Consider the following 72,089-nt stretch of genomic DNA (forward strand, 5'->3'; position numbering starts at 1 on the left):
TGCTCCATTGAATTTTTCTAGGCATTCCTAAGCGAGTTTGGATTTTATGATATTGGAGCTTAGAGCTTTAATGGCTTCTTGACTATCGGACAAGATGATGATCTTCTGTTTGCGATAGTTCCTTTCTAGATTGTACTGAACACATGTTTCAATTGCACCGATTTCTGCTTGAAAAATGCTTTGTGTGCTGCCCAGGCTTTCAGAGTGTTTGTTCTGGATCCATACATCCTATTCCAGTTCCGTCTGCTGTTTCTAAGATTGGAGAAGCATACTTACGAATTAGGCAAACGGATTCAAAGTTAGTACTCCATACCTTAATCAAAGTCATAGAGAATCTATACAGCGTGAACAAATCTCAGTGGAAAGAGGAATATGATAGGGCGACACACTGAGTCAACTGCTTTTCAACATAATTATGGATGAAATAATCAAGCAAGTACGCAGATTGAACGGATACAAAATGGGTGACCGCAATATTACAATCCTGTGCTATGCTGACGATGCTGTGCTGTTTGCAGAAAATGAAGACGACCTCTAAAGGCTATATCTCTGCAATTGCACAACAAAATCTCTAAATATGATGGTTTCTGCCTCCAAAACAAAAAACTTGACAACATTAAAAATACCTTTTAGATGCAAGCTGGTCATAGACAACAAAATAATCCAGCAAGAAATGAAATTCAAATATCTGGGTATAGAACTATCTGGATATGGTGCTATTGAGACAGAGGTGAGGCAGCAAACAATAAAAACAGCAAGAGCAGCCGGATGTCTGAACCAAGGCCAAGTCACGAACCTACAAAACTGTAATCAGACCCATAATGACGTACACAGCAGAAACTCGGCCTGATAGAGCAAAAACAAAAAGGCTCCTGGAAACAAGCGACATAAAAGTCCTATGAAAAATTAATGGAAAAACGCTCCTAGAGGAGAACGGAGGATAATGAGGAGTAAGCGGGAATTTGACGAACACATAAGTAGAAGGAGCGAAGAAAGAATAGTAAGGATAGCACGAGACAACTCACCACTGGGGAGAAGAAATATGGGAAGTCCACGAAAAAGATGGAGTGATAATTTTACCATCAAATGAGGCAATAGGCATGTTGCGAAGAAGGAACAGGCAATCTGCTTAAAATGGAGTAGGAAGAAGAAGAAGAAGGATTCAAAGGTGAATAAGAAATGAAGAGTCAATATTTAGAATCTTTTAAAGAAGTTCTGGTAATGAGCGCTGCTGTTTAGTCTGAGTAAATATATAACAGCTCTATTTTGTCGTTTGAATATTCGCTCAAACTGAGTCACACCACACGTAACCCGAAAGAGAAGGGAATATAGGAGATGTAACTCAATAAGGGCTTTATAAACTGTTATAGAGGAGGATGAGATAAGTTCTTTGGAAAGATCTTAGCGCAAACAGGTTGAATAAAAAATCACGATATGTTAAGCGATGGACCTACCACAAGTGAGAAGGAATATAAGACGAGACGGGAACACAAAATGTATTGAATATATTGGACGTCAAATCAGATAAAATATTCAAGGAATTGGAAAAACACGAAAAATCAAATATATTCGAACATAACTTTTTTCATTTTTATATAATAAAATTATAATTTAGAATGCTTATTTCATTTAAATATATTTTTCATTCTCAAATTTCTCCCTAATATTACTAGCTGCAGAGAAATGAATAAACACCATAATTTTTTCAATTAATTGAGTGGAAAACAGTAGAGATGTGAAATGTAATGCGATTTATAATAAATGCTGGAAATCTAACAAGAATTTTTGAAAAATGCATTTGCGAGTGCACGAAAATTATAGAGTTTTAAGTTTCTAGCATTATGATGTCTTATGTCAAAATATAAATTCATTTTTTTTAAAGTTTGGTTGAAAAAACATTCTTTTGGATGGTAATTCTTGAGTTCTTATTTCATTAGACTTAAAATCGTTTGTTCCAAATATCAAGTTTTTGCAAAAAAATAGTGACAGAATTCTTCTTTACCCTTCAAATCATCCAACATTTTCAATTTTCCCATTTCTGATTTGTATTGTCAATTCCAATATATCCCTCCTATCTTTCTGATGGTATCAGTGCGACTTGAACCTGGAACCTCCCGCATGTGAGCCTCGTACTCTAGCCACTACACTACCTTAATAATACGTTTTTTTATGCACTACTTCATATTCTCTATTAGTGCTTTAATTTTTACAAGTGATCAGTTTTTTAGAAATCACCTTTATTCCACAATGTAGCAAGAGATAGATGGGCCCAGAAAATAAGGGAGATATCCGTTTACAGAGTATAGCTTGAGACAATGCGAAGGAATCTAAAGATTAAAACTTTTATCACTGAAGGATCGTTAGAAAGGTTCTAGCCCAGTGAAAACACACAAATACGTCATGACGGCCAAATAATTACGATCATAAGCCACTGATGCCCTATTTTGAATCCATTCGTGAATTTTGTTGTCTTCTCACTGAAACTATTTTGTGAAACCAATTAACGCATTTAACTAAATAAATTTTTTTTGAGACACTGTATAAATAGTGAAATATAAACATAGATAAAGTTCTAAGAAATAGTATCATTGTTTAATTATCTAGATGTTTCATAATAAAGTATTCTCATTACAGAAAGTTCGGTTTATATTTTCACCTTATTATTTTGATGTCATTTGCAATAAAAAATCTGTGCAAGTCATTTCCATTGATATTTTTGGGTAGTTTTAATGAGGTAATGATAAAATCATTATATTACTATGCAATTATCTATATTATTACTCCAACTCGGTAATTTCTTCTGTCAAACTAATAATATGCTCAGTCCAATACTTTGGAATTCGTTTTTATTTTTAGCGTACCCAACATTTTTTATTGAAGTCATTTATTGTCAATTTGATAAATTCAGATTGATTGTTAACGAAGGTTATTTTATGTTGTTCTAATGAACTGATATCAATAATAAAATATTGTTTGTGCGTGCAATATTAATACTTTGTGAGTATTTATTGAAATAAAATTACGTTTCACAAAACCTCCTATAAAAGGAATTATAGTCTATTCAAATTATAAAAATTGAAAAACGATTTTGTTTTAAAACCTATTTGGGTGAAGATTAGTAAACTCATGTATTTGCAATTTTGTGTTAAAAAATCTCGGAAAACATGTAATTTCCAACATAAGTCGTCGAAGTTGTTCAATTAAGTGAAAAATATACGAAAAGCATGCAACAAAAATTTCAAACTGTTGACCGTCCTCTACGTCTTCACACCGGAAGTTTTCATTATATTATTCGTTTTGATCTGGCATTCTTTAGATGCGACCATAGCTTTGCAGTATTGTTTTCTAGCTTCCTTATCGTTTCCATATTTCTGCAATTTTTATTTTGTCGGCTATAGTCACTTCCAATCAATTTGGGTTTTTGAGTAACAAATGCACAAATGATGCTATATTCTTACTAATGTGTACTCTAGCCTAAACAGCCTCTACTGCAACAACTTTTTGTGATATTTCTAAGGCTTTCGATTGTGTTAATTATAATCAACAAATTGCAGTACTACGGTTTCTGGGAAATACCTCTCCCATGGTTTAAGTCATACCTTACCAACAGAAGTCAGCTTGTAAGGGTTGATGCAACGATGTCATCTTGCAAGCCAATAGAATGTGGAGTGCCCCAAGGCTCAGTACTAGGCTCTATTTTGCTTCTTCTGTTTATAAACAGACAATATCTAAGATGAACGTATACGAGTACAATACTTCTGTTGCAGGTTTCGATGCAAATAATTCTTCAACGATTTAGCATATGATCATTAAATTAAATACGAAGAATGGACATTCGCAGAATTATTATAGATGTGGATGTGGGAACAGATGATTTTCTGGCATTAATATACCTTATACATGCCGATAATAAGAATAAAGTGAAAATTGAAGGAATAATTTGTTCACATGGAAATACAGAGCTTGAAAATGTAGTTGTGAACGTTGTACGATTATTAGAGTTACTTCGCAGGACTGACGTAAGTATAATAAGTCAGTTTTTTTATCGGTGAACTTTAGATTTGAAATGAGATAAATGCTCTTATTATAAAAAACTAGGTGAACCGAGGACCAATCTCTAGCGTCAGCTCTGGAAGTTATTTTTGAACGATCAGGTATTTGTTTTGAAACTTTGGGTGACCATTTCGCACCAGTGTAAAGTTTTCTGGTCAAGACGTATGAAATCTGTGATAATGTACAGATGAACAATATATAACTCTAATATTGATTGGGTATATCATGATCGGACGTCGTTTATTAGATTTACCTTCCTGTTGCATGTCGGAAAAAATAGTATCAGTTAATAATCACATCATCCCATTTAATTTTTTTTTAATGATTTGTGATGACATACAACCTAAGAAGCAGTTTCTTGAAATAACATTAATCATATTGCCTCAGGATATTTCGATATTTTGTACTGAGTATACAAAGATACATTCAACAATATCTGCGTTAACTTAACCATTCAGGAGAACAGATTTAAATTATTGATGATCATGAATAAAGAAAAATCAAACAAAATACAATGTTTTGCTCGCTCTGCATTCACAATATCTTTTTCGCGGAATTATTTGAATGAAAAATAATCCGCAGTTTGAAGAGAAAAATTGTGGAAAAATAGTAACTTGTTATAACTCCGTTATAATACTCACGTTTTCATTCATTTGTATGTATGTAATTTCTGAATCGGCCAAAATTTCATTTTTTCACGCTTTTACGTTAAAAAAAGAGCCGTAACGTGTCATCACAGTTGCGGAGGGTTGCGTAGACGACTCAGTAAAAAACCAAATGGATTCCGCAGTGACAATTTTAATGGGTACAACTAGTTCGACTCCAAGCAAAATTGTAAATGTTCAAGATCCTACCAACAATCCAATAAGTACTAATACAACTATACATGATATTATTTCTTTGACAACAAAATGTTGCCAATTTAAGTACCAATAGCAATGTAACTTATTCTTCACTTCAAATTAATAATGCTCATAGTTATACTTTTAATATCACAATTACAAAGTAAGTAAGTAAGTCTACGGACGTAGAAACATTTTTGTATGAAATTCCTGAGTAATGTTACTTTTTTTCATTCGTAGGAATTGCTGGTCAAACCGTCCTACCCGTCGAAAAAAATATTACTTAACTCACGTGTTGCATAAATATCTATTATTAATATATTTTAACATTGCTTACATAGATACCTCATCACAATAAGGTTTTCTTCCAACCTTAGATCGTATATTGAAGAATTACCATCTTTTAATTCAACTTCCAAAGATTCAATGATCGTTAGAATTCATGTATTTAGTTGCGTTGCTGGTTCATTTTTCAGTAGCATTTAGTTTTTTAATATTAACGTCTTTATGTGGATTTTAAAATTAGTGAATATTGCTGCAGAGCTTTTTTTGAATGAAGCAAATTACCAAGAACGTGTGGAGTTGCCAACAATCGACAAAAGAGTCAATAGATCCAAGACACCTTAAGGTAGGCTCCAGAAGGTCGAGGTCGTAGTGCCAACGGATCTGAACCTCATAGAGTTAAATACAGAACGACACAAGTTGGTCGATTGAGTCTTTTATTGCTTTGATAAAGGTATACGTACCTTATATCGTTGAATACGGAGATTTGGTCTAACAGCCCAGACGAGGTGCTTCTTGCAACTGAACATCCTCATAGCTCTCTGTTTCACTGTAGGAAGAAACCAAAGAAAATAATGGGATCATGCAAGTTAAGTAACGATTATCGCTTTTGTCTGGAGATGTAAGTTCGAGCAAGGGTGAACTGATACTAGACCTCGTGTTAACAAGTTCGCAGATAATCTCTGATGATCATGGATCAATACTATACCACGCTGCTCACATACCCAAAGAAGATATCGAACTGACCTAGTCGCATCAATTAGATTAAAAAGAATCGCGGTTTCATTACTTACACAATACAGAGGTCAGCATAAGGCTAACAACGCTCATAACTCTGGCAACTCTGTCCAAAAAGAAAAACGCAGCATTTTCGTGCTTCCGATAGTTATGCCAGTGTCATGATAATACGTGCTTGACGAGTACAAGCGTTCGAACGAATAACTGATACAAGTTCTCGCTGCGAAATTACGTCTTATCTCCGTATGAATGCGGATTACGAAACTATGTTTACTGAATTTCAACAACAATTTTCGACGCATCGTTCAACAATGTTGAAGACGTACCAGAAATTCTTGATAACGGGCTCTGTTGCCGATGCGCCGCGTTTTTGACGACCGGTATCTGTAACAACTTACGAAAATGTGGATTGATGGCTCTGGCGTTAGTTAAGCCACCAAACCGCAGTGAGGCTATCGAGAGAATTTCAAATATCCAATTATTTTTTACTACAAATGCCGAAGCGCATACATTATCGAGTTTACCATCCGAGTCTCCTCCGCGCACTTTACAAGGATGATTTCGATCGCAGACTGGAATTTTGCGTTTACGACCAGCGGTGTGTGAGTGGGTAGATATCCATGCGTCTTGTGGGTCCGTACGTTTTTAGGGATCACGTGACGTGCCAAAGTTATCTGGAAATGATCGTTAGCAAATGGATAACGATTCAATAATGAGAATTCGTTGAGTGACCCGCAGATCTCGACCTCCGAACTGCAATTGAAGAATTTGAAACTCTTCGCGGACAGCCTGACATGCTTCGCCGAATCTGCCTTACCGTGAATGAATTGATCCAGATGTGCATCAATTTGAAGAGTTATCCTTTTTCGAATCTCTTTTCTAATTTCTTTTAATAAATTTTCGACGCTGTAATTTTTCTCTTGACGCTTGACTCATGCCGACTTGTGTATTATTGAATCAGCCTTTTCAGTAAGTTACCTACTGACATTCCAATCATTCCAATCATTTAATAATTAACATGCACTCTGGATTAACATAAAAGGGTGCTAATATTTCTGGCAGTCACTGTATATCTATATGTACTTGATACTTTTAGATACCCGTATATAGAGGGGCGAAATCTCAACTTTTATCCACTAAAGTGGAACTTCACAAAAAATATCACGGAGAAGACGGTTTTGCTGATTTGAAACACGAGCAAGTTCCAGATATTACAATAGTTGATGATAAACTTGGGATAATAGCCTTACACGATACAGTTAGTCTTTTTCCAAACAAAATCTCGCTTATATGTTTAGGACCGCTCACAACTCTAGCTTTGTCTCTCAAGTTATTCGACGATTTGGCTTCTAAACTTAAAGATGTTTGGATAATGGGTGGAAATTTTACAGGTAATTATATGATGTTAATAAAATTATTTTTATTATATTTAGTCTTAAATATTTCTCTTGTTTCGCTATGGTTTATACTTTTCCACTTAAAAATTATAAATCCAAATCTTAGTTGTGTGGCTTTTTAGTTTGTCTAAGCTCCATGACTGACTTCTTGTGCTATTGCTCTGTACTTTCTCCTTAGTGTACTTGCTCCTTGGCTACTTCTCTTCTGATACACGAACTTGACTTTTCTGTCGCCGTTTTCAGCTGAAATTCGTTCAGACTACTGTTGCCACAATATTTTTCCTTTTAGCTTTCGTGCAACAAACATCAAGAACCACATAAATTTGTGTTTATTGGCCACATGTGTATTGTTCAGATGGTTTTTCATCTTCCACCAATAAAACATTCAGTTGCCCCATCAATTTCCAAATAAGAAAAACGTGTAAAAATTAAGAAGTAGACACTTCATGCAATTAATATGAACATTTGCATTGCATTGACTTAAACTCAAAGCCCTTTAAGGGGTGTTCACACTGTTAAAGTGCGTTGATCAACTCAAACCAAATAAAGTGACATGAAAGCGAATTAAACATGTTAATTCATATAATATTCAACTCATTTGATCGATTCAAGTAAATGTGTTATTTTAAACTATCGTAATCGATTCATAAAAATAAACGAAGTCTAAATTTCTAAAAAATCAATTTCTTTTTTGAAGTTTTTGTTTATAATCTATGTGGATAAACAACCTTTGGGATCTCTAGTGAGTAAAATCAGGGAATTTTTAGTTCCTGAACTAATTCGATAATATCAATAATTTTTTTCACCATATCAAATATTAGATCAGGTATAAAACAAGAAAATTACTTTCTAAACTTAGTTTATGGTCTTCAATTTTTAAAAACAACAGTCTGTCATGTCTACTTGACGCTTATCAATTGCGATGTTGCCAGCAATTGAACAAAGTCGCTCACAAGGAACAGATGATCCCACGATCCCACATATATATCACGGTTATTGAGTGAACATGGCGATAGAGTTTTTTTTTGGTCTTGCCAGTATAGTATAGGATCAAACTTAGATACAAATGCCTGTGATGAACAATGTTTAAATTCTTTACTTTCCAGTGAATGTATAGCAGCGGAAACTAAGCACACAGCCACCCCGAGAGTTTTTGAATAAATCACCCTAATATTACGAGTACATCTAGCTAATTTTGAATAATTTCATGGTTTTTACCAAATGAGAATAAATTGAATGTGGATTTTCAGGGGTAAAATATCGGCTATATTATATAATATGGATCGATTCGAAAAATCGATTTATTTGTTCCGAGGAATCAATTCTTCGATTAATAGATTTCAGTTCGCTATGTCTAATGTAAAGAAGATAGGTACTACGTAAGAAAACCCTGAACAGAAAGTATTTGAGGCAATCCTATAACTATAATAAAAATCTGTAGAGTAATCGTGATTAGGTCCGGATAAGGCGATATTGACTAGAACCATGTGAAGTAATCCTGATAAAGACCTTATTAGTGATCTGCGTTACATCCTCATCACGTCCTTGTTAGGTTATTCTGACATATACCTTACTAAATTACGGAATTACCTGATAAAAATCACAAAAAAATTTAGTTGGGTTGTTCACCAATTTTGAAATTAACTTGTTTTGGTAAGTAGTGAAACTGTTGGTCAATCATATGAGGAAAATTTTTGGACGTTCCATTTTGAATTCACAAAAAAAGTTATTCGAAGTCTCTTGTGCCTCTCTACCAGTAAGCCACTGTCTAACTCAAATTCTCTTTCCTTATTTTTCTCTACGCACGATGTTTGTTTTCAGCAAGAACTAAACTTTATTCACTACTACTATAGCATTGCATTTATTTTAAGAACAGGTGTTTACCCAGAAATGTATACATGCCACTTGGATTGATCTGACTTGATCAACCCAATTGTACAGTGTAAGCGCCCCTTTATGCTAACGATTAGAATTAAGAAACAAAAGGAAAATGCATTACTGTGATTGATTATATTTTTGGACGACCCTATGAACATAAATGTATTAGAAATAATTTTTTGTATCTGATAGCTTCTCTTTTAGGTGTAGGGAATTGGACGTGTTCAGCTGAATTCAATTTCTATACGGATCCGGAAGCTGCTTATATCGTATTAGAAAGTTTAAAATGTCCTATATTTATTTTTCCTTGGGAAACTTGTCTTATACCAAAAATTCCTTTAGTAAGTATAAAGAATCAGGAACAAAATATTTATATCAACTATACTGTTTTCCAAAAAAATTGTAAAATATATTAAAGCAGAAATCAAGCGTAATTTGGAAACATGAGAATAATAATTAATTAATACCGAATATTTAGTATATTCATATTTATGATTTATCCTGATTTTTTTCTCTTCTATAATGTGATTGTTGTGAAACTCTTTTAGTCTGCTTAACACTACAAACAGTGCTAATAATTCCTTCTTATTGTTGGAACTATGTCTTTAAAACTACCGTAAATTGGAAACTTAATATTAAGGGCTGTGAAGATCCCTACTAGTGATGATAGAATGACGTCAGAAGGTGATTATGAATCGAAAAAACTAATTTTTTGTGTTTATTTGCACAGATTAAAAAAATCCATTGCAACAATCCTGACAAAAATATAATTTAATAATAGTCGAGAGGCTGGCAACAAATCTTAGATGTTCATGTTAAGTTGAAAGAATGTTCACATTAGGGTCGTGAGCAAATTAAAAGTGCAAATTAAGCACTTTAAATGTCATACTTTATTTAAAATTCGTTGATAATTTTTTTGGCTTTTGATGTATACAGAATGTTCCGGATCAGTAGGATAAAACTTCATCTTTTTGTGTCTTATTTCCATTATAATCAATTTCAATTCAACAACCGATTTGTCAGCTAATTATTAGAAAGTGATAACTCCTATGTGATCAACTATTCTTTATATTCACAATATACTTTTTCAATTTTGTGGTTATCAGCATCTATCATTGAAATCATTGGCTCCTAAACCTTTTTTTGTCTTAGACAACTTTCAATACTTTGCTGGATCCGGTAGACCCTCTGCAGCTATTTACTAGCAATTTACAAATCTCTTAAAAAGTAAAGATTAGATATGGAAACTTGTGTTTTGTGGCTGAGATTCAACGACGAATTAACAGTTAACTTCTACAATGGTAATTACAAAAAAATATATATAATTTCAATGAGAGGAATGTACTTCATGGATTGATAGCAATTTATCAATATTTGGCTTGAGTTTTGTGAGAAATAACCGCAAGATATGACAAGGGAATCGCGATCAGAAGCTTTTTCACAATTCCCCATAGCCACTGTTATTTTTCGAGTCTTTCTACCTGCACCCAAAATTATTGACATCCACTTTTAAATGCCACTTTCAGTTCCTCATTAGTGCTAAACTTGACTAGCCCGTCTTGTAATATAACATTCTCCATTTCCGTTTCATCAAATGGGTTTAAGATTCATGGTGATATTTACATCGACAGGATAGCCCCAAATCTGATTTTGAAATCATCATGCAATCAAATGTTGAACGTTTGTCTGAATATCTTCATCAAGGCATTCTATTTGCAACAAGTTTGTATACTGTGATAATCCGTACTGATCAATATTTTATAATTACACTCTTTTTTTTGACAAATCTGCTTTAAAATTGACCAGGATTTTTAAATTAGAATTTTTACTTTTTACGGAAATTCTAAAATTGAGTCAAAAAGTGAATAAAATCATAGCACAATTGTGCAAATGAGGGCGTATTCAATGCATTGCTGTTTATTTTGTTAACTGCTTGATTCATAAATTGAAGCGATGGGTACAATCTATCACTAAAATTTTTCGTCACTAGATGTTGTCGGTTGACAACACAACGAATTGCAGTTACCTCCGGTACAAGTCTTTTAAGATGGCTTATAAACCCACTATATCCCCAATGATGGCAGGAGCTACATCTGTTTAGTTAGCCTAGACCTGCTCCATGCATAAACAAAATATTGCGTTACCATAGCAATGAACAATAAATTATTAGAAGTGTAAGTGTAAAGTTTGACGTCAAAAAAGTAAACCAGAGATACGCAATAGATTAAAGGGAAAAGATGTCATCAGGTATCTGTATTTAAAAGGGTCAAGAGGAAAGCAGATTTACGAAGATATGCTTACTAACATGGTGATCAAAGTGATCAATGTCCTTCATTTGCGACTGTGAAAAATTGGACTGCAAGCTTCAAAAAAGTAAGTTTTCCATTGAAGATGACCAATCGGGAAGGCCAGTTTCTGTGTCAGTCCCCGAAAATATCGATGCAGTTCATGACATGATTTTATTAGACCGTAGAATTGGGCTAAAACGAATATCTGAAGCACTGAATATTTCATACGAACGCGTTCATCATATAGTTCACATCAATTTGGACATGAGAAAAATTGCCGCAAGATGGATCCCCAAATGTTTGAATGTTGACCAAAAGCATCGCGTTCGATCTGTGCTCGATTTGAAAACGATGTAGACTTCTTAAGCCGATTTATTATTATGGATGTGACTTGGGTACATTTCTACGATCCAGAAACAAAGTAACATGGAGTAATCATGATTGATTTTTTGGATAAATGTAGAACAATAAGTGGAGATTACTATTCGACATTACTGATCACTCTACGGGAAAAAATTAAAGAGGAAAGATATCCAAAGGTGTTTTGTTTTTTCAGGACAATGAGTTGCACAAATATCTCATGTTGCTATGCAAAAAATTCGTGATTTAGTGTTTGAATTACTAGAATACCCCCCTTATTCACCAGATTTGGCTCCGTCCGACTATCATATCTTCCCTTAACTGAAAAAAATTTTAAAAGGTTGTAAATTTTCTTCAAACGAGGAGGTAATAAAAGCTGTGGAAGTCTGGTTTACAGAGCAAGAAGAAATATTTTTTTTGAAAGGTCTAGAGACATTGCAGGTTCGCTGTATTAAATGTATCCAATTAAGAGGAGAATATGTTAAGTAATAAAATATATAATAATTGTTGAAAGCAACAAATCGCTAGGATGAATAATAGAGATTTACGAATGCGAACGAAGTGAAATTATTTAAATGTGATATAAAAGTATTATTTCATTTATTATATTTTGATATATTTCTGTAAATTCTATAGAAATTCTCAAACAATATGTAGATATCAGAGCTCCGCAATAATTGAATAAATTAGATAGGTAATAAAAATAGAGTAGGGACAATAAGTTCAATATTTCTCGATGTTCTGTCCTTTTATCGAAATATGTAAGTTCTGTACTATACATAGGTATACTTATTACAATATTATAAGATTTATATTATATTTGTTTTATTTGCGTGAAGCAGATATGTACTAAACATTAAATAGGGAACTTATATACTTTAATAAAATAATGTGAATATACCTATCTCATGAAGCAGCTTATTTGGAAGAGATTTCCATTTTTTGTTTGAAATGAATTGTGAATAAAATCAAATTTTGAGCATATAATAAATAGGCAGGTAGGTACTTATTTTTTTGACACTGGAACCACTAATATCGATTGATTTTTCTTTTGGTGAAGATTCAAACAAGTTCATGCAAGATTGCGAGTACATACACTGAAAGTCGTATTAATTTGCACGTCTGAACAAGCGTTGCGGACGGAACAGCAGCCGGCGCGGCAAACGGCAAGTCTTGACGCGTTGTTCTGAATATGTAATATTCAAATTTTCACAATAGTCGTTGAGCTTTTAAAAATATTATCTGCCTTTTTTTCACGCCCAACGTAGAACCCCGTCGAGTCTCCTGTGTACCTTTGGAGGTCCACGTGGACTATTTTGGAAATCACGGATTTAAATTCTCAAAACAAATTGTCTTTTTTTTCATCTCATTTTTTATTTCATCTTTTCTAATTTCTTGTGACTAGAAGTAGTTTGGAGTTTTTCTTTAAAAAATATTTTTTCTACTCTATTTTTCTATACTACTAATTATATACAAGGGTTGTCTGAGAATTTTCCGACCGAATTACCAAACAAACAAGACACAAGGCATTATTTTTCATAATCATTTTTATTTTCAACATTTTTAAGCTTACACATTTTTCTCAGCTCCTGTCCAGCCCTTCTAAATAATAGTTGTCATTTTCTCAAAATAGATAACGTACTAATATGATTAAAATCTATCTTCTGGAAGTGAGCTTTTGAGGTTAACAAACAGGAAAATTTCCTGTTATTGTTTTTTCTTTTTGAAATGGTTACCATTATTTTTCCCACTAAAGAAACCCTTTTTGTTTTTGTGGAGAGGGTTCGCCCTTTGCAATCCAATGTCTCAATGTCAATGTTTCAGGAGTGTAGTAATGAATTCAAGTTTCAATTACAGATGCAATAAATTCCATTAATTTTACTTAATCCGCGTTAATAAGTCATAAGAAATCACACCCTTTTGAACGAAAAGAAGGAAACGCGACATGCATGCGCTCTTTTGATGTACCGATTGTCTTCTATCTCTCTAACCTAAATATGATGGTCATCCAGTAACATTGACTGGTTGTCGTAGTTTTTGGCCATTCCAAAAGTTTGTCGTCACTTTCTCTGATACGGCTATATTTGAATTTAGCTTCCCAAAATTTTCTGGAAGTAAATGATGGTCCTGAATCTCCGCACACAATATCCAACTCGTTCGTCATTTTCGTAAGCGTTATTAAAAATCGAATATTTAATGATAGCTCGATAATGATTTTTTCCATTTTTAGGAAAATATTCAAAACAACTCACTCATACAACTGTCAAACCAAGCGTCAAAAAATGGCTAAAATATTATTGAGAATATGTCAACACATATACAAATATATTTTTTTACGACCACTTATGAAAATGACACTCATTTTTACCTACACATCTACTACAAAATAACAAAGCAGCTGCTGTGATAAAAATAAATATCACAAAAAACCAGGTTTCCAGAAAATTCACAATTACTGGACAATTTTATAATATATTTAAAAAATATGGCAATCTTAAGCCACCAACCATTCAATTAAGGTTTTTTCTCAATAATAAAAATGAAAAATGCACACAGCAAGTAGTGGGTATAAACAAAATAGTGGCAAAGTTTCTAAATCTTCCGAATCAAGAACAATATACTGGCTACACCTTTAGGCGTTCTTCTGCAACAATTTCAGTAGATGCAGGAGCAGATCTGGCTGAATTAAAACGTCACGGAGGATGGAAATCCTCTACCGTGGCTGAGCAGTACATAGTACATACTCTGCAATAGATTAATGACTGCTAATAAAATAATGAATGCCATTAACAACACAAGCACATTAAACAAAGAAGCTGCAAATAGAAACATTGAACATAGTGCTGAACAAAATGCTGAACAACATACTGATACTGCATAACCCAAAAACAATGCAAGTTTGTGTACTCCAACTATACAGCAACAAGTGGTAATAAACACATACGTTAGAGATACCACCAATAATGCAATATTACAAAATCCATTGCAATTTAGTAATTGTTATAATAACAATTTTACATTCAACTTTTATAACGTCTCAGAAGAAAAGTAACACAAAATCGTTAATATTATTATTTAGTTCTTGTTAGATATCTAATAATATATGTAGTTACAAACAATTTATTGTTCTATTGGTTCTTTTTCTGTTCTTTAGTTATAAAATATTCCATAATCATTCTTTTCGCTTTTGTTATCTCTACTATTACGACATAAAAAATATTTTTCATAAATTTTCAACTTTTCAGCACAAGTGTTAATAAACTTTTCAACACGTGTCGAAATACTTTTCAATACACAACACAACTTGTGTTAATATGTGTCGATACATTCAGGCTGAAGGCAGAAACTTTTGAGACAACCCTCGTATACAGCAAAATCAAAATACTTTATATTAATTGATTACTGGCTAAGTTAACTTAACTAAGACATTATACAAAGTATTAAGACGTAAATGGATATCATTGAAGACGTAGTAGTGGAATTAAATCATTCTATGTATAAAGTTCACATTCTTACAAAAATTTTTTTAGACGTTTTAAGGGGGAGCTCCAGCCAGAAATCCCTTCCTCCTGTAGATCGGCCACTAATAAAGTACAGGAGGTTACGACAGACGGAATTTTGTTTTTCTATTCCAATACAAGTCACGTGATTTTTAAAACATCCTATATTTGTTAACATCTTCAACTGCATAATTTCCCTTATCACTGCGGTAATCTTCTGATTTTGGAATACTGGAAGGTCTTGTTTTATAGACATTGTTTTTAAGTGATTTTATCAGAAACTTTGAAGGATTTATATCGAGGGATCACAGTGACCAGATTACAATATATCTTGTTATGGGATTTGGGTTAGTATAGGTTTCCTATTCATTAATTTTCACATTACTATATCCTCTTATCCTTCTTCTCAAGTAAACGATCCTTTGTAACTTTGGATAAACATCAATAATTTATTGAAACTCTAAACTTGTTGATATTACAGTCGTAGTCACTTGTATTATATGTACTTCGGAGAAAATATTCCAAATCTTGCTATAACTTAGGAATCATGTGAAATACGAGGTCTGGCTATGAAATAACGAGACTGGTTACGAAAAAAGGTTTTATTATGAAAATTATTCTACAATCAAATGATCCCCTTCAATTTACTCCCCTCCTCTCGACAAGCATCTTTCCTTAAGTTTTTTCCATTGATCGAAGCAGTACTGGAAGTCTTTTTTGGTGAGTGCCTTTAGGAGTTCTGCCATTTTTTGCTTTACCACTTCCATCGGCTCAAATCGGGTCCTTTTCAAAGCAAATTTTATCTTCGGGAATAAAAAAAGTCGCACGGTGCCAAATCTGGTGAGTACAGTGGGTGTTCGAGCACTGGTGTGCGCTTACTGGTCAAATACTACTTTACAGATAGAGCGTTATGGGCAAGTGCGTTGTCCTGGTGCAAAATCCACGAGTTGTTCTTCCACAACTTGGGTCGTTTTTACGAACTCGTTTCAGCAGTGTTGCCAATACTGACAAATAGTAAGTCTGGTTGACAGTCTGACACTCTGGAACATTGCCTCGAATTTTGATTTTCTCTCTCGGCCTTCACTAAAGCGCTTACATCACTCAAAAATACGCGCACGAGATAGAGAGTTGTCCCCTTAGGCCTCAGCAACAATTTATAGCACTTAGTAGGAGTTTTTTTCAATTGATACGTTTCTCATGTTTTTGTAGGCTTTAGTATGAAACAAACAACAATTTGATGATCATGTATTGCGGCTCTGGAACTCAACCTGTTGTTTGTTTCATACTAAGGCCCCCAATATCTAAGTACCCATAATTATTTAACTTTGAATTTTACACGGCAATAGCATTTTATTGTGCAGAAAAGTTTCCTCAAAGAAACTCTTTGTCGAGAAATTGGGAATGTGAGATTTGAAAAAATAAAATCTGATAGGCCAAGAGCAACAAGAACCATTAATAAAGAAAATATGATTTTAATTCAGTTGATCAAAATGTGGCAAGACAAACAAATACGTCTTCCTCAAGTACTTCGAGGATCTTTAAAGAGCAAAAGCTACATCTTTATCATTATAGACAAGTCAAAGAGCTCTTGCCATAAGATCTACCGGTTAGAGTGGATTTTTTGTTAGCCCGCATTCCAACTTTTCCAAAATGTATTATTCTTATGGATGAGGCGTCAAGGTAGGTATGCTTAACTCCCCTAATGCACACTAAAGGTGTGATGAGAATCCACATGTCAAAAGGGCATCACATTATCAACACTCATTCAAAGTTTGTTTGGGCAGCAACTGTAAGTCATCATATTTTACCTGGTAATCTAAATGGTGATATGCACCTGGATTTTGTAAGCAATCACTTTTTCGAGATATTAGATTTAACGCTAAGCGTGTATTTTTTATGCACGGTGAAGCTCTACCTCACTTTTATAGAAGGTATTGTAACTGGTTGAGTAACTATTTTCCGAATCGATGGATTAGTTGAGGTTCTGAAGCTCAGATTCATTGGACTCCTCAGTCATGCGATTTTAATCCCTTGGATTACACAATTTGGTCGTGTTTTGAAGAAAAAGTTTATGCTTTAGAGGTAAATTCGCCTCAAGAATTGAAAGACAGAATTCAACGTTACCTTAATGACCTCATAGCAGACCCCCAACCGTTTAAAAGATTAATGGATTCTTTAGAAAAAAGGATCGAAATGTGGATTCGTGAAATGGTGTACATTTTGATCACCTACTCTAATTGAATTTTATTTTATTATTTTTTAATTCTCATTTTGTGCTTTTTTGTTGAATCAATGCATTTATCATTCCTTCATTTCAGCATCGGTTAATAATTTTCAAATCAAAATATTCCGAAAATGGTACACAGTTTTCAGTACACAGTACAATAAATCTAATATTGAAAAAGTTATGTCCAATACTACTTGGTACGGACCTTGTAACTAGCGCCCTCAGACATAAAAACAATCCTGCCAGTAGTAGCGGCAAATGGTAAAAAATGTATATATATATTTATTGCAAACATTTTTACTGAGCAAACCGGAAATATTTTTCAGTTTTCTATCTATACTAGAGACAGGATCATCTTTTTTGAAACACCCTGTACAGTGTTGGTGTAGTGGTAGTGTAAACATAGTTTTCAGTATTACTTTCTATTATTGCATCGAGATATTTATACCTTTTTACAATTTGTCTTGATCTTCTCATGCTATTATGCTCTTAGTTATATTATTTTATTTCACATTCAGTTTATTCATTTCTTCATTTCTATGCTATTACGATTTACCTAATATTTTCAAATCATTTGCAAATATAAGTTGAGTTGTGCACAATCAACATTTTGTCTCAGATTGCATATATTCCACAAATGTTAGGTATAGACATAAATATGTTACTGATTTTCATTAATCTTTTTCAGTTCTATCGATGTTTATTATTTTAGGATTGGCGTTTCTCAACTTTGGGAACCTCAACTCCAGAATTAAAGCTGTTAGCAAAGGCAGAACAAATAATCTATAGTATGCATGATTCAGAAGAATGGGTACCTTGTGACACATTCCTGGTATTCTGTTATATGAATCCTGAGAAGCATATTAACAAGTTTTCCTTGCATTATGCTTCGGTTGAACTTCACGGAACGCTTACCAGAGGTCAAGTAGTTTTGGATCATATAAAAAAGTTCAAACCGAACGTCACCATTATAGAAGATATTGACGCTGAATTATTTAAACAAGAAATGCTAGAACTAAGAAGTGGAGATGATAATGGAAATGACGATATATGATTCACATTTTCCTTCATTTATTTAATTTTTTTTATTGTTGTAAGTGTTTGTAGGAGGTAATTTACCAATTGAAATAAAGTCAGTCTAGCATCACAGATTAACAAGATTTTATGTGTGGATTTTCAATATTGTAATTATTCTTACTCTTAACGATGATATGTATAATTTAATGCAATGATATTAGTCATTCGTTGTGAAAAATCAGGTCATAATTAAATAATAATGCATTATTTTGTTATAAGTACGAGGATATATTGAAAAATTCTTAGCCTACTATAGAACCAAACAAAATTTCAATGTTAAAATATTTTATTACTCAACATATTTTCCTCTTAATTATATACATTTAATACAGCGAATCTGCAACGTCTCTAGATCTTTCAAAAAAAAATGTTTTTTCTTGCTCTGTAAACCAGACTTGCATAGCTTTTATTACCTCCTCGTTGGAAGAAAATTAACGACCTTTTAAACTTTTTTTCAGTTGAAGAAAGAGATGATAGTCGGATGGAGCCAAATCTGGTGAATAAGGGGTTGTTCTAGTAATTTAAACCCTAAATCACGAATTTTTTGCAATGCAACATGAGATTTGTGTGCAAGGGTGTTGTCCTGCAAAAACAAAACAACTTTGGATAGCTTTCCGCGTCTTTTCTCCTTAATTTTTTCCCGTAGAGTGGTCAGTAATTTCGAATAGTAATCTCCAGTTATTGTTTTACCCTTATCCAAAATTGAAGCAAGAACTTTTCTAGCAAATTTTTGGACACGAAACTTCTTAGGTCTAGGAGAACCAGAGTGTCGCCATTTCGTCGATTGTTGCTTTGTTTATAGATCGTAGAAATGTACCTACCCATGTACTCATCCATAGTAACAATTCGGTTTAAGAAGTCTACATCGTTTTCAAATCGAGCACAGATCGAACGCGATGCTTCTACCATTGCACGCTTTTGGTCAACATTCAAACATTTGGGGATCCATTTTGCAGTAATTTTTCTCATGTCCAAATTGACGTGAACTATATGATCAACGCAATCGTATGAAATATTCAGTGCTTCAGATATCCGTTTTAGCCCAATACGACGGTCTGATAAAATCATGTCATGAACTGCATCGATATTTTCGAGGACTATCACAGAAACTGGCCTTCCCGATCGGTCATCATCTTCAACGGAAAATTTACCTCTTTTGAAGCTTGCAGTCCAATTTTTCACGGTCGCATACGAAGGACATTGATCACTTTGATCACCAATTGTATTAACCATATCTTCGTAAATCTGCTTACCTCTTAACCCTTTTAAATACAGGTACTTGATGATGCCTCGATACTCCAATTTTTCGATTTTCACAATTTCAGCGGACATTTTTTTTCTTTTAATTTATTGCGACACTTCTAATACGTTATTGTTGGTTGCTACGGTAACGCAAGAAAATTAGTTTTCTTAAATATGAATTTTGCGATTTTGTGCGTTTCATAACTACAAAATCATAGCGGAGTGATTGTATAAAAAATTGGTATTTATTGGTAGTCAATATAAAAAACGGTAATTTTTTACTTTCGCGATCCGGTCGTTTTTTGGCTCTAGAAAATCGAGAAATCATGCGATTTTGATAATTTTTTTTTAAATCTTCGTTTGTACGTCAGATTTACGGAAAAAACTATAGGAAATATCTTACACGAAGATTTTATATGGTTTTATGACTTTAAATATGGCCATAAATGCATTTCTTGAGATATATTAGTAATCGTTGATAACTTTAACTCCAAGTATCGAGCGAAGTTCATATGTTTTTTTTGTTATTCTACATAAAAAAACAAACATTTTGGAAAAAAAGAAAAATGTTTGCTTACTCATATTTTATCTCACTTAAAGATTTCATATGGTTTTCTGATTTTAAATGTTATAAACGCTCTAGAAAATCGTAAAATTATCCTATGTCGATGAATTTTTTTAAAAAATATTCATTTTTACGACGAATTTATGTGAAAAATATAGGAAATATCTCACTTGAAGATTTTATATGGTTTTATGATTTTGCTTGTGGTCATAAATGCACTTCTTGAGATATAATCGTTCATAACTTTTGTGACAAGCATCCAACGAAGTTCTTATGTTTTGCTGTTAATCTACACAAAAAAACGAATATTTTGAAAAATAAAAATCACATAATAAAGTTTATTTAGTGATTTCTTATAAAATCAACTTTTATCGTTAATATTGGTACATAAAATTTATGTACATACTCAAATTATACTTATTTCCTAGGTCTACACAAAAAATGAATATTTACAAAAAAATTATGTACATGATAAATCAACATTTTTTTTCAATTGGTTCGTTTTTTTGTGTAGATTATGGAAAAAGATATAACAAATATATAGAATGTTATCAACAATTATACGCAAATGAGTGCATTTTCATGATTATTTAAAGCTCTGAAACCAATATATGTTTCAATTTTTTTTAATTTTTCGATTTCGATAAAATGACCCAAAAAACCAATTCTTCGTTCTCACTATAAGCTTTCTTCTTGACCCTCAAAATTATCTTGAATATTCACCATATTAACTTGAAAAATCATATGAAGCTGCATGTCTTCCTTAAATTCCAGACCGAAAGACGTTTGGAAGGGGGCGAACCCAATCTTGATTCAGAGCGGGCTTAGGAAGGCTGGAATCTACCCCTTTGATAACACAGTAGTTCCCAATGAAAAGTTTAATCCACTAGCTTTCCAGAGATGGGATGATAAGAATTGAATTTTTTATTTACGTTTTCAATTTGATTCTGTGGTATGGCAGTAATGCAATCATCTACATATTGGAAAAAGAATGGAATATTTATATCAATTTTCAAGTATTTAATACTGGCATGCCTTACAAAAAACTCAACTAACTAACGGTACCATTTATTTAGTGCTGTTAAATTTTGTGCCCGAAGACCGCCACCTACCGAGATTTATTCATTATAATACTATTAGATATAGCCTTTATTATGATGATTGAAATAAATGTTACGCACAAAATGACAGCGATGTTATTACAAATGATGTGTAGCGCAAACTGAAATGAAAATAATTGACACAAATACAAATAAGGCACCATATAAATCATTGAAATTAAACTTGTTAATAGGTAACTTGTCAGTCATTCTCGAAGAAGAATTTAAACAAGTAGTCCCACATGTTGAAAGAAATATTACATAAATGCAAACGTAATTGTTAAAACTACTTTTGATTCACCTAAATATCTTTGCGTGGCGATACATGAAATAATTTAACAAAGTAAAAATGAAATTAGTCAGCTACATTTTCGAAAATGATTTTAATTTTAGCGTCTCTTATATTTGATAACTAAAAAAATAATCAATGGATTTCATTGAAAAGTTCCAGTCTACTTCTGTTTGTACTACAGAGGTCGTCATAACGCTCTTGAAAGTCTTGAAAAATCAGCATAAGTCCGGCAACACTGTCGAAAAATTTTGAAACGAAGCGTTTTCCTGCTTCAAGCAGTTGTGTCTGTGTCATGATAATACGTACTTGTTAAGGAGTTGCGTTTCAATGAATGAATGAATAACCGCTACAAGTTAAGGTTGCAAAAAAGATTTTTTTTATGTCGTATCTTCGTATGAAGCTATGTTTACCAAACTTCAACAACATTTTCCGAATTCGCTACCAAATTGATCAGCAATGTGGACGACGTACCAGAAACTGCCGATGTGCTGCATTCTGGACGACTAGTATCTGTAAAACTAACAAACATTTGGAAACAGTGGCGTCGGCGTTAGTTGAGATCATTCCTCAATACTTTTGCTGAAACGCAAGCAATATCGAGTTTACTTCACTTCACGATGATGATTTAGATTGCAGATTAAAATTTTGCTACGGATACAATCACGATGATCCGCATTTCCAGTATTCCGTTTTGTAGTCGTAGTCGGATGAAGCAACCTACAAGCTGAACGGTAAGGTCAATCGGCTTATCTGCGTGTACTGGAACGACCAGAATCCTCACGTTTTCATTGAAGAAAATAAGAATTAAACCTGCCTGGGGTATGTGTGTGTGTGTGTGGGGCCAGGTATCTATGCGGAAAATCTCATACATTTTTGAGGGTCACGTGACGAGCCTAATTTATTGACAAATGCTCGAAAATTTACGTGGGCAAATCGACAACGGTCCAACCCTCGCCAGCATCCGTCTATTCATCTAGGATGAAGCCTCGCTACACTACGCGTTATGTGTGCGGGAGTATCCTAATTTTCATTTTGAAGAATGGAGAGGCAGACGAGGATTCTATGAGTGGTCTGCACGGTCGGTCTCAAGGACCGCATTTTTGTAACAGTAAACCTTTTTCGAACCCCATTTTGATGCAACATTTTTGTTAATGCAAATTGCAATATCCGTAGTCACTGGAAAATACCAATTCCTCTTTTTGACGTGACTCATAATATTATTCCATGCTAATTGGCTTGATCCATCAAGTGCAACTCGGAGCAAAACCTTCATCTTTTACAGTTTAAAATTTTACATTGTTAACATGAGACAACGCTGTATATTTGCTCTAATCTAATCTAGTCGACAACGTATTGAATGTAATTGGCTTGATGTAATTTGATACTTGATTTGTTGTTTAACTGCTTGAAGTGGTAAAACTCTCGTTTCAGCAATAAGAAGAATTATTTATTATAATAATAGACTTATTGCTGATATGATTCAAACGTCTTTTTGGTTTTAACAATTTCTATGATACAAAGATTATGTTTCTTGTCACTGACACCTAACACCTAATTTTTCCTAATTTATTTATTATAAGCAAAAGAAGATAAACTCTTTTATACTCGATAATTCGAGTTGGTTGTGCCTGCCTTGAACTTCTGTAGGCTGTAGTGATCAGGAAAGACGTGTCTTGGTAGCTGATTTCACAGACTTGCACTTCTCCAAAGAAAGGAGTCCCTATAAATTGATATCCTAAGTGTCTCCTGGCGAAACTGGTGTTCATGATCCACGTCTGCCTATTGAGCAGATCTTGCAAATACTGCTCTAGACTGGATTATTTTGGATATCTCGGAAGAGCATCTGCCGTGATAGTATCGGTATCTGGACCTTATAGAGGATTAAAATCTGTTGCGAAGTGTTTAGCTCTTTAGATTTAAATAGGACTCCTAGCTCTTATGAAGCTGCCTTGACTATACCAGGACATTGCTTCTAACCTCAACATCCTGAGCTGCAGTGCCAGTCTCTTTGCAAAAATAGCAGCCGGGTCTTCGCTGCATTGGTTCCACCTCATTCCAGAATGGTTTTAAGATCGGTATTGATGGTGGTGACCTAGGATTTGGCTATTAGCCGAGTTTAATGGGGAGGTTGATTTGAACGACGACACCAGTGTGCTATCTTTGGACGAAGCTATGGCTCGGGTTTGCAGTTTTATTGAGTAGATCGTTGATGTACAAGAGAAATACAGTAGGTGACAAGAGAACACCAGCGTTGTCCTTTCTAAAGATTGTCCATCGAAAGCTACCTGGATGGATATGTCGTTGAGAGAACTACTCGCCAGTCTATAAGTGAGGACGACAAACCGTACGATCTCAATTGATTTAGAATGTTCTCATCCAATCTCTGTCAAAAGCGTTCGCTACGTCCAGTGCGTTCAGCCATTTGTTGTTCGATTCTTTTAGGGCTGCGATTGTGAATTCCTGGAAGGTGATAGGAGGATTTATTCTGTATGCTGATTGCTCATCCTACCAATTCTCACATATGATAATCTTTGAATATTTGAATATGAATTTGAATATTCTGAATATCTACTACATTTTGTACACTTTTCTTGCTATGAAATTCAGCGTTGCCATCTATGAGAACTAAATTGGCTCCAGTTCCATCTCCTTCAGAGAATATGAATAATAAGTTCATCAATGCATCCAACATATCTATTCCCTGATTAGAGTCTGGAATAGATATAAGCTCGTACCACTACCACGCAACACGTCTCTCCAAAACATAGCTGTTAACTCTTTTTATGTAATGATTTCTCTGGCAAAAGATAGTATTTTTGCTCCCTTTGGCTCTTTTCAAACTCTGTGTCGTCAAGTTGTTGTCACTAACTGAATATTGACAGTTTGGCACACCAGTCGCTGTGTTCGTCTTCGTCGTAATGTGGTACATGTAAATAGTCGATCGTATGTTCTTCTGAAATGAGGTCGGTAAGTTGAGACTTTAATGGTTTGATTCTGACATACATAATCCACTACATACCGATCTTCGCCTGTATTAGTCTTCATTCAACGCTGTTAGTTTCCTGCTACAAACGCATTATTCGTATAAACTGAGTAGCGGTGAATCCACAATTCGTTGATTCGTCTGAAATCCATCATAAAAAAACATTTCAAAGCTTTTATAAGAGGCGAGGAAATGAAAATATTTGCTCAAGAAATAGAAACTTTTCAAATAACCAACTGGATTAATGGAATTATCGATACCTATATCTAACGTCCAATTTAGAAACTGATAATTACGTAGCACTTTATTTTAATCATTCAGTTTTGTTATTTAACAAAATTATAGATTTAGTTCACCATCAAATTACAGTTTATATTCCAATTTACAAACCGCGAGCTCATCTCTCAAATTTATGACATCACTTCATAATAAACTCGATGTGAGACAATTTCTTGATAGTGTTCCAGACAGTAAAAGCAAAAACTATAAACAAAGAATGTCTGGAGACTTTTTTTGAGACCATATTTTAAATTTCTTGATGCAAAATATTGAATACGTCGGACTATGGAAGAAATGCAAATTACTGATATCGCTGATATAGGTTTTCTGTTATTTTATATTACAAAAAAAATTCTGTGCTTTATCTCAAGGACTAGAATACTGCGATCTCAGGTTAGTCAAATATGTTGTATAAGGAAAACAATTGGAAACATTAACTAGTAGAAAAAAAGGACATTTTGAATTATTTTATATAATGGTGCAATTTTTTTAAAATCTCATTTCGGACACTGCTTAAATCGAATTTCTGCTGCGGTGTTAATAGAGGCAGATACAAATATGTAGTTATTTTCAACAGATAGTATCTAGTTAAGAAAGGAAATAGCCGAATTTAAACTGGTATGATATCAAAAGAAAATGGAAATATAATCCCAACGTCTATCACCACCTGTCGAATGGATGAGGAGTTAATTTTAGGAGGAAATTTGATAATTGCACAATTATTGTATGCAATTCATCAAACAAAGCACAACTATTTTGGTAAGAGTCCTGTATAGAAAATTATGGGTACGTTTTTATTTGTTGTTGCTATGGGGTTATTCAGAAATAAAAAACTTGTGAGAAATGAAAACCTTTTACATTTTTTGAACTTAGATCATTGCGCAATCATTATGGGATCAATTCTAAAAAATTATATCATTTTGAAATTAAGAATTCATAAGAATACCCCTGTTACAATCTAATATATGGAACAATATGTAATAGTTTCAATTATTAGTGTGATGAAGTTTCTATAAGCCCTGAACGAATGTTGTACATTTCAAATGCCGAAATAATCAATATGTAAATAGTTCTACCTTAGTAAGAAATCATTTTTGGAATTGTCAGAGAGCGGTCGCCACTTATGACCCACTTTCCATATTTGTTTTCTTATTTGTCCATATTTGGATTGAATCTTTGGTTTCACCTGTGCAGATATCCACGCACACTTAATGAAATCATGATTACAAAGAGTAAAAAGTTATTAATAATAAATAAAAGCGGTTATTCTGCTGTCTAATATACTAGATGTTTTATATAATACGTGAAATTAACATTCCTTTTTTTCTTCAACTTTGGCGTAGATTGTTTGATATTTTTGTGACGATTCTGTTGGTTTGGTTTGTTTCTTGGTTTATTATAAAAGTATCTTTGCTATTCTTCCTTTAAACGCTTATACATTGTAATGAATAACATAAATTGTCATCAAAATGACATTCTTATGACTCCGAAATATTAGAAGATTTCGCTTATACAAGATGAAGTGTTATTTGAGGGTTGTTACTTGAGTTTTGAGATATTGCAATACTGATGTGCATATGCCAAATATGACATTTCTATTATAAATTTCAACATTTCTAATAGGGAAGGCACTCAGAACGTATTCATACGATTGCTATTTGAGCCGTTTATAAATACTTTAAGCATCCATCTTGGTTAAAACATGGCATTAAATCTCGAACATGCGATGATTTTCTCAAATTATTTAAATTAAACCAAGACCAGTCTGCCGATCAACTCGCTTCGACTTTTGATGTTGAAGCAACATCTCGGACCAACATGTTTCGCTGGCTTTCCAAATTCAAACGTGGTCGAACTTCATTACAGGATGGATTTCGTGAAGGTCGTCCAAAATCGGATGTTGTACCAGAAAACATAGATGCTGTGCGTAAACTGATATTGCAAGATCTTCATGTAACATATCGTGAGATTGAGGCAAACTTGGACATTATTTTCACTCGAATACAATCAATATTGCATTAAAATTTGGCTGGCTATAAAAAAGATTTGTACACGTTGGATACCACATAAATTGACAATCGCTCAAAAAAAGATCGTGTCGATTGATGCAAAGAAATACTGAAAAAAATTCAATCTTGGTGCTCCTCTATGAGATCGCGACAGGCGACGAATTATGGATCTATGCAAATGAGACCAAAACTAAACAACAACCGACTGTATGTGCCCTTCAAGACGACCCTTTTTTTCATCAAAACTAGATATGTTACCACCGTTCCATGAGACCAACGTAGAATTCTGAGAATGGTACACCAGCATCTGTTTGCCAGAAGTGATCGAAACAATAGAAGAAACCAATCGTAGATAACAACAATATGAACTCTCACACACCAGTTCAAACAAAAACTTTTTTGAACAAGTAGAACTTCGAATTGATTAGTTATACGCTTTGTTTGGCACCCAATGATATCTTCTGATTCTCGCAGATTAAAAATAAACTGCGGAATGGAAAATATGCTTCGACAATTGGACAAACTTCAAATTTTTTGTTGTAGTTTCAGTCACTGAGGTTTCTTTCAACTTCATCATTTTTACACCCCTTGAGACAATTAAAATATGCAATATCACATTGTTAAGCTTATTTTTTCTGTAAAAAGTTGAATGTAGCTTTTGATTTCAGCCTTCTCACTGATAATGAGAACAGAAATAAACCGTCTATCATTACTATTCCTCCTGGTGTGACATGATTATCAAATACTAGCAACAAATTTTGATGAAAATTTGATGAACAAAATTGACGATTTAGCGTCATCTCAAAAAATCAGTTTATAGCGAATACGAAAATAAATATGTTACGATGTATAACCACAAGGAAAGTTCCCGTTGCATATATTAAAAGAAACGTTTACAGATACAGGAAAAATATAGATTGCACAAAAATCTACGATTGTTAAACTAATTTTCTAATTAGCTCTCGAAATTTTGTAAACTTTAATTTCTTATTTCTTCGACTTTTTGACATATTAATACATTAATGAAGAGACTTAATATCAAGAACATTAAGATGCATTAATGTTGTAGACTTGTCATAGGAAGGCAAAATTTTCTCATGCTATCTTCTTAGAAGGGTATTTTCAACCATGTGATAACATCCTCTTCCAGCTCCTCATCTAGTTGAATCTTGACAAGTAAGGAGAGGAAAGAGATAAAACTCGCTAGGGGCGGATCTTAACTGTACTAAGGATGAACAAATATGTTCTAAACAAATTCTGTATAACGCGGGGCAAATTCTTGATCGTTGCTCAGTAAACCCGTGCTTTGATTTTTTGGTTTCGTGGTACGAAATCAATCAGCAAATGCTTTTTCTGTCCCAAAAGACAATGCACATGAGTGAGATGTCAAGTTTTGCGTAAGCTTAACTTTTGTTGGGGACGAAGTATGTCTCCATTCCATTGTTTGTCGTTTAGTTTCTGGGGTGCCGTAAGATACCTGCCCGATAAAGATGAGCACCGTCAGCATTGTAGCGTGTCAAAAATTGAAATGCACTGCCCGTCCGTTGATTTATTTGTTGTTCAGTAAGAATATTGGGACCCCAATGCGTAAAAGTTTTCGAAATTACAGTTTTTTAGTTAAAATTCCATGAGTTAGTTATCATAGATTTGACTTCACAAACGGTAGTATTTTCAATTAAGGCTGACATATTGAAGAATCTCTACAAATAATACAACATCTAAAAACAGAACGTACATTATGGATACACCTCGTATTTTATTGAAATACTTTTATCTATTTTATTATCAAAATAGGACAATATACAAAAATTTTTGTAAAGTATTCCTTTTAATAGTATATTTTTTGATCTATTTGTTATTTATTGTATGTATCAAAATAATGAAAATGCTATAAAATACATATTACCTTTTCATTAAAATAAACCGAAAATCAAAAATAATTATTCCAGAGAAGATATATATTACATTATGTTAATATTATTGAGTTCGCTTCATAATAATATTATTCTGCGAAGGATTAGACGTTTGTTCGTTATCTACGTACATAGCCGCATGTCGTATCTATGCCGAAAGGATATATTTTTTTGTTTTTATCTATGTATAGTAGTTGTACGTGAGACACAGTGCAGACAATTAAGCTGTAATCATATTGAGAAATCACAAAAGACCCGTACAAGCTCACGTAAGCCATTTCCTATTTGACGGTGTGTAACAAGCGCCTTTGGAGTGCCTAATGCCGCTTTATACAAAGCTATAACAAAGACGATTCAACAGACATTTGATCCCGCGGATAAGTTGAAAACCCTTATAATTAGAATTGAGTTTCAATTTTAGACATGAGAATCACCATACAACTGAAATGAACAAGTTTATAATAATATATTTATAATATTATGACTTTTTGTCTACAAGGTTCTGAATTCTTAAATCGTACTTTAGAAAGTATATTCTAGTATCATTTTCTGAAAACTTCAATGACGTTATGTTTGCTTCTTAAATTATAATTTTTAAATTACATTGTAGTATTTTATACATACGAGGTGTAATAAAAAATAACAGCAATAATTTATGTGTTATATATTAGTTATTGCTAGTTTTTGACATATTTCTGTCGTAATCTGTCAGTAAATATGACAGAGAAAGACTTGTTAATTAAGTTTATCACTTATATAGAGTGAGTTTTATGTACGCCTCAAAATAATAAACTTTGTTATTTCAAATGGATCACCCTGTTTATTTTTCGCTTCTCTTAATCCTTAAGAAATACTTATTATTGTTTATCGAATGTTCCCTATACCCAAAGTTAAAATAAAACATTGAACTGGCTATGACTGTTACAATAACAAATTTAACGTTTCAATAAATTATAATTGTTGTTAGGTCCTCCCGGCGTACGCAACTCCCAAGGATTCAGGAAGGAGGAGGGTGGTTTAGTGGATAAGAGTCCCACACAAACTCACAGCATTGCACCCTCCCGCTGTGAGGACGGCATTAGCTTCCACTCTACCTCAGGGCAAAAAAAAAGAACGAAATACCATAACAAGATGTCAGGAACTTAGTAAAAAAATTTAACGAAAGTGGTTTAGTAAAAGAAGACGATCCACACAAACAAATATCTAGGAAACTTGATATTTCGCAAACATCCGTAATGAAACTTTCACGTGATAATAAATTCCATCCATACAAAGTAATGTTCGTTCAAGAGTTGTCCACTTTTTGTATTAATGGAAACGTAAATCAGCATAATTGTAGATACTGCTCACGTAACAATCCTTGTTGCATGCGTGAATCCTACACTCAATATCCCGAAAAACTGAATGTATGGGCTGGAATAATAGGCGACAACATAATTGGTTCCTTTTTCATTGAGGGTAACTTAAGTAGTCTGGAGTATTTAGTTTCCAAACGTCAATATTTGACTACAACATGGTGCCCTACCTCATTATGCGTTTGTGGTGAGGCAATATCTAAATAATGTGTTTCTCAGAAGATGGATCGGAAGGCGTGGTTTTATCGAATGGCCCCCGCGATCACCCAACATAAATCCTTTAGACTATTTCCTGTGGGGTCACTTGAAAAACATCGTTTATAAAACAAAACCTACCAATATTCAGGAATTAAAAGATTACCACACAGATAAGAAGAATTGAGCAGTCAGGGATGTTACAAAATGTATTGCAAAGTTTTAAAAATCGCATGGTTTGTTTAAAGTATATGAACAACATTTTGAGCATCTTCTGTAATCGCCTTTACTGTATGGTTTCGTAATTTTTCTACTTCACAAATGTGGATCTACTTTTAACATGATACAAGCATTTAAGCATATGTCTTCAGTTGTTTACGGTTTTCTGCGCCATAATTTGGATAAATATTTCACTGCACCAGTTTCGTTAAACTTTTTACGAACTTACTGACACTGGACCTTGTTACAAGATGTCTATTTTCACATAAATTATTGAAGAATATTGAAATTGAACGAGTTTATTCAATCCTAGCCATCTAAATGTACAATATTTATTGTAACTTTGGTAGAGATGCTATAAATGGAAGCAATAACTCCGAAATTATGCCATAGAGGTATAGAGAATATTACATAATACCGGCAGTATCACAAAACCCTTGCGCACAAACATTTGTAGAAATCGTAAGAGCCGTTTCCGAGATAATTGAAGCGTTCCATACATAAAACTCACTCTGTATAAAGAAAATCGTTTTCGTTTTTGTGTAAATATTAAGAAATGAGAATTATGAGTATTATTTTTGATGAAAAAAAATATTGAAATGAAATAAAACAAAAGTTACTTAAATATTATTTTTAATGTACTCTGTCCCACAGAACGAATTGTAAATGTTTCTCTACTTTTAAAAGTGGATATTTGAATTCTAACGATGCTAAACATCCAAGGCCGTTATTCACTGTAACTACTCCATATGAAATTTGTTCTCTTGCACTTCGAGATTGTCAAATGTGTATTCGTAAAGTAGCTGATAAAGTAAATGTTTTAACTGAATGGATATGCAATATTTTGCATGAAAGTTATATATTAAAAAAATATCGGCACTGTGGATGTTGCGCTTGCTTAATGTTGATCAAAAGCTCGCTCGCTCGCATTAAAAATTCAAACAAATTTTTTATTATCTTTAAACGTAATCCAAGTCGTATGCTAGTAAATAAAATTTTTGTGCACTAATACTCACCAAAAACAAACAATAGATTTCGTCGAGGAATGTGTTGTCAAAAAAGCAAAACTATTTTTTTTTATTACCGTGCGTAAAGTACGTACTTTATACTATACTATATATTTATACTAAAGAAATTAGATAAGTCTTATTCGGGTGACATTTAGCCCGTCTAATCGTCACCACCTTTTTGTGGTTTAAAAAAACTACGGTCAAAGCCATGTGGAACCTAGCAAATGAGCTGTTACAAAAAATATTATGAGTCATTAGAAAGTGTGGTATTTCAACGAGCTGCCCATGATTTTATATGACGAAAACTGCAATCGGATCCCTGTCAAACAAAGTTCGACATCATTTAGTTCCATAGAAATAAATGAAAGTATAAATCTATGGTATGAAAACACCCCTGAAGGGATGCAACGGAAATTCCATCCCAAAGCCGCGGTAGAATTAGCTTGGCGAGATGGGGAAGCTGTTGCTTGTTTGACTGACTTTTTTTGTATCGAATCAAACAACGATGGTTCTATATCAAATCGAGTTGAATATAACCCTGCATTCATTAAGACTTGCCAAGGTCGATCAAGAATATGTACTGAAAGCAAATTTTTAATACAAAACAACGACGGGAACGTTTGTCTTGGCAGATTATTTAAAAAATTGATGTCAAAAAGGGGCCCAGATATTTAAATCAATAGATTATTCCTAAGAATAAATCGTTACTGGAAATCCGAAAATGTTCATTGGTATCATAATATGCCGATTGAAAGAAATGCGATTCAAAATTGGACAAAATCACTCCAAGATCGATCGTGGTTAAATGATTGGCCAAAAGTGATGTACAAGAGCAAGAGCTAAAGATTACGGTTCACAACAATTAAACCCTACTAGAACATGGACGAAGAACATCATAATCAAATTATTAACAGCATTATATTGGAAATACATCTTTATCAGTTATAGAAACTAACACGTCTAGTTCTTCACTTAACTTTTCAAATAGTTTATTATGAATATTCCCACCAAGGAGTTTTTTCCCGCTGGAATTAATTTTCGTGGGAGAAGATTGATTGGTGGGAAAATTTTGTATAAAACAGGTAAGGCAAGTTATTAGATTTCAGTTTACCTTCAGTCACTGAAGACGATAACTTGGTTATCGAAACGCGCGTCAAACACTGTAATTGTCAGTGATGGGGTAAACAGTGTATCCAGTATAAATATCGCCAACGGTTCCAGAAATTTCAACTTAATCCCATTCTCATGACAAATCATCTTATCAGCTTGAGAACCTCCACATTTTATTAAAAAAGGGTCGAAGGGCTGTGGATAAGCAATCCTCGCACTATAGTGCCAGATAAATTATGCTACAAAAAAATATAAAAAGCAAAATAATCGTCATAAAAAATGCTTTGATTTGACTGTTTATTTGTTTTTATATCTTACATATGAGAAAAAAATTTTTTTTAAAAAAATAAAGAAAAATCAGTCAAACTTTCAGATGTCGTAAATAACATTCAAATAAAGAATTTGGCACAAGGAATAAGTTTAATTTTGAATTGGAAATGGCATTAGTTTTAGTGCAATTCTTTTTAGCTTTAACTATTTTACACCATATCTCACTGAAATTTCACTTAAATTTCAGAAAGTTTATCAGTGGTCATTTGAAAGTATTCTATTACTTTTGTTGAAAAATGTACCCTTTTCCCATTATTTGAGGTTAAATGCTCAATTACGTAAAACAGAAGCTATTTAAGTATCTATAACTTGCTTTAGGTAGATCATTAAGATCTTAGAATATAATTTAATTTCTTTGTTTTTTTTTAAAGTTTCATTTTTGTTCATTACACTTTTTTCAATAAAATGCATCATTACAGAGTTATATGTAAAAAACTACTGAAAAATGCGGTTTTTTGACGAAAAATCGTACTTTTGAATTGCGAATCGGCACCATCTCACTTTTTGGATACACACTTATCATCTGTAAAATTTGGAATAAATCGGTGCTGCATTGAAGAATTCGAAGGAGAAATGCTTGAATACCTGGCCTATAATGTTAGACGTTCGTCGACTCAATACATAATCGTTTAGGTACTAGTTATTTATATACAGAGTGTTAATTTTGTGGAAATTTAGATTTGGTATAGTAATAGGTAGTCGTTGCCTACAATTTTTGTTCATTACTTTTTCGTCTTATATCCATAATAAAGAAGATATGACCATTGTCACATCAAAAGTTGTGTTTTTAGTTTTTTGTCTGTGACTCACTACCTGTTTATTCGAATTATCAGTACAAGCAAGTACCAAAATCGTGTAATGCGGTGTTACTAGAAGATTAATACGTACCATGGTACATCAGTCACTTTCAATACAACTGCACTCAAGGAATTATCTCGACATTATGAGAAAAAATTAACACAAATATCGGTAGTAGATAAAGTATATTTCATGTGCATATCTGTGGAACACGGTATGCCACTTTCGCACTCGCGGAAAAAGTTGAACACCCACATACGGGTTTGCATCTTAAGAATAGGTACACTACTGGTATGGCAGTTTTAATTTTCCGAAAGCCGTTATAATTTATCATTATTGAATGGAATATTGAGTTAAAATCAATAAAACTTTTTGAATGAGTGTTTTAAGTGAATAATGCATATCGTTGCGAAATAAGCAGCAGAAGAAGAGACTGAATTTTTACTAGTAAATATGATAGAAAATAGAAAACATGATCGGTTAAAATTCTCAAATTATATGCGTTTTTCCATATATTTATAATCAGAATGAGCTTCCTGATAGCTAGTCGAAGAATCAGGGACCAAAACTTATTTCTTCCTGAGCCAGTTTTTTATGCTGATTACAAATATGAAGATTCTGTTTCTGCGACTTGTAACTTAGTTTATGGCTATGAGGCGGACAGATAGAATCTCTGTATAAACTGTCTCCCTAAAGCCCTGTCCACATTTTCCAGTCTAGTGATGGATTGAACCATATCGGAAATTGTATACGTTTCGTACATTACCATATGATACCAAGTCATTCATTGATAAATGTAAATATTATACACGTAAAATTCTGATAGTATATTAAGGTTCTAGTTGAAACATTCAAATAAAATATCTTTTTGTTTTAAGTCATGATATGATAAACTATTATCTCATTTTATCAAGACTATTGAATATTTTTTCATATTTCATCAATATTCGTTAAAAACAGTCACGGTCATGCGCATCATTAAAAAGTTGATGGTTCACGTTCCATAATTTATGTGGTTTTATGACAGTTTCTGTGTGGTTCTGTATATGAAACATTCTTAAATTCCAGATTCAAATGTTTTGAAATCTAAAAACAGTGTAGTTTGGAACTACGTACTACTATTACATTGTCTCGTGACTCCCTCAAATAAGTTTCTAATAAAATATATCTATTTCTATTAATTCATATATTGATCAATTAACTGCTTCTGAGCAATCAATAGTATCAATAAACAAACAATATGAGTTGTTTAACTGAGACCTAATGAGCTTAGAAACGACATTTGAATTATTATTACTTAAATTTAACGATTCAATTGATTTTTTCAGCATTTATAGGTACTTCACAATTAACTTTCAAAATTCGATTAGATGCGCTCGTTTTTCCTTGTAGCGGCTCAGCATATAAGCTACGTCATCAGCGCCGATAGCCTGACTAATAAATTTCACGCAGATCGTATTCTTTTTACATTTTGCTGTTATACGTGTTTTTTAAAATGTGAGATTATCTATATATATAAAAATGAATTGGTCTCTTTTAAAATCGAGATTGCTGGACAGATTTGGCAGATAAAAACAACAATTTTGTTTTTCCTTGATGTTTGATGTTTTTGTCAAGATTTAAATTTCTGAACACAACCATAATATTTGACATTTGACAACCAACTATATGTAGATTAATAACACTTAAGTTTGGTCACAAATCAAATTTCTGAACGCAACCTTAATATTTGACATTTGACAACCAACTAATATGTCGATCCATCCTCCATGTCGATCGATACCTCAAAGAGTGCATCCTTCTATCTGTGTGAGTGACTATTAACGCTACGTGCGCGAGAGCTTTCTATACTTTGGTGATTCTTTGTGATAGTGACATTTCAAGTTATGATTTTTTTTGTTGATCTTCTGCGATATTGACACTTTACTGCCAACATGCTAGTATCACATTACATTACCTACATACTTCTGTCACATCACAGGTTTAAAGGAGGAGCTTATCCAGCGTGTTTTCCTAGATATAGCGCAACAGTTCAATAACCATAATTGGCTGGGTGAACGAGCAGTATTGGCGGCGGAAAATAAAGTATCGAGGATCTCAATGCAACCATTCAAAATTTTCTTCCGGGACAGTTGGTTTCCTTCAAATAAGTCGACACCGTTAGGAACCAGGATGACGTAGCTAACTATTCCATGGAGTTTTTAAATTCACTGGAATTTCCTGGATTACCACCTCACAATTTGCCAACCTCGACTGTGCAATGCAACAAGACTGGCTGTAAAAAAGTTGTTGAATAACGTCATTGAGGCAACAATCATAAAGGGATATTACAAAGGAGAGGATGTCTTGATCCGCGTATACCAATAATTCCGACGAGTTTACCATTTGATTTTAAACGTTTACAATTTCTGGTACGTCTAGCGTTTGAAATGATCATAAATAAATCGCAGGGCTAGTTGCTGAAAATTTGCGGAATCAAAGCACAACAAAACAAATCAAAAAATATAGTTTATCAGGAAACTTTAAATTGATTTCAGAATGTATCATAACTGTATGTGTCTGTCAATATCAAATTGAAACCTTATAAATAGCCAGTATTTCAGGAACACTCTTATGTTTATTATAAATAATGCAATAATTACACGAAATAAAGTATAAGTAATAAACAGTCGTATTATCCAATAATATAGAAATAATATAGAAATATGCAGTTGAATAGTATAGAATAAACCATAATATTTGAGTTTATTTTCATAGAAAGACCTTATGAATTAATGGGAATTCCTCAATATTATAACGGCAATATTCAAAAGTGAAAGATATTTGTGGAAATATTTGATATATATCGGTTCTTACAAAAAAAAAACACTTATAAAATATTTAAAACATATAAAAACTGCAATGTAATAGATGATTTTTTATTTCAGCTTCAAACTGATATGGAAAATTATATGAAGTGGTAGATGATGGGCGGGAGCATAAGACTGAAAAAATGTGTTACACCTCATATTTTTAACTGTCAGCAGTCAGGTTCCGAGTCTGTCAAACCAGCAAAAATATTTTTTAGGTCATATGTACTATAATCATTTTAAGACATCTCCATAGCTCTGGACATTATGGGATAAATTGATAACCAGATAAAAGGTTAAGTGGATGAGCAATCAACGGATAAACATGATTTGGTACTCAAGGACCCTTTTGTTTTCCTTGATGACAATTATTTTCAACACCAGATACTGTTTTCGCGTACACGATATATATTTTGAAGCTACCTTTATCATAGTAGAAAAACCGCCTCGAAACTGGTATATATCCATTATATTATTTAGTATATCAACATTTACTAATATCTGTCATTATAATTACGCTTTAAACAATAATTTCAATAAATTATCCACAAAGCTCCCATTTTTATCTAAGAAATATGCATACGTCACTTTTGAAATATGTATATTTAAAGCCTTTTGTGTCAACAAGATACCTCACTAAAACGTTTAAATGATTAATGGCATGTTTATGTTTTCTCTGTTTTCAAATTTGAACAATGTAAACCAACACCTCCATTGTATCTATCTAACCCAAACAACAATAGTACAGGTGTGTCTCTTGATACAAAGTTATGTCTAGTCGCTACACGAAATGTTAAGATATTAACGAATGAATGAAGTAGAGCGGGTGCAAGGGAGAATAAGAAGGAAGTGGTGAAATTAATCTACTGAATTTTTATTATAATATTGATTTATTTTTGGTCGAAGTGATTAATGATTCTATAATTATTGGAAGCATAGCAGTAGAATAATGTACCCTATACAGGGTGCTTCAAAAAAAGTGAACCCGTCTCTAGGATAGATAGAAAACTGAAAAATATTTGGGGTTTGCACAGTAAAAAGTTGCACATTTTTTATGATTTTGTCGCAACTACTGGCAACATTGTATTGAAATTTTATACAAATATATTTTGAAAGTTGATACCTCCAATGAATTTGTTTTTATGTCATATGCCATATGTCATATGTCATATGCCCTCATATGCCCTCTCATAGAGGGCGCTAGTTACACGGTCTGTACTAAGTAGTATTGAACATAACTTTTTTAATATCACAATTATCAAGAAAAATTTCGATTGAACTTGAAAATCATTTGATTTTACACTAAAAAGGTACTCGATACTGTATACCGTTTTCGGAATATTTTGATTTGAATTTGAAATTATGAAATAATAACCGATGCTGGTATAAAGTATTGATAAAGTTAATTATTATTATTAATCATGTGAATTAAAAATTTTTGCCGTGTAAAGGAGATTCCATCGATAAAATGGATACATTTAAAAAATTGGGACTAATGGCTTTCGTTTCTTGTAACGTTTCACAAAAATTCAGTCTATGAAATGAATCCAGTTGAATCCTGAACCAGATGAATTTTTTATAAGTTTTATGGAAATGTAATAATTTTATGACGCTCTTATTTACCTGAGGAGTGAATAACCAATTTCCCAACCTTATATATACGAGGGTTGCTACTTAAGTTTTGAAATAAGCCCACACTGATGTATATATGTCAAATCTCACATAGCCATGACTTTCGACGTATATAAAACCAACAGCTGTATATGCCTATCAACTCGCTTCGAATATTGGTGCAAAAGCACCGTCTCAAGCCATTGTATTTCGCTGGTTTTCCAAATTCAATCGAAGTGGCATTTCGCTACATTCTTTTGTGCCAGAGAACATCGACGTTGTTATTGAACTGATATTGAAAGATCGTCATGTGATCGTCATACCATGAGATTAGGACATACTTGGGCATTAGTTTCTCTTGTAAACATTCGATATTGCATCAACATTTGACTGTCAAAAAGGTTTGTTCGCGTTGGATCCCGCAGAATTTGACAATCGCTCAAAAAATATCTCGTGTCGATTTGTGCAAAGAAATGCTACAAAAATTCAATCGAAAGACTTCAAAAAACGTCAATTAAATCGTGTCCTGGGAATAATCATGGATATAAGTATGTAAACCCGAAGCTATATAACATCAATCGATTGTATGGTTTTCTGTTTTTTCGGAATAACTGGACATGTCGGTCGCTCCCGTACCATTAGAGCAACATAAAATGGTCAGTTCTGAATGGTATACTACCATTTTTTTACTAGAAGTGTTGGAAAAAATCAGGGATATCAATCGCAGAAGACGAATCATTCTCCAGCATAACAATGCAAGATCTTAAACATCAGTTCAAACAAAAACGTTTTTGATCAGTCAAATCATCGAATTGTTGGTTCATCCACCGTACCCTTATACGGCATCTAATGATTTCTTATTATCTTCTTATTTCCGGAAATTAAAAATGATTTACAAGTTAAACGTTTTTCTACACATGAAGAAGCGAGTAAAGCGTTCAAATCACATGTTTTGGAAGCGCCTTAATTGGAATGGAAAAAAAAGTAGCAACCCTTTTAGAGATTTGAATTTATGGTGACTAGAAAGCGATTGGATTCTAATCATAGTTATTTGTACTAAAATTTACTAGTCAAGAACGATTCTAGCGGTAACGAAAACTTAAATTAAATTTCGAAAACAGTAAATATACCCACATCCTGTGTAGTATATTAAATTTTATCTACTTTTTGCACAATTTAATCTTATATTTATAATTATTTAATTCGATATTTTTCGCATGAAATGATGCTTAATATAAAATAACAATAGAAACCGGTCTCTTGTTATTTTTTTTTACTATTTTTACTATCAAAGTGACAGTGGAAGAAATTGAGAAAAATTGGAATTTTTAATCTGTATAATAGTCAGAAGAATAGGTAAATATCGCTTGTCTGTTGTTGGGATATTGTTTTTCAAAGCTAAATAATTATGGGCACTAAGCTATTGGAGGCATTAATATGAAACAAAAACAATTTAATGATTATGTACTGAGATTCTGGGACTCAAGCTATTGTTTGTTTCATACTAAGACCTCAGATAGCTGAGTACCTAAAATTATTTAACTTTAACTAAAATTTTACACGGACATAGCATTTTCTCTGAGTTTGCCTTAGAAAAATGTCATTCATTGATAGTTTTGACGTTGAGTCAATGATAATTACATTTCTAAAACCTTGTTATTTGTTAAATTAGATACTGTTAATCAAAATGTACTCAAATTTTGAATACACTGAAATTTTATTAACCTTAGGTGACTGTTTAGGATTGGTAGAGGTGCAGAAGCTCCTACTGAGGGAAAATAACCTCAAGAATTTAAAGACTCAGTTCAACGTCACTTTAATGATCTCATAGCTGATTCACAATCATTTAGAAGATTAATATATTCTTAGGATAGACTGGTGTATTCGTGAAAGTGGAGGACATTTTGATCACCTACTCTATTTGAATTCTATTTTATGTTATTAGCCTTGTTTCAACTCTCATCTTGTGCTTTTTTGTTTAATCAATTCATTTATCATTAATTCCTACCAGCATCGGTTATTACATAATTTTTAAATCCAAATATTCCGAAAACGGTACACAGTATCGAGTTTTATCAAGAGTATCTTTTTGGTGTAAAATTGTATTCAATACTACATGGTTCGAACCGTTCATCTCGCGCTCTCTATGAGAATCAAACATAAAAATAAATTCATTGGATTTATGAGCTTCCAAAACATATTCGTATAAAATTTCAATACCATGTTGCCCGTAGTTGCGGCAAAATCGTAAAAAATGTGTATTTATATATATTTTTCTCTTCAATGTCCTTTGTCTTGAATACGGATGGCGTTACGAAAACTTCATACCGAGGAAACCCCAAATATTTCTCAGTTTTCTATCTTTGAGACGCGATCATTTTCTCTGAAACCCCCTCTATAAATAAACACTGATACTTATAACAGGAGAAAATAAACTTTTTTTCAAGTGACATTAGCTAAGTGGCCAATTAACAGGACGTGTCATTAAATTGAGATTAGCAATTGGAAGGTTGAACTATTTTCTATTACAGCATGTCCTCTATATTAGTACGTCTCTTTTCTTATATTTTGTTTATTGTTTTCATATTCGCTAACTTTTATTGGCGTTAACAGATCTACCTTCATTTGTATAAAAAACAGATTCTTAAAAATACATAATTTATCAAAAGAAAGACGTGAGTAAGGAGACGTACATATAAATTGATTATGTCCCTTTGCAACATTCGAGTAAATCAAAAATATTATTTAGTGTTTCGAGCCTTAGTAGTAAATTTTTCCATAAACTGAACGTGGACTTATGTGTCCCCGATTATATGGTTCAACATACGTCGTCTGGGTCACGGATATTAATGGATCGAGGTGCGACCAGGATAGTAAGACAATCGTGCATACTTAAATGATGTGAATCGAAATCAATCGACGTCAATAGACATTATAAGACATCGATGAACATCAAATGACAATAATATTGGATGTATTGATATCTAGTTAACCTAGAGCAGTTCCATGCATAAACAAAATATTGCGTTACCATAGCAACGAACAATAACTTATTAGAAGTGTCAGTGTAAAGTTTGACGTTAAAAAAGTGAACCAGAGTTAAGCAATAGATTAAAAGAAAAAGATGTCCACCGAAATTGTGAAAATCGAAAAATTGGAGCCATCATCAAGTACCTGTATTTAGAAGGGTTAAGAGGTATGCAGATTTACGAAGATATGCTTAATCCGTTGGTGATTAATGTCCTTCTTATGCGTCCGTGAAAAATTGGACTGCAAGCTTCAAAAGAGGTAAATTTTCCATTGAAGATAATGATCGATCGAGAAGGCCAGTTTCTGTGTCAGTCCCCGAAAATATCGATTCAGTTCATGACATAATTTTATCAGACAGTCGAGTTGGGCTAAAGCGGATATCTGAAGCACTGAATATTTTATTTCACTCAATATTTCATAATCATATGATTCATGTCAATTTGGATACGAGAAAAATTGCTGCAAATTGGATCCCCAAATGTTTGAATGTTGACCAAAAGCGTGCAAGGGTAGAAGCATCGCGTTCGATATGTGCTCGATTTGAAAACGATGTAGACTTCTTAAACCGAATTTTTACTATGGCTGAGACCATATTTCTACGATCTAGAAAGAAAGCAACAATCAATACTCTGGTTCTCCAAGTCCTAAGAAGTTTCGTGTCCATAAATCTGCTGGAAAAGTTCTTGCTTCAGTTTTTTCGGATTGCCATGGACTTATCATGATTGATTTTTGAGATAAGGGTAGAACAATAACTGGAGGTTTCTATTCGACATTACTAATCACTCTACGGGAAAAAATTAAAGAGGAAAGACGCGGAAAGATATCCAAAGGTGTTATGTTTTTGCAGGACAATGAGTTGCACAAACATCTCATATTGCCACCAGATTTGGCTCCGTCCGACTATCATCTCTTTCCTCAACTGAAAAAAAGTTTAAAAGGTCGTAAATTTTCTTCCAAAGAGGAGGTAATAAAAGCTGTGGAGTTCTGGTTTGCAGAGCAAGAAGAAATATTTTTTTTTGAAAGTTCTAGAGACGTTGCAGGTTCGCTGTAATAAATGTATCCAATTAAGAGGAGAATATGTCGAGTAATAAAATATTTTGACATTGAAATTTTGTTTGGTTCTATAGTAGGCTAAGAAGTTTTCAATATATCCTGTTATATATAATATTTACTGATTGCTAACGGTAAAAATGCGCAGGGAGTGCGACGACTTCTTCAAAGTACAGAAATCGTCTACTGCTGCGTCCATACAAGCTGCAGAACGATTTCTGCGTTCTTTAATATCATATGACTTCACATATGTATTTAATAACCACACAAACATTGTGCAAAATATACCTCGGTATGGAATCACCATTCCTTTCTATGGGAAGAAATTCTCTATTTGTTTTCATTTCAAACGCAAGTCTATTATAAAATCAGGTAATAATTGTGAACGTGTTAAATGAACTCAGTGTAAATTATCATTCAATGAATAATAGGTGTTATGTGTATTGAATACACCAATGTATGGAAGCTGGCTCCTTCTCACCAAATATCTGATGTAGGAATTACTCTAATTGAAAAAATAGAATCCAATCTTCGTTCGAAATCAGTAGACTCTATTCCATGAACCAAATGATTGGATGATGGTATGAATGTTTCTTCTTTGTATGATACTTTGCTTATTCCAATTTCTTTAGCCGTTATTATGAAGTCTATGGGTAAACCCGAACATATGCACTAACAATAACAACATTATTGCTAGTCCATTGAGGAAAACGTTTTTGGTATAAACGGACCATTCGTTCAACTTTATTTACATTCACCGTGAATTATGTTAAGGATTCATTTGCGAATGTAAATGGCATTATAGGTACTTTTAACAATATTAATCAGTTCTAAATTGAAACTTGTGGATAGTGGAGACCACCATTAATTTGTCAATTCATTGTATCAAGTCCATTCTGCAAATTATCGATGTTATAAACTGTGAAACAGAATAACTGTGATCATATTTTAAATATTTTTTTAATTAAAAATTATTGGACTTGTATTTCGTGCAGTTCTTAAAAACATTGACGGAGGCAATTTTTATTTTATTCTATCATTGTGAAATTCACAAAATGTTAGTGCGTTTGTTGTTAGTGTTGAGAAAAATACTTCCATATTTCGCCGGATACAATGTAAGCTGTGAATTGAATTGGATATTGAATATTTAATGCTTCTGGACACGTTGAATATGCAGACATGGATTTGGAAGTAGACTTAGCCATTATATGTAGAGCGAAAATATTAATTTCTTGAGGAAACTTCAAACGAGCACTTGGCAGGTATACTTAAAGACTTGTTATTACGGTTGTTGAACCAGAAATTCATTGAAAATGATAAGGTTAATTATAGGCTACAACAAATCAAAAACGTGCAATTCGAGTCGATCAACAAATACGTACCGTTACAAACGAGACGCTAAAATATAACAAACATTGTAATTGTAAACATTCGACTAAGTGATGTGAAGATACCTGATATTTTGTATAAACACCTCATTGAGCATAATAAACGGGGAGACAGTTGTACAGTTGTCACGTATACGTACTACGATCACCAACAGGATGTCGGAAGTTAGTACCTTTAGATACTGTTAGTTGTTATTAAATGTCTAAGTTAAAAATATATCAGTGATTTTGAAGATATGGTTTTATTAAGTTTCTACTAATTGGAGTCTCCATATCTTCAATCAACACATGGCGACTCTGCCATAACACAATAGGGTTTCAATAGGAAATGAGCTAGCCGATTAGGAAGGAGGAAGATGTGAAAACAATTTGGAATGTTTACGAGAAACTTTCGCAAAAAATATTTGCAGCGTGAAGAAAATAATGTGAAAAATAAAAATAACAACAATGCTTTTGCAGTCAATTAGTAGAAACTTTAATGCACAATAAGCCATTAAGTTATCGGAAATCATCAAAAAATATTGAATATTCCAAGTATGTAATTGTAAATGTAAAAAAATGTGAATTTGATACAAAAGATACAAGAACCAATAATGAATGGTTAATGAATGGTATAATAAATATAGAAAAATAACAATAGTAGGCACACAGTTATTGAAACAATAAGAATGAAATAGCTGAATAAGAGTATGGACATTTTGGAAAACAATAATAAAAATAAAATGAAATTTTGTCAAAAATTGAGGAAACAAAATAAAAAATGAACTACAACAAATATCGAGGACAAAGAATGGAGTATTTCCCAAAATTTTTAATGGAAGAAGACAGTGAGCATGAAGATGATATAAGCATGTTAACAATTTTAGAATATGAAGGAATACCGACAGAAATTGATTGTTTTGTTATAATCAAAAAACTCAATAGAACAAGAGGATTAGATGAAATAGTTAATGTTCTAATAAAATACGGGAATGATAACTTGAGGCACAGAATATTTAAGATCATGTAGCAATTAGAGAGGAATCAGTTTGCTCAACAACGTATATAAAATACTAATAAATAATAATAATAAACGGAAGAAAAGGAAAGTTAGTAAATTCAGAAATAGGGGAGTATCCAAAAAGCGTAAAACAAGGAAAATCAAGATTCATATTATAAACAACATTGGTATGCAAATTCTATTCATCAACTTCAAACTAGCATTTGATAGTTTGAGAAGGAGAACTAATATAAAGGACATAGAAAAACGGAAAGTAGTCCAAAAGTTGATAGATATAATATATAATACACCGTAAAAATTGTAAATAAGTAGTAATGGAGTGTGGGCTAAGCTCCCACAAAATACAGGGCTGAAACACCTCAATTTGAAAGACTGCAATTCTATATAGAATGTATATACGTTAAAATCGTATTTATTTCATTCAACAGACTTATTTAAAGATAAGAACGTTCAAGAAATCATTTTCATAAAGTGTTATATTTTATTATCTTTTCAAATGATTAAGATATTTGTATAGGATAACGAGATCATGGTATTCCAGAGGTATGAGAATGTAGTATACGTGCATCATCCGTAAAACCGAATAGACGATCGCTTATACTGGGAAAGCTTATGAAATTTCAGAGAAAACAAAGTACATGCTTTTCCACTGTATAAAATCAATAGAATGAAATTTGAGACAAATACAATGGAAATTTGTTTTAATATCTTCTAGTATTTCCTCCATATTCCCTTGAAAATAAGTGACGCTACTGACAGTAATAAAATGTATATTTCACATTTGGAGACTTAAAAACTTCACCCACACGCCTGCGACTAAGTTCCACATTTAATTTATTAGTCAAGTTGCTATCTAGAACATTTATTCATTTCTAGAATGAAACAGTCGTCTGTTATCAATTTAAATTGATAACAAATTCCTTTATCAGTTTCACGCATTTAGATTCAATAAATAATTGCAATTATTTCAACTTCGGGTCATTTTATTCCTTTACAAAATTACTACATGACCAGGCATGTACAAACAAAAGGATTGATTAAGAACGTGGATATTGTCCTTTGATATTAGACGATAGATTATTGTTTCGACAAATGTTCATTTTTGAGATATACTAATGTACAAAAGCTTATTCATTGATATTATATAGTTTGCTCACTTGTTCAGTAACTTAATATATTATAGCATGTGTCAAATTCGGTAGTTCTGATTTTTTGTAGACTTGTGATGTTGGCCTTTAAATGCTTTCAATTATGTGGCCTTGGGCGCCGAACGGAACTTTGTCAAAAATTTGGATCTTTTCGAATTCTGGCGATGAAGACCCTTAAGAACAAATTTTTTGAAAAAACTTTCTCAATACGATTTTAAAGTAGACTAAATTTACTCCAACATGTTACTATAACTATCTCTGTAGACCCAATAGTTTCCTATATTAAGCCTTTCAAAGTTTATCTTTTTTTTTCGAACTTCGCAATTTTTTGCAATTCTGTCTTTTTTATGGAATTTTGAGTCTGATTATACTAACGAAGCTCTGAACTTTTATGATGGGATGTAAAGAACAAGATGCGAAGTATAAATGATGATGTTCAAGGTTGCAGAATGAACTAAGAAGAGAATGAAATAAATAACTCTAGAGGAAGTAAAGAATTGATAAATTCTTATTTATCAATCGAGAAACAGCTTCAAAGAATCAGGTATAACTGAATTTACATTCTGGAAAAAGTTGGATTGTGTGAATTGTGTTGTGTATCCTCTTGTATGACTTCAGCAGCTGCTTTCATCACGCGTTGTCTTTCTACTTGAATATCTGAACTTCTACTGTCATATCGTGTACTAGTGAGAATTTTGTGACCTGTGCTCCTAAAACAAATAGTCGCGTCTGAAGAGTCTCTCAACGATCAAAATGTCCTCCACATATTTTGTGAACAAGCGAGCTTTGACTGTTCGTATTTGAGGTTATTCTCTTTCTACCTGGTTCATGAGTTCATCTAAAGAGAACTGACAACGTTCTCTTCCAGAGATGAATAAATCTATATAAATTACCTAATCCAATTTTCTCAACTATGAGAAAAACAAATTATCAAATTTGTGTCAAAATTTCAGACTAAGCAGTGTTTAAAAGAAACCAGTTGAATTGGTAAAATAAAATAATAAACCGAATTCTAGTATGGCACTGTAAACGTAATAGTATTCTTCCGAGAATTCTATTAATTGAGACATAATCTAACTCCTAAATAATAAATGGCAACATTGGACACGCCATACATGACACAATACAACATGACATCTTAAACGATTTATGTTCCGCTTCACGTAAAGCTGAAAATATACGTGTTCAAAACTCAATTTCTCGAAAGCTATTTATATCCGCAATTCAAAATCTCTTGTCCTCACTCCTCACCTCATGGACTAATTGTCATAAAAATATGAATAACTATTTCGACGGTCCATAATCTAAAGTTTAGCTAGTGCTCAATTAGAACAGACGTCATTGATCCCATCCACCACCACTGCGTTGAAGGTTCAAATCCCTATTAGAGTGGATGGTCGAAGAAGACAGTTCTTCAAAGACTTTGGGTAAATTTAATGTGAAATTTTAAATCTCCACACATGTATCTGATGTATAAGAAGCATACTGCATTTTTTATTTTTTATGTTACAGAAACTGCACTTGTGCCCCAGCTCTTAGCCTCAAGCTGTCTTTGAAATACCAGACCTTCTATTAGGACCATCAAAAGGTAAAAATAGACAATTGCACAGAAATGTTTTCTCTCCCTAACTTTTTACTTCTTAGACCTTCGTATATGGTTCTCTTGATAAATCGTCTTGATTTTAAATCACTTTTTATATAAAATCAGTTTAAAATAACAGGTAAAAAATCAATATTCCGACCTATTTCGGTCTTTATCAAATTCACCAATGTGCACTGTAAAACGACAGACAAGAGTGTATGGCGTATAATCCATCAATTCGATGTTTTAACTGTTCAAAAACGTTTTTGTTTAAACTGATGTGTGAGAGCTGGTATTGTTGTTTTCTGCGATTGGTTTCCATTATTTTTTAGAACACTTCTGACAAGCAGATGCTGGTATACCATTCTCAGAATTGACCATCTTACGTTGCTCTTATGGAACGGTAGCGACATGTCCAGTTTTAATGAAAAAACAGGCGACCATTTGCTTTGGAGTGCTTCGTGTGCGAGTAAACTTGTTTGATTTGGCTTGTCTTGAGAGACCCATACAGTCGATTCTTTAGTTTCAGTATTCATATACATAGATCCATGATTCGTAGCTTGTCAAGATCTTATAGACGTCTTTGAAGTAGTTCGATTGAATTTTTATAGCATTTCTTTGTACCAATAGACTAAAGCTATTTTTGAGCGATTTTCAAACTATGCGATATCCAACGCGAACAAATCTTTTTGACAGCCAAATTTTCATGCAATATTTAATGTTTGCAAATGGAATTAATATCCAAGTTTGCTCCAATCTCATGGTACATGATGTCACATGACGATCTTGCAATATCAGTTTACGCAGAGCATCGATGTGTTCTGGTACAATAGCCGATTTTGTAGACCTTCACGACATCCATCCTGTAGCGAAGTGCGACCACGTTGGAATTTGGAAAACCAGCGAAACATGTTGCTGAATATAGTTGTTATCTCAATCTCAAAAACAAGGACAAACTTGTCATACTCAACACCATAAAATCAATGTTTGGGCAAAATAGTTGGTAACATAATTATTGATTTTTATTTATTCTAAAAAAAATTTTTAAGTAAATAGCAATGTCTCCGAACACAAGTTATACCATTCCTTGCCAAAATGCTTAAAATGTCAATAGTCATAAATTACCAAATGATAGTATATGGTTACAAGATAGAACCTTTCCGCTCTAAGCACGTGATGTTCGCCAGTGTTTTCTTTGAGGGTGGACTCGTAGACAAGCGACGCATAGGAGTTCCCAAGATTTCCAGTACCTACACCTCCAGATGTTTTCCTAGAAGGCTACTAACAATCAAAGGACAATAGACAAACTGCAAAATCTAAAGAAGTTACAAGACCAAGTTAGAGACGAACCTAATCGAGTTATTCAGGAAGTTATTTTTAATGATTCTAATAATTTATTGCACATTTTCAAGAGACCTGTCGATTGCATTTCGATCATTCAATTTAGCTGGAAACTATTAAGCGTTAATTTTGACACTGCAGTTAGTTTGTTGTAAAATTATTCTCTGGATAAATTAAATTACTTTTTATTTTCCCTGTATAAGTATTAGTTGAATGAATGTGCTATTACTGAATACATTATTGAAAAACGCTTGCAAATGAGACAGTTGGTAGAGCAAAACAGTTAATTATTTTTGAAATAATCCAAAATTTGTCAGCTTTGTCACACAATGCATTAACCGAAGATTTCAAAAAAATATACAAAAGCTGGAAAGTTAAAACGAAAATACATGATAGTATTTTGATTTTTTTTGAGATTTTACATAATAATACTCTCATCATAATAATAATTGTATTGTTTTTATATGTTCCCACTCTATGCAATTGGAATAAAAATTCTACTGCGAGAAGCAGACGTGTTGTTTTCAAGCAAATATTCGAATTATTTGAACACGTGTAGCTTAGTAGAAAATTATAGTAGTACAGTAATGATTTTGATTGTAAATGTACCAATAAGATATTATGGAAGTAATCATTTTAAAATATGTTTCAGTGCGTGTTCAACTTCTTGAGGTGTTAATGTAATTTGTATTTGGAACGTGCCTTAATCGAACGGGGCACTGGTTAAGTAGAAGTAACTAGAATCATAGGCGGATCTCAAAAATTACAAACAGTGATTTATATTTCACACATTTATACAGAGTTTGATAAAACATTATTAGCTAGACATTGTAGCAGAAATTAAGAAATACTAGAAAAAATATTTTGAAATTGAAATAATATAATATGGAATATTGATAAATGGAAAAAATATGAATCGAGAAAATTGAAAAGCTACGAGGGTATATTAAAAAATTCTTAGCCTACTATAGAACCAAACAAAATTTCAATGTCAAAATATTTTATTACTCAACATATTCTCCTCCTTCATTGGATACTTTTATTACAGCGAACCTGCAACGTCTCTAGACCTTTCAAAAAAAATGTTTCTTCTTGCTCTGCAAACCAGACCTCCACAGCTTTTATTACTTCCTCGTTGGAAGAGAATTTACGACCTTTCAAACTGTTTTCAAGAAACTGTAGTCGTGAAAAAACAGCTCGGACCCCGTAATAACCAGTAAAAGAAAATTTCAAAGGAAAAGAATTGAGCGCCTTTCTAAAGAAGTAAGGGATTTACTAAAACCGGGACTTCTGCAACACTGTAGTTTTGACAACATTAATGACGCCAACGATGGTAGTGAAAGCGATGACAATAATAGCTCTTTTGATTTTGAAGATGATGAAATGTAATAACTGTATCTTTTCTGTATGGATATGTAATCACGTAAATAAATAACAAGAAGAAAATATTTATATCTTACGATAATGTCTTTTGGAATTAAAATAAAACTCAAAATGCTAACTATGTGTTTTATTTGTGGTAATAACACATCCTATTAATAATAATCAACTTGGCATATATTTATAGAGTTCCTGATTTATTGCCAGGTATAGGACCTTTTTGCCTCAGTGTGCGACGTAAGGAAACAGGTGTACACGATATTCTAAGAATTTCTAGGAATTTTTTAAATATGGGCGCATTCTAGAATTGAACCTTCTCGACGTTATTTTATGCTTATTTGTTCTTATATAACTATCCAGAATTGCGCTGGTTATCTAAGCGAAACTGTGAGTTAAGAAATTAGATGCATTTATTTTTATATCATAAAAAAACTTTAGCTGATATTTCATGACAACGATGAGTAGGTATCGTTAGTTCAATTTTCAAATTTATGAGACATATTTTTAAATAAATATTAAATAAATTAAAAACACCCATTTTTCATATTTTCCTATGATATAGAAATATTCAATAAGAAATTGAGAATAGTCAATTTGTAAACTCAATTTGAATGTTATCAGTCTAAAAAGCATTCATTTCGAAATACCAGAATGAACTTTGTATCGCTTCTTAGCAGTACTTCATTCAAAAAGATTTTCGATTAAGAAATCTGGGAGAAAATATTCCATTCATTAAAAATCTAAACAATAAACTGAAGAAATAAACTGATTTTGAATTCAAATCAGAGTTCATATGGGGTGCAAGTTTTCGAAAAGAGTGCAATGAAATATCCAAACTTCATAAGAATAGTTATAGCCATGTTTCAGTTATTTCATTTTCGTTATGATTCTTTCACTAGCATGTTCCATATATGTCATCTACATTATGAATAAAAAATGAACTGGAAAGTAGAGGACCCCAATATTTTTTACAAGATCGTGAACTTAATAGGTTGATAAACACTGTTTGAGACTACAAGAAACAATAGGAGGCTGCACAATTACATTTTGCTGTAATCAGACGTTGGTTTTTATGCTGAACTGAAGAGAATTTTAAATTAGGTACATCAGTCAAATGAGATTCTCTTGATACTACAAACTAAACAAACTACAAACTAAAATTAATTAAATAAATCAAATTCTGAACATAAATGTATAGCAACTGAATTTTTTGATTGTGCATTGCTACATAATAAAATTTCAAAAATATATTTTTCTTCAACCATCAAAAAATGTTGACATTATTTTCAGGTGATAAAGCCATCAATTCACTTACCGTAGATAAATTTGCTCGTTGCTTAGCAACACTTTTAATCCTAGGATTAAAAACGCTACTTTTAATCCTAGGACTAAAAGTAATTGCATTTGAGCTCTCTAATTGAAATTTAAAGAAAAAAACATTGTCTCTTACAAACTTAGTAAAACAAACTAATTGGGCAACTATATATTTTCATCGTGTTCGGGATTCATTTTGAAAGCAGCGTAAAAACTACTACAAAAATGATATGATTAGTACGTGTACTGAAAATCGATATTTACCAACAATACCAGATATCTATGACTACCGACTTGCTATCGCTGTTATAATTAATAGGTGTTCAAATTTATTACCAAATTATTAACGATTTTTGAATAAAACTAACTTTATTTTGATTTTGACTTGGTTGGAGAAAAAATAGTTTATATTATTCGGACTAAAAGTGCCTATTTTTACTCGCAATTTTGTATTCAGTCGGCTGCGCTGCGCTCCGCCTCGCAAATACAAATATTGCTCGTAAAAAAATATGCACTTTTAATCCTTATAATATAATATACTATTCTTGAGCTTCACTGAACGAAAGCCTTTATCTCAAGAAAAAAAAAACTGTTCACCATCATTTCGGTAAGTTACAACTACTTCCTTTGATGAATCAAGTCCCCATTGTAATGAAAATCGAAGAATATTATCATGGTTGTAACAAATTAGCGCTAGAAATATTTTATTGGTGATACTTGGTTACGACATATAAGTCACCTTGTGTCCCGGTCAGTACAGTGACGTCGTTTATAGGTATATGATAATAGGAAATATTGTAACAAGTTGAATTAATTTGAAAAATACTAATTATACTATGATGATAATATTTTAAAAAAAACATGTGAAATTTAAATTTAGAAGACCTGGTAACATCTCGATCAAATACAGTTATTATTATTCAACTAATGAATGGTAACATACTTGTTAAGAGAGAATTTCTAAAAATTCTAAAGAAAATTAACTATACTGATAAATACTATAAATTAAATATACTGATGAGTCCACAACGGCCTCCGGTGTCCTTTGCCCAATTTCTTCAAAACATGATCTCATAGTAAGTAAGACTCACCTTCAACATGTAGAGTTTATACTGCTGCAATTTACAGTACTCTTGATGGTGTAAAATTATTATCCTAGCTTACTCACTGTTATATTTACATTTTTTTTTTCAGTCACCGAATAACCGAAGCATACACGATTCTACAAAACACTCTTCATTGGTAACAGTCTCTCTCATCTGCCTTCCTCCTCATACTGGAATTACTGCTGTCACCACTGAAGATCACCATGTTGAAATGATGTTTTAATATTTTCTTCAGTATCAGTGAAGACGTTAGCAGTTATTCCAGTGTGAGATGGAAGCCAGTTACAGTTACATAATACATCATACAGTTACATTCAAAATATTAAAAATTAATTTGATAGCACTTTATAATAATTTATCCACTTTTCATACCCTACTGAATTTTTTTGAGTAAGTATTAGAACAGCGATCATCAGCAGATTTCGAGTTATCCACACCAAACTTCCATACGGTCAGCTGCTCCACTCAGATGAAGAAAAGTTACTAACCTCTACTTCTAAATATGCTTCAAGAATTTTGCTAAAGTCGCTAAAATTTCACAAACAAATTTGTATATAAATTGTTCCAAATCCGAAAATGTACGATATCTAGAAATTCCCATAAATACGTAGCAATGTATACTCTAAAATGAGTGAGAGATTGCGAGTGTAGTAAATTGAATGATTATAAAAATGTAAGGTCTTCATTTAATGTGAGTCTTGCATTTTTTATAAGCTTTAGAAGACAATTTTAGGCGTTTCTTAAAGCCAAAATCTTTATTGTCCAGAGAAAGTCCTCAGACTGGACGGTAGAAGTACCGTTGATGAGTAAAAGGAAGCTACAGCCTTAGATATAGGATCGGCGGGGCTTCCAGTTTTGTATAATAGAAGGAAAAACTACTAAAAAAGAAAAAGAGAGAAAAATACTATTTGACCTAGTAAAAGAGCCTTGCTTCAACGCCAGTGACGCCCAAAAGATTCTTAAAGTTTGGAGAGTACCCACGGGATAGAATAAGTACGACTATCAGAACTGCAACGAGATTACCCTAACAGATCGACAATACCTCCCCATTCTTAGTAATAGTAGTACAGGGTGTCCGGTAACAAAATCAGGATTTAAAATATATATCACAAAAAAACTACAGAACATTTGCGTTACTAGTTCTAATCAATATAAGGTAGACTAACACAGGTTTCATTTTTTAAAAATTACATCGTCCAAATGTTGGCCGTTACGTCGGACATATTCTTGGAACCTTGTTTCGGTATTTCTTGCCACTCGCTCGAAGAAGTGCCGCCGAGATGCCATTGACCTCACGAACGATATTTTCTTTCAGTTCAAAGATTATAGCCAGACTTGTTTCCTACACTTTACTTTTGAGATATCCCCACAGTAAAGAGTCCATGGAAGAAATATCCGGGGACTTGGGTGACTAATAGATGTCACCCAAACGGCTTATCAAGTTGCTAGGGAAGAAATCACGAAGCAGCGCCATGGTCTCCCTAGCAGTGTATGGCGTGGCACCATCTTGCTGAAACCATGTCTGTGAAATAAAAGCAGGATGTTCTCTCAATGTTGGAGATAAATAATCGTTAAGCATTTGCTTGTAAGCAACACCGTCTACAGAAATTGCTTGCAATTGACGATTTTCTTTTAGGGGACCAATAGTGTTCACTGAGATACCGCTTTTGAGTTCAGGAGGAGTAGAAGGTACTGAAATATCGCTGTCAGTATCAGACATTCTGCGTTTTGTCCAGAAATAAGAAAATATTTTGTATATATTGAAACATATTATTTCTATAGTACACGGTGACATTGTTAAAAAAATGGAACTGCTGTTGATTTTATAGCAATAATATATTTATATACAATTATCTAGTTTTTATAATTTTAACGATTTCACGAAAAATATTGTGTATGCCATGGCTGTGAAACTTTTTAATGACCTCAAGATTATCTTGCTTCGGCCGCAAGCACCCTCTACGATAACTGTTCTTTCGGTACGTTAAAAAGTATTTCGCGGCCTAAGCATACAAATAAGAAACGTTTATTACAGAAACCTCCAAAGTGCGCTTTTTTCAACTTTCGGAAAACTAAAAAAAAACCGTTTTGCAGCTTAAGTGTAGGTCTAATCATCTTCAAATATTTTTTTACCAAATCAAAAACATGCTATTGGAATAATCTATTTTTTTAGTTTTGATTCTGCACATTGCACTTTAGTGGTTTCTGCTATCGAAATTGAGTCAAACCATTATTTTTTATGTGTTTTGGTATCAAAGGCAAGTACTAGATACACTTATGTATGAAAAAGAGTGTTTTTACTAGGCCTAAATAAAAAAAAACAAGTAGACTACACGCTACAGTAGATATGGCTATATACAAAGATCTTGCCTTATTCACTTATTCAGCTTCTGGCAAGTCTTCTAGCAGCTCCTGGTCAGTTGTTGGCCATTGGATGATAGCTTCATATCCAACAGTGTATTCCATCGACTTCTTTAGATGGTCTATCTTTTTTTTTTGTTGATTGAGACCTAAAACCAAAAATCTCACTGTACAAAAACCGATAAATTTTAGAATTTGTTATAGCCTACAAAAATGCTTAGCTAAAAGTAGAATATAAACGTTTAAAATAACCTTGATGAAATAAAAGTAAACAAACCTTTCCCAAAGGATAAGGTTTCTCTGTTGGTAGCTCCGGTTAGTTTTTAGCAATGTGAAGGTAGATGTTGTTATTCCTCCGATGAATTCGCTTGCGACTACTTTTCCCGGAGTATACTTGTTGTAGATAAACTGCTTGTATTTGGACACTTTGAAAGGCTGCTTATTACCTTTGGGTACTCCCCTGCCAGATGCTTCGTACGAATTTGGCGTTTTCTTATATGATTTGGGCCACCAATTTTTGAAACTGAGAACATCGTCTGATGTAAGGTGATAAAGAGTAAATCGGCCAGACTTACTAGCTTTTAGCATGAAATCTGCATATTCATCAAGAGTATAAATCCTATCCATCTTTCTCAAGAGACGCTTTATGCTTCCAAAATGTCTGTCACATGGGGAAAATGAGTGGCCACGTACAGGGTAGTTGTGAGTTATTGTTTCAAACCGACCTGAGCCACAGAGACTTAGTAAAAACCGTACAACTGTATGATTCTTATTTCGGCCTGATAGCCAATGACAAAACGGTATGAAGTGCTTCACATTAACTGGAAGCGACGGCTCTTGGGTTCTTTCTGAAATAAACGGATTATTTTCAAGGCTACCAAATAGCATTGCTTATATGGAACATAGGTTATCTCTTCACTAAAAGATGTATTTAATTGTACAGCTCCACAAACAACACATTTTTGGAAATTTTGTCCATTAGGTGGTTTCTGAAATAAAACAATTCCTATTGTTTTTCTAGTCCATCAGACAGATAGACGAACAATCTGTCTGTATCAACGATATCTCCTAATAAGCCGAATGTAGCGAGTTCGTTTTTTTTTGCTTTTAATTCCTATATAGCTAGATGTGCCGAAACGAAAGCAATTTCTGGCATTATTAGAAAAAAATTATTAAATTAACCAAAATATGATCCCATCAGTCAAACGACATCAAATGACATGAATGGGCATCAATCGACGTCAATAAATTATGAGACATCGATAGACGTCAATTGGCTTCAATTCATTTTTAATTCCATAAACCAATTATGAGAATTGTCAAGATAATTATTACAAAATAATTAAATAAAATTATTGATATTTTTCTTGTTTTATCTCTATGTAAACCTTTGATGAATGAAAATAATACCTTCTAATTTTTATTTCTAGGCAGGCCAAACACCTAAAAAATTTTTGCTAGGGCTAATATTGTCAAGAAAACAGTATGAAATATTTTTTGTTCCTATACTTTTTGCTCAATTTTAATTAAACATCGTATTGTATTGAAATTGATAACAAAATTCATAACTTAAATTGTATAGTTTCATAAAACTGTGATATATTCATTTTAAGACGCTTAGAAACTGCAATAAACTACATTTTCCAAATGTATTCCAAGCAATTAAAACCGAAAGCGTGCATAATATAAAAATCAACAGTATAGTTGCAATGAAGCAATTAAAAAAATCTATGAATTATCTCATATTAATGCAATCTAATTCAATAAATGACTACTACCTAGAAACATAATTGACAATTCAACTGAAAACATTTCACATGAACATGTTAACAACGTACGTAAAGCGACCCTTCGCCAGACCACAGGTACGCCTTTTACGAAGTGTAGATTGAATCCAGCAAAGAGGTCACGATCTTTAGTGGTTTGTTATTCGGCATTTTTTATCTGATAGACTTTCATATTGAATTATGATTCTTCATAACATTTCCTCGCAATCAATGATATTATATGAGCACGTTAGAGATTGATGCTATTTCACTTTTGATTAAGATCATAGAACTTATTTGTTGTAAAAATGTCAGCGGGATTCCGACAAGCCATCATAGCAGATCTAGAGATATAAACCAAATAAAAATAATATATTTTTTCAGTACAAAATCAATTTATGTCTAGAAAATGTTGCCGCTTCCATGAGAATTTCAGATAATGATTGTAAGCATGATTTTAAACTAGCAGTGTGAAACTTTGTTCAGCTTCACATACCTTGATCTGAGAAAATTTACTAAACATGCACATCTCCAATAAAACTAATAATATTAAAGTACATCCAATAGCAATGCCTATAAACTGTCTCATATTCGATAATATATTTCCATAATACTGATATTTAGATACCTAGCAGTCGGAATATGTATTGTCAGTGTCTTTGGTATCGCTTTAAGATAAAAAAAATCGAAAATCTCTCTGTGAGTTCTTAGTCCTCACTTCAGGTTTTAACTTTATTGTTCGTCGTTGAATTTTATTGACAAAATGTCTCGTTATTTATAACGTAGGTGTGCCACACACATATAGAGATCTTTTAAGAACAGGCGTATACACTATTGTTCCAAGCGTTAGACATCCGTGATTTTTATGTTTTGACATCAACGAATTTATTGATTTAATGACTTTATTACGGAACGGAAACGTCCATATATTCCCTAAATTTCCTACAATATTCTATAACATAATTTATAGAGAAATTAATGTGATAATTTAAATAGTAGGTGTCTTTCGAGTGAATTATTTAGAATAGTACGAGATTTATTTGGATAAGTAACACTATTAAGTAAAAAGGATGAGAGATTTATTAATATGGAGAATACAGAAGAAAAAGTTTTCCAAAATTAGAATAACGTTGAATCCGTATAATATACGAGGCTTGCCTTTAAAGTCTTTACAATCGAACAATAGTGGTGTCAATGAGTAGTGGCACTCCTGTATTATGAGAAGCCATAAATCAACCTCAATCTTTAGAAAACCAACTCCAGCTTCCATTTCAGCGTCATCTCTTGGTTCATTAGGCAGTACTAAACGTACATGGAAACAACAGTTTCCTTTCTGCTTTTGGCGGCATATTTAAAATTCAAATTTTTCGACGAAGAATTGGGCTTCATAAATGGAACAAAAAATTAGACAAACGTTAGTTTTTAGATGCATGATAAAAAATATAAAAATATTTGTACGTACCTATATATTAGGATCTATTGTGTATTCCTTTATTGCTTCAATTTTTTTTGATGTTTGAACGTTGAATTGGTGGTTGTGGTGAAAAACACAAGCTACCGGTGTTTCCAACAATTCGTAATTTATAAAAAGTGTATATCTATTTTTAAATATTAACAAAAATAGAAAAATAATTTACCAGAAAAATGTAGGAATAGCACCGCGCCCTTCATTAACTCCAAACCATTGTCATCTTGTTTCATACACAACGGGCTGAAATTTTATTGCAATTTTTTTTGATGTTCTGTTATGTTGCCCATTAAAGAGGCGCGGGTTAACCAGATAGTTCTTAACTGAGCATCAGAAGGAAAACCAAACCACTTTTCTTATATAGACTGTTCCGGGACTTGATCCAAAAAATTTAGAAGTGTGTAGATGATATGAAAATAATACTAGGACAGAAGAAATTTTCTCATACGACCCCTCGTTTCTGAATTATAAGCCTTTAAAATTGTGAAATCTCAACTTATATTGTATATTTTTAATGGATGATTACGTTTGTCCATGTAGTGTGTTTGGCGGAATAAACTCTACGCTACAATCTGAGAACCAAGGACGGCTCATGCTCAATGGTTATCAAATCTAAAGATAGAAATTACATACAATACAAATTTAATTCTATAATAATATATAATAAATATTCAACTAAAATATTCATATTTCAGTAGATTTTTGATTTTTAAATCGTTGTACATGCAAAGGAAACCGTTCGCCATAAAGAAACATCCTAAAGAAAATTATCATAAATTGTAATTATGTATTGAAAATACTTACAGGAGGTAAAAAAAATCAAACATTTCTAATGAATGTCGACCATCGTATTACTTACATAAGGAAAACATTGAAATTTAGAAAAGAATTGTTGGTACAAATAAAAACTATAATAAATATTAGAGGCATCTTGCCTTTTTACACACTTCCGGAATCTAAGGAGTATATTTCTTTGAACTTGGAAGAATATTCGAAGATCCTGCCTTATAGCGTCACAATGGAAATTCATACTATCGATCATTTCCTTCCTTGTGTTCATCGGTGTGGCATATACCAAGCTTTCAGATATTTCCAAAAAAAAAATGAATAACCTGATAATAACCCGAATGGTGAGAGATACTTGAAATTTCTCCAAAATGATTTTCCACCCATGTTATGTGATATTTCTCCAAACATTCACAGAGGCATGTGGTTCATGCACGATGAAGCACCTTCCACCTCAATGATGTGAAAAGCCACCTTATTAACATTCTTACCAATAGATGGATTGGTTGGAGAAGTTCATTTGAATGGCTACAACGTTCTCCTAAATTAAATGCAAGGAACGAAATATTAGATAGAATGAACTCCATTGTGACGCTGTAAGGCAGGATCTTGGAATGATCCTAAATCATGACTTTTATCGAGTTAAACAAAGAGTAACTTTTTTTGAAAAATCGATTGAAAATTCATCGATTGAAAAAAAAACAAAATAGCGTACGTGAATAAAACCGAAAAGCTTCTTTACTGCTGAATACGTGAAGATTAAAAATTTGTTGTTGGTAGGCATCCGGACTAGATCAACTACTCATCCACTTTATTATATCAAATGTCAATGCTGCTCTGTAATCTGGACATCATAGCCACTAGTGTTACCTACCGTCAAATCTATAAACATATTAGTTGTACTAATGAAACAAGAGAATACGCTACGGTTCACTTTTCCCTCCCTTCCATACCCGGTTGAGAAGCCAGTAGCAATTTAGTAATTGTCTGTGGAATTTGTTGTCTGAAGTGTAAAAGAAGATAATTCATGCAAAAACGAAAATCACACGTGAAGGTTTATGTTGGATGAGTTATTATGATATGAAAAAAGTTTTTCTCAACAACAATGAATGGAATTTCATCATACAACTTTGGTAATGAAGCAATTATTGCATCACTCATTATTGTTGTTTTGCTCACATTCAAGGTTATTCCTGCCCTACTAAGTTATTTCAACATCTCAATAAGCTCATTAACATCAAATGCAATTGAAATAAACTTGACTATAGTCTACGAATCGTCTTCCTTATGGTCAATTCTTTTATACAAGAAGTTACGGGTAGTGAAATTAATATTGTCAAATCGTTATTAGCTAACATTGTTTTCGTAAATGATAATAATCATCAAAAAGACAATCATCATTCTAGAAAAAAGAGAAAACCAAGGAAGTTGTGATAAAACGTATTAAGGAAAAGAAGTTGGAGGTCGACTTTGGAGTTTATACGTTCTGTTTAGCTTAGATAAAGTTTATGTGTGTATAATATATTTTCAATCCAACTATCATTGATCGTCACTGAAAAAATCAATTAAAATGTAGATAATATTCGTAATAAAAATATGAAAAGTAACATTTTGTTCACGGTTCAAGGAACAACAGTATATTGTGCAATGATAAAAGTGGAAATAACACCCATACACACCTTCATGTTAAAAACATGTAATTGGTTTTTACTGGGGTAGGTACACACAATAACAGTTGTCCAATGTGAAATTGTCAATTTGTTTGGTCTGAAGTGATGACATCTCTTAGTAGCCTGTGGATTAACACTATTCCATTCACTCGTTGTGTATTTTAAATACTCTGATATCCACTATAAATTATATAAATTGTGTTTGCTGATAAGAGAGCTGCCTTTTAATTATTTACAAAAAGTGAAACAGAAACGAGCAGGTTCGAAACAAAGTGTTTTATGTTTTGCAAACTATTCGCGTTAAGGTCTATAACCTAGAAAAATTTGATCTCTGAACCCGATATCGTAGAAACATGATTTTGAAAGTCTCCAACAGCTATATAGTTCTATATACTTTTATAACTAAAGTACCCACTGAATTACACACGATTGACCAAAAATGTTCAAAAATACAACTAAAAACGATTTAAACAAAGAAAATATAAAGAAACACGAGAAATTCGAAAAATGTTGACCAAAGGTTATGTTTATCACCCTGTGGCTATATTGGTATCGTAAACGTCAAAATCTTGGAATTTCCTATGCATAACGATTTAGTTTTGATGTGACTTTCGACATAGTGATTGAATAATATTCCATCGAATTAGGCAATACAAGAAAAAAGGATCTATGTCAAACTGGCGGCTGTGGGGTAAACAATTGATTTCCTCGTATCTACTCACATTACTTTTTCTTTGTTTTTCCGGTAAAAAGTTGTTTTGTATTGGTTTTTTTTGTTTCATGGTATTAAAATGACTCCATAGATACTTTTTATATCTGCTGCAGTGAAACCAATACAGCTGAAACTTAGTAGCTTTGCGTTTTTCTGTCAGTCTGCTTTCAAGCGAATCTGCAAATTTTGGACACTTGTATTTATTTTGTGTTTGTTCAAAAATACAACTAAAAACGATTTAAACAAAGAAAATATGAAGAAACACGAGAAACACAATCCAAACAATGGTAACTAAAGGTTATGTTTACTACATTGCAGTCATATTGGTATCATAAACGTCAAAGTTTTGGAATTTTCTATAATGCATTATGATTTAGTTTTGATGTGACTTTCGACATAGTGATTGAATAATATTCCATCGAATTAGGCAATATAAGAAAAAAGGATCTATGTCAAACTGGCGGCTGTGGGGCAAAATTTATTTTCTCGTATCTACTCACATTAGCTTTTCTTGGTTTTTCCGGTAAAGAGTTGTTTGTATTGATTTTTTTGTTTCATAGTATCTGCTGCAATGTTTCTAATACAGCTGAAACTTAGTAACTTTGCGTTTTTCTGTCAGTGTGCTTTCAAGCGATTTACAAAATTTTGGACACTTGTATTTATTTTGTGCTAGAGCTACGAGAGTTCTTAGTAGTTTATTGAACATGATAACTAAGTGGCAGCTAAAAGACACAAGGGCAAACTTAAAGCTTAAGGCTCATTTTTTACATGTTTCTATTATACTTGCATTTCAGATTATATTTAAAGCTTACCTACACTAAGCAAAACATTGCAAAGTAGGAAAAACGACAAAGCCACGTTCAGTAGCAATTTCATAATAAAACTGTGAACAGTAAGGTGTAAAATCGAACAAATAAGTAAACAAAGCTCACAAAACCCCAGCGAGTATTTTAAATGGGCATCAGCTGATTTTGCCAATTTGCTCTATTGTCAATATTATTCAATTGACAAGAGTCATTACTTAGCAATATTCTCTTAGTGATCTGTAGATTATGTGATAATTTTAAATAAAAGTGAATTCATAAAAAGCGCGGTCAACAAAATGTTAATCGTTTCTTCTATCACAGTGAAAAATTTATCATGTTAAATACATAATATTAAATACTCGTTGAATTGACAAAACGTTACTATGGGTGAAAGCTATTTTTTTTTCATTATTTCATATCATGTTTTGATAACATTCACTAGTAGATAACTCTACAGCTGAAATGTAACCACTAATGGGCTTATATAACATTAGCGCTCTATCATATCACTCATACCAATACTTTCTATAACTATATTTCAACTTTTTTTTACATAGTACGTACTAGTTTGCATATATTCTACTTACTTTAGTTCATAATACTAAAAATAAATATACGACTAAATTAAATACCTGTTCAAAGCAACCGCAATTATAACAAATAAGGAGAAACAACATCTAGATGCCTTAAAGATACAGTTTGTTCTAGTCTGATTTAATTAAATAAACACAAATTACTCATTTAGTAGCCGTTCGTGACTAAATACATCGAAAAGTGTTATAAATTAGAATTTAGAGTCATGGTCGAACCAAAAGTGTCGAGGAAAAAATATGGAGGTTTTTATTTAAGAAATAGTAATCTATACTAATATTATAAAGCTGAAGAGTTTGTTTGTTTGTTTGTTTGAACTCGCTTATCTCAGGAACTACTGGTTGGAATCAAAAATTCTTTTGGTTTTGGATAGTCCATTTATCGAGGAAGGCTTCGGGCTATATAACGTCACGCTGCATCAGTGAAAAATGTTGCAAAAACGAGGAAAATCTTATATATAAAATTCTCGTATCACAATGTTAGTTACCTTACTCCTCCGAAACGGGTTGATCCATTTTTATGAAATTTTACATATTCAGTAGGTCTAAGAATCAGCTAACATCTATTTTTCATACCCCTAAATGTCAAGCGTAAATGATCCATCCCTCGATTTTTTTTTTGGTTGAAATTTTACGTTTTCATTTTTTCATGATACAGCATTTGAATACATACATATAACACTAAATTTTCAATCCTCTACGATCCAACCTTTGCATTTATTAATTATAAACTTTGATTTTTCCATCGCGGTTTTTAATTTTTGTATTATATTTACAGATCCGCAATAGATGATAATCGAATATAATAATTGTAGTACGATAAATTCTTATTCAGAATGAATAATTTCATAATTCTTTTAATTATGTATTTTTTCTCAATTTAATTTGATATTTTACCCTCGCCAATAGATAACTGATCAACTATCAATCGAACAGTTATCCCCGCCAGGTGTCTACCGTCCTCACCTTTCATTTAGCAAACTCTCGGAGTTGGGTTGAGAACGAAGCCGGTCGCCTGTCTTCACTGACTTTTATAATTATTTTCACGTTTTATTTGTGTATCGATCGTAGCAGTGGTTCTTAAACGTATCTTTTTGATTTTTCTGTGCAACTCTCATGTTAATTTCACTCTCATCGTAAATTTATCATTAACTTCCAGTGCAATAATTATTTATTCACAATTTATTATTAACTGAAACGACAGTTTATACTCTCATGAAAATAAAAAAAAATACGTGTTGTCAGCTGCCGCCAACAACGGTCATTATCGTACCTGTAGATATTGTACTTAACATTTTTTGCAAATAGTTTCAAATCAAAACAGAAACGTGTAAGTGTTTGATAAATATACGTGTTTTATTATTGTGAGAGGTGAGTCAAATAATATGCAAACGTATACGTATATAAGTCACTATTTTTCTCCAATGTTTATTTTAACTTGAGTTGTTTATAGGTTACATGTACAGTACAGCAATACCAATACCGCAAAGGGACCAATTTGAGTCGTCGAACAATCAAATTATGCAAGATATAAGAGCACAAATGCAGATGTGCGTGTGAGCATGGCGCAGTTACGTGAATAATAATCGCAAGAGTATTGTAAAGGTATTGACCAACAACGCCAATAAGTTCTTCGAGCATTTCCATCAGATTTATTTCTTCAACTAGCATTCCAGTATGAGCCTGATTTTGAATTCCAAAGTGGTTATTGGTGGTGAAAATATGATTAATTTTCGTTGATGTTCATTCAGGACTTGATGCAAAAAATTCGAGTAAGTAAATTACTTGAAAACAATGCTGTGACATATAATAATTTTCTCATACGAGTTATAGGCCTTTGAAGTTGCAAAATCAGAGCTTACATTTAAGTATACTTTCTAAATTATACATTCGAACATTATTAATTTTCAATGGATGATTATGTATGTTCATGTAATAATATCTGGACACGGGGACGTGGAGACGGAAGTAATAAACCAAGCTACAAGAGCCTCAAGAGCAGCAGTATACCTAAATGACACAATTTGGCGAAATAAATACATTCGAACTGAAGAAAAAGCCCGCATATACAAGACCGCAATCAGACCCATATTATCCTATGCAGCAGAGACCCGACCTGAGACCTCTAAAACGAAACGGATATTGGAGACTACAGAAATGAAAATAGTTCGAAGAATAGCGGAAAGAACACTAATGGATAGAGAAAGGAGAGAAAACATAAGACGAACATGCGGGATAGATAACATCAATGACTGGGTACTGGATAGAAAAATAAAATGGAATGAGCACATTGACCGCATGACGGAAGAACGAAATGTGAAAATATCAAGGGACAAAGAAGCCTTGGAAGACCTAGGAACAGATGGAGTGACAACCTCCCAGATGACTGAGCAGAGGCAATGATGTGAAGAATAACAGGCAATGATGCCTTTACACAGCAGGAAGAAGAAGAAGAATGTAATAATATGATCTTCGATAAAATGTAGTGCAAACGTTTATTTATTTATTCATAAGTAAGTATTTCCAATAAACAATTACAATTTATGATAATTTTTTTCAGAATGTCTCTGTATGGCGAACGATTTCTTTGGCAAGACAGGATTTAAAAATCTACATATCTTGAACAAAGAGTATCTATATAGTATATAGGTTGTTCTTGTAAAGGTTACAGATTGTTAACCATTGGGCATGAGACGCTCCTGACCTTCAAATAGTATTGTAGAATTATCTATTCTGTCAAACGTACGTAATCATCCATTAGAAATTCATAATGTGCGAGTGATTAGAATACTTAAGTGTAAGTTCTGACTTTGCAATTTTTAAGGGTTATAACTAGGAAACAAGGCGTCGTATGAAAATTTTTTTCCTTTGTTATAGCATTATTTTCACGTCTTCTACTAACTCCCGAATTTTTTGCATCAAGTCCCAGAACAACCTGTATAATAATTCAGATAAAGGACAGTGCAATGAAATTTGTCGTGCACATTTAATATATCGAATTGAATCTATCTAAGAAACTAGATTAAATGAATCGAATAAATGTTATCATTTCGATTCACAATAACTGCATTACTTTGTTAGATTTTTTATATTTAATATATTTAAGTACGATTAACTTCAATTGGAGGGTGCACGCGCCTATAAACTCACTTATGCGCCTGTCCAACCTTTCCTACTCCTATGTTTACAATACTATAAATTTTACATACCAATGGAATGAATATCTAGGTCCCTTTGCAGGTGTTTGGACGTAGTGTGTTGACGTTACTGTTTGAGAAACAGCTTGTTTCAACTAATGAATCTATCTTCATATATTAACGAAATTTCCAAAACTATTGATAGGCTGATAATTTGTTCACAAAGAACGTTTTTCTGAAAAACACGGTGCTGGCCACTTTTATATTATTACAGATTCTTTAGAGAGTGTCAAATGCAACTCCTTTACGGGCCTATTGTCGAAATTCAGAATGAGGATTTTTCTCTGTCATGAATTTGATAATGTAATATCCCTCATTACAGTGAAGATTCATTTTTGAGTTTTCTGTGGTACATAAAAAAATGATATGCTTATTCTGCTAAAATGAGCCGCGTGCCCGTTGAAAGGTTTGTTCCGAAATATAAAGAAATTTCCGAATTTTCGTCCTAGTTTTTTCAACAACGACTGATATATCTTTCCTGAGATAACTCCATGTGTTCAAATTCAACCAGAACTGATAAAAAAATAATAATTTCTTATGTTTTGATACAATTTTAGTATCACCAATTCAGCATGCCAACGCGGAATCCAATTTTCAATTCACATGTTGTAAGCTTTGGCTGGGATGGTCTCAGTACCTCGAGCGAATTACTTTTTATGACATAGCGAATTTTTAGTGTTTCAAAAAAGAAAAAAGTTACAGGAGGCATTATCTGGCGAAAACGGTGACTTAGCATTGAGTTTCGTTCTGTGTTTGGCCAAAAACTCAGTCACAATCATGACGGAATGAGTCGGCGCATTATTGTGGTTAAAAATCCATGAGCTATCTTCCTACAGATCTAGCCCATCAAGTTTGACGGCCAAGTAATCGAGTGAAAAAAGAGGGTAATTATCTGGGACTCACACTAGATAGTTCACTTCTCTGGAACAAATGCGAAAAAGAGTTCTAAAAGAGTACTAAATCCTCAAAAGCTCTAATGGTTTTCCAGAAAGTTTGCAAGGAGGAATTGGTATTGTAACCCACATATGTAACAGTGGTTTGGGGTACTAAAACTAGTCTGAATACCACGAGAAACAATCTCTCAAAGGTACAAAGACTGGGTTGCCTATGTACAACTGAGGCTACAACATCTTGCTCAACAGCCCACTAGAAAAGTGATTCTGAATCTCCCACCTCTTCACATGACGTGACAGAGAAAACATCACTTAAAATATTTAGAGACGGAATCATCAAAAAAAATCCGTTCCTAAATAATGACCAGCCCTGCGACATGCCTCAGGACGTTGCATCGAAAAAGTTTTGGTTTGAGAAAAACTTCACCTCAATAATAAACTGTAAAAGCAAGTGACATCAAAACACTGTACAAGAATAAGATTGTACGGGCCCAGAACCAAACACGTTGAAAGCCTGGGCAGTGTACCAAGCATTTTTCAAGCAGAAATCTATGCAATCCTGTCCGATAGTCAAACAGAGCTCTAATATCATGAAAACCAAATTCGATTGGGATTGCCTAGAAAAATTAAACAAGCTGGGTAAGAAAAATAAAATTACCCCACAATGGATTCCGAGATATACCAAAAATGGAAAGAGCACTGGTAAAGAAGGTAGACTAACAGGAGTTCTATTGAGGCATTGTCGTCTCAACAAACATCTGAAGACGCTAAACCTAGTAGATAATGCGGCGTGCATTGCATAGAGGATCAAACCTCTATACACATTCTTTGGAAGTGTGAAACAGTGAGGAACTCCAGAGCGCTAGACTTTGGTGCATATGAAATAAAAGATCTGTCGCAATTGAAGCCATCCCACATTCTAGACTTTTTAAAAGAAGTGGGTTTAATGGATAGATCTCTTGGGTCGCAGTGTATACGAGACTCCAAATTTATATATCCATATTATAGCATACCCTAAACAGAAACCAAAATATGTCGACTAGATTCATAAGAGAATTTGAGAGACTTTTTTTATATATTCGACGTTGATAGAAAAGTATGGGCGAGTTTTTGACGACCTTCACTAAATGATTTGTGCCTTCAAATACTTGCGTTCGAGATAAAGTAGCCTCTCTTAAACACACCTGCACCATTTTCACGATTCCATAGCCATTACCCAATTAGATATACAAAATTTCAAGCAATTTTTTTTCAAAGTAGATATCATCAGACAAACTTTTCGCGTAGCAAACAAACATCTGACAAGCACACACGTACGAGTATTAAGATATAGCACTAACCTTACCTTACCGATCAAAATTGATCAGACCATGTATTTCTTCGGATAGTTTTTCCCAATTAGAGTTTGGTCTCTCTGAAATTTTTGTTCTTATAACACCGTATTGAGGTATGGATATTCAAATATTATAACAGGTCTCCTTTTTAAAATGATTTATTAATAATTCGTGTTTAGTAACCACACATGTGGTTTAAAAAATATTCTATTATGATATATAGATCTATTAATGAATTGGAATACGCTTTCGTTATTTATTATTGCACCTTGTATTTATTGATCAATCGATATATACATAAATTAAACAAACGGCGGTACATTCTTTGTAGTTTCTAATTGATCCCTAATTCATCGTAACTTTATTGTAGATTTATGTTCATTTGTGTCATGGAATGAAAGAAAGATTGCTTTGTATTTAATAGTTACATGTCTTTATCTTAATTAGATGTACCACGATATACCTATTTCAATAGATTGTCTTTTGTTCCTTTCATAACTTGTGGTCACGTTTAACCTGACAAATACTTTTGACTAAGATGATTTTTTAAGATTATTTAACATTATTCATAAACTTCTCTTGTGTAGATGTCGAGAAAAGATATTCTTGACGCGAATGAGGGAGAGGAATTTTATCGGGATGGCTTGGTTTTATCGATACTAGTTGAAAAAATTAAATATCATCACCACTGCAATATTTTAGTACTTTAACAAAAGAATCAGTTTTTTTAAAAGGCGTAAGTCCACTTCCTCTATGGATTCTGTTGTTTGATTTCTGGACTTTCGCCTATTATCTGCAGTCAGCTGTTATGCTCATTTTTGTCTATTGTTATTATAACCTCCAAAATATTGTAGTGAATCTTTCTAAACATCCTTGTAAAGTCTTTGTAGGCGACACAACATTATTCTTGTACCACTAAGGTGTAGCACGAAAACGCCCTAATGAGGTTTGATCTATTCTTAATGAATACCTTAAGTCAATATCAAGCCAATACACTGAGCTTCTTCTGTTCAGTGATAACTGTTCAGACCAAAAAAACCCAAACAACGATGTCAAGGTTCTGCTTATACATGACAGTTTCAGGTCGTTTCCAGAAGGTCACTCAATATTTCCCTGTTCGCGGCCACAGTTTCCTCCCGTGTAGCAGGGATTTCGGACTAATATCCAAGGCTTTAAAGAAACATGACCGCATTTTTTATGTTCAAGAAATAACTGACATAATTTTGCAAAACTCATCACGGTTTAATGAGTTCATTGCTCATGAATTTACATCATCTGACATAGTTTTAAATTTCAAAAAATGACAAAATAGGTTTTACAAAAATGTTGTATATCTCAAGAAACAAAAGGAAAAAACTCTGATAAGAAGAATAAAATGTACTTTCACATCAGTACTCCTCTATTTTCGTTTATGAATCTATGTTAAAAGGATGTGTTAAAGCCTACCCTACAATAAATGGCATTATTAATTACAACTTTTTACTTGCTAAGACAAAAGCAGATAATATCTCCCCATTTTCGTTAAGGCTTACCAAAGTCGAGTGTCAATAAAAACTACAAAGATGGAAGATATTAAAAAACTCGGAGCCTACATTCCAGATGAGCATCGTAGATTTTTCGAGGACATTTGTGTCTGGCGAACTGATGACAGATCTCAAGAGATTATCAGCGATTTCGAGGTTGAAGAAACCAACGATGATCCATAAATCAGAAATATGGCCTCAAATCTACATCTTTGATTTTTTTTCCACTTTTAAACTCATGATTTGTTAACCCTAACATTATGAATATATTCGATAAAGACAAAAAATTTATTGAAAATCTTCAAAAGTAACCTTGCTCAATATCACAGTTTCTTCAGCATACTTAGAATCAACTTCAACGCTACCCTGTAGGTACTCAATACCTTTACTGTAGAACCATGTGTATTTTCTTTCAGAATAGACTAAAGCCCCGGTGATTGCAAAGCATCAGATCTAGGAATACGCCGGATTGTATAACAATTCATTTCATAAAATTGAACCATGGTATCTTAAAGGAAAAAACTTTTTTATTATGCCTTTGAGGAGGTTTCTACTCAATTTTCTCATTTAATCGACCTAATAATAATATTTAATGTTCACTGTTAATAGTTTCACAATATTGATTACATAATATATTTAGAAAATACTCTGGTCTCAAAATACTGACGCCAAAGCATTGTCAGCTAATGTTTTAGTTTCTGTTTGCTTTAGACGGTTTGCAATGACTGCTATTCACCCAGATGACGATATTTTCGATTTATTATAGTTCTTCCAATATCAATAATTGCAGATTTTAAAAACCATTTTGTTTTATCTATCATATGCATAGATACCTCATTTTATAAATTTATTATGCGAGAAAGTATTATTTAAAAGGCAATCGATTCATTATGAATTGTACGATATTATACGCCATTATTTAGACAGATACACTTAATTGTAGTCCTACTTGGTACTTATAATACCTCGTTAACTTGCTACAACTGAATATCAAATTATAGAACGTAAATAGACGAAAATGTACATTGCTGTAAGGGAGTTTGGCTTAAACGGGGTACCAGACGTGAACTGAGTCCTTTTTGTACTTCATTTATCAAAACTTCGGTAGTCTTTTATCTGACTGAAATTATTTTGTCGCCATCGAACGATCCTAGACGATTCGGTTATTGCCAACTGTTTATTCAGTGCCTATTTATGAAATATTGATTGTTCCTCGCATAACTGTCTTCTGCAATTGATATTGGAAGAACTATACTTTAGTAATGAATCCATATGATATAATATGTCAGAAATTGTTGCGAAACACCTCATTAAATTGATTGAATAACTAACAACGATGCTTCATTACTTTATATCGCGATGAAAAAGCGTCGCACGCGTTCCAAGAAAAGCTTTCTTGTCCATACACTGTCTTCTAATATCTCAAACTCCTCCACTGTTGTCCATTATTCCAATTTTCAATGATTCAGAATCATTTGTTGTACGTTATATATTTTTGAAACAACTGTGATGTACGAGTATGTGGATACCTGTACCATATCATGATATTATTGCTATATTCAATACGAGAAATGCAAATCTAGAAGGTTTCATTTAAAACTCAATGTGCATCTATAGAGTTGACATATGAAATGGAAAATATTAGACAGTTATTATTTTTTAGAGCTCTAGTAATTAAGAATACTGATAAGCTGGAATTGTATCAATCATAAGATGGCTAGTATCCATTTTCTGGTGAATCCTTTAATTCAATTTCAACTTAACATCGAAAGATAGGTACAAAAAGGAAAGGACTTGAAGATGTATCTGTACTCAAGGGCTTTAGGATAATTGTAAGAGAATTTTAGATATCCAATTAACCGTCATAGGTTCGAGAAATCTCATTTTGAATCCACCTTTTTCGAAAATCTAAATAAAAAACAAGGACTAGAAAGAATTTTTAACAGTGTAAGTGTTCAATCGATTTATAAATCCAACTATATATTAAAATAATTGTTGAGTAATCCTAAGGTTAAAATACCAAATTTGGACAAGATTGATATGTATGAAATTAGCTGTAATCCGACTGAAATATATATGAATAATATAGAATTCTTGGGAAATGTATTCAATAATAAATCGTTGAATACATTTGGGAGCCTT

The 72,089-nt window shown here is 32.8% G+C and overlaps 1 protein-coding gene across 2 annotated transcripts; it reads left to right on the forward strand.

The window, feature by feature from the left end:
* The first annotated feature begins 2,611 nt into the window (after window positions 1-2,611).
* Window positions 2,612-18,720, forward strand: LOC130440448 (nucleoside hydrolase-like). Of its 2 annotated transcripts, none has more exons than XM_056773592.1 (5): window positions 2,612-2,734; window positions 3,768-4,019; window positions 7,012-7,306; window positions 9,395-9,531; window positions 18,278-18,720. In XM_056773592.1, the coding sequence occupies exons 2-5, from the start codon at window positions 3,828-3,830 to the stop codon at window positions 18,617-18,619; spliced, it is 966 nt and encodes a 321-aa protein (XP_056629570.1). In that variant the 5' UTR covers window positions 2,612-2,734; window positions 3,768-3,827; the 3' UTR covers window positions 18,620-18,720. The 2 variants fall into 2 exon arrangements, with proteins under 2 accessions (XP_056629570.1, XP_056629569.1); XM_056773591.1 differs by lacking the exon at window positions 2,612-2,734 and adding an exon at window positions 2,887-2,997.
* The last annotated feature ends 53,369 nt before the right edge of the window (window positions 18,721-72,089 follow it).

This window comes from Diorhabda sublineata, chromosome 2 (assembly GCF_026230105.1).
Source record: "Diorhabda sublineata isolate icDioSubl1.1 chromosome 2, icDioSubl1.1, whole genome shotgun sequence".
Lineage (NCBI taxonomy): Eukaryota > Metazoa > Arthropoda > Insecta > Coleoptera > Chrysomelidae > Diorhabda > Diorhabda sublineata.

Bases quoted from the DNA above. Each gene is read 5' to 3' on its own strand.
- LOC130440448 (XM_056773592.1), top strand. From the start codon at position 3,828: ATGGACATTCGCAGAATTATTATAGATGTGGATGTGGGAACAGATGAT. The intron at 7,307-9,394 runs GTAATTATATGA...CTTCTCTTTTAG, and splicing joins AATGGGTGGAAATTTTACAG to GTGTAGGGAATTGGACGTGT. The intron at 9,532-18,277 runs GTAAGTATAAAG...TTATTATTTTAG, and splicing joins TTATACCAAAAATTCCTTTA to GATTGGCGTTTCTCAACTTT.